This window comes from Triticum urartu, chromosome 5, assembly GCF_003073215.2.
Source record: "Triticum urartu cultivar G1812 chromosome 5, Tu2.1, whole genome shotgun sequence".
Classification (NCBI taxonomy): Eukaryota; Viridiplantae; Streptophyta; class Magnoliopsida; order Poales; family Poaceae; genus Triticum; species Triticum urartu.
Genome location: NC_053026.1, coordinates 398,777,971 through 398,850,059, shown reverse-complemented (window position 1 = coordinate 398,850,059; position 72,089 = coordinate 398,777,971). Strand labels below are relative to the sequence as shown.

General features: G+C 45.1%; 2 protein-coding genes across 5 annotated transcripts; both read right to left on the bottom strand.

The window, feature by feature from the left end:
- Positions 1-41,094: 41,094 nt before the first annotated feature.
- Positions 41,095-48,276, bottom strand: LOC125509272. 4 transcript variants are annotated; one of them, XM_048674201.1, is made up of 15 exons: positions 47,920-48,239; positions 46,660-46,750; positions 46,494-46,569; positions 46,297-46,381; positions 45,383-45,452; positions 45,005-45,074; positions 44,417-44,462; positions 44,281-44,332; positions 44,083-44,151; positions 43,565-43,770; positions 43,365-43,436; positions 42,513-42,582; positions 42,358-42,438; positions 41,848-41,927; positions 41,095-41,702 (listed from the first exon to the last, which is right to left on the bottom strand). In XM_048674201.1, exons 1-15 carry the CDS (start codon positions 48,105-48,107, stop codon positions 41,591-41,593), a joined length of 1,368 nt encoding a protein of 455 aa, XP_048530158.1. In that variant the 5' UTR covers positions 48,108-48,239; the 3' UTR covers positions 41,095-41,590. The 4 variants fall into 4 exon arrangements, 2 of the variants coding, with proteins under 2 accessions (XP_048530158.1, XP_048530157.1); XM_048674200.1 differs by lacking the exon at positions 46,660-46,750 and having other exon boundaries at positions 46,494-46,659; positions 47,920-48,276; XR_007284022.1 differs by lacking the exons at positions 41,095-41,702; positions 41,848-41,927; positions 42,358-42,438; positions 46,660-46,750 and having other exon boundaries at positions 42,520-42,582; positions 43,365-43,482; positions 46,494-46,659; positions 47,920-48,276.
- A 249-nt stretch (positions 48,277-48,525) lies between these two features.
- On the bottom strand, positions 48,526-61,915 carry LOC125509271 (transcription initiation factor TFIID subunit 2). The gene is made up of 25 exons (XM_048674199.1): positions 61,453-61,915; positions 58,938-59,526; positions 58,693-58,844; positions 58,532-58,598; positions 57,909-58,108; positions 57,616-57,769; positions 57,081-57,165; positions 56,896-56,987; positions 56,092-56,217; positions 55,968-56,021; positions 55,556-55,612; positions 55,015-55,112; positions 54,586-54,921; positions 54,423-54,510; positions 53,566-53,691; positions 53,443-53,499; positions 52,890-52,969; positions 52,728-52,770; positions 52,093-52,179; positions 51,901-51,990; positions 50,953-51,011; positions 50,772-50,862; positions 50,508-50,673; positions 50,256-50,439; positions 48,526-49,807 (listed from the first exon to the last, which is right to left on the bottom strand). The coding sequence occupies exons 1-25, from the start codon at positions 61,560-61,562 to the stop codon at positions 48,775-48,777; spliced, it is 4,224 nt and encodes a 1,407-aa protein (XP_048530156.1). The 5' UTR covers positions 61,563-61,915; the 3' UTR covers positions 48,526-48,774.
- Positions 61,916-72,089: the final 10,174 nt, after the last annotated feature.

Below are 72,089 nucleotides of genomic sequence, written 5' to 3'. Positions count from 1 at the left end.
CCGCAATGAGCCCATGGAATGATGCGGCAATAAGTTTCACCGCTGACAATGAACCAAGGGCCCGATCAGTCCGAGCACCGCCACCTTGGTATTAAACCCAATTGTGGACCGCTTCCGACTTACCAAAGTGCTCATGGACGGTGGCAGTGGATTTAACCTCATCTACGAGGACACGCTCGACAAAATGCATATTGACAGAGCACGCATCGAGCAGAGCAGTACCACCTTTCGAGGCATCATCCCTAGTCAAGAAGCCCGATGTTTGGGGAAAATCAAACTTGATGTAGTATTCGGCACGCCTGAGAATTACAGGTCCGAAGAGTTGCTCTTCCATGTAGCTCCCTTCAATAGAAAATATCTCGCCCTTTTGGGGCGGGACGCTTTCTCATGCTTCCAAGTCATACCCCATTATGGGTACATGCAGCTTAAAATGTCGGGGCCCAATGGGATAATCACAGTTACAAGTGATCCGTATAAAGCACTCCGCATCGAAAACAAAACCGCATCCTTAGCCCTTGAGGCACTATCCGGGGCCCTTGAGGCCGAAGAACTAACCACCCTGCGATCCACGGTGGACAAGGATGATTTGATTCTCGATAAGAGACCCAAATCCACCTCTTTCAAACCAGCAGATGAAATAGTTAAATTTCAAGTGCACCCGACGGATGCTAACAAAACTGCATCCATTGGAGCACAGTTGGATCCGACGGTAGATGCCGCCCTACGGGCATTCCTGCGTGCAAATTGGGATATCTTTGCCTGGCACCCTTCGGACATGCCCGGGATCCCACACAGACAGGCTGAACACAGCCTCAACCTAATTAAGGGATTCAAACCAGTCAAACAAACGCTGCGGTGATTTTCCGAACCCAAACGACAAGCAATGGGGGAGAAGCTGGCCAAACTACTCGATTCATCAGAGAAATCAAACATCCGGATTGGCTAGCCAACTTGGTCATGGTGCCGAAGAAGGATAAGTCTTGGTGCCTTTGTGTCGATTTCAAAGACCTCAATAAGGCTTGCCCCAAAGACCCATTCCCGTTACCCCGCATTGACTAGATTATTGACGCAACCGTGGGACACAACTCATTATGTTTCCTAGACGCTTACTCCAGATACCATCAGATTAAAATAAAGGAGTCGGACCAGGTGGCAACGGTGTTTATTACCCTGTACGGGCCCTTCTGTTTCAACACTATGCCTTTTGGGATTAAAAACGATGGTGCCACTTACCAACGCATGATTCAAACATGTTTGGAAAAACAAATCGGCAAGACAGTGGAAGCATATGCGGATGACGTGGTCATCCAGACTAAACACGTCGAATCCTTGGTGGACGATCTCCGCCTCACATTTGACAACCTCCGAGCATATGACATACGGCTCAATCCTAGAAAATGTGTCTTCGGCGTTCCAGCCGGAAAGCTACTAGGGTTCATTGTCTCCAATAGAGGAATTGAAGCAAACCCAGCCAAAATTTGAGCCTTGTCACAACTGGCCATACCAACAGACTTAAAGCAGGTCCAAAAACTAGCAGGGTGTGTGGCAGCATTGAGCCTCTTCATCTCCAGATTAGGAGAAAAAGCATTACCACTTTATAGATTGCTTAGACACACCGACAGCTTCGACTGGACGGATGCGGCTATAGCCGGATTGGAAGAAATAAAAACCTTATTAGCAGGCATCCCAATCCTAGCTGCCCCAAGTCTTGGCAAGCCTACGTTGCTTTATATATCCGCAACTCACCAGGTAGTGAGCGCCATACTCATCGTCGAGCAAGGGGAAGAGGCGCATAAACTCCTCATCCAGAAACCAGTGTATTACGTATCGGAGGTCCTTACACCATGCAAATCCCGATACCCTCACTACCAAAAGATAGCTTATGCAGTCTTTATGGCATCCCGAAAACTCCGGCACTATTTTCAAGAGTGTTCGATCACGGTGGCATCCGAAGTACCATCAATGACATTATAAACAACAGGGATGCCACCGGCCGCATAGATAAATGGGCCATTGAGCTCGTACCATTTGAAATAACATACAAGCCGTGCCGAGCTATTAAATCTCAGGTGTTGGCCGACTTCGTCGCCGAGTGGACGAAAGCCGAGCTCCCTAAAGAGTATAGTTCATACTCCAACTGGATCATGTACTTCGATGGCTCTAAAATGCTAGTCGGACTGGGGGATGGTGTCATCTTTACATCCCCTATGGGGGACATGGTCCGCTGAGTGCTACAAATCATGTATACAGACTCCAATAATGTAGCCGAATACGAGGCACTTCTACATGGTCTCCGAATGGCTGTCTCCATGGGCATACAATTCCTAGAGGTGCGCGGTGATTCAAACCTTGCAATATCCCAAATAAATGGAGAGTTCGATGCAAAAGATCCAACAATGGCGGCATATCGAAACGTCGTATTAAAAATATCGGCTAGGTTCAAGGGGCTTGAGTTTCATCACGTCGCTCGTGACAGTAACCAGGCAGCGGACATCCTTGCTCGAATGGGCGCCAAGCGCGACCTCGTCTCACCTAACACCTTTATGGAAAGGCTCTTTAAGCCATCTGTGGTGTGGCAGGACGAGAGCGAAAACACCGCTCCAGACCTGATCATGCCGCCAGCAGCCGAACACAATACAGATATCATCGAGGATTCGGATACCAAAATAATACCCTCTGCTCATGAAATCATGGTCGTTATTGCTCCATGGACCGAACCCTTCCTGGCCTACCTTAATAGGCAGGAGCTTCCTGATGATCAAAATGAGGCCCGTCGCATAGTTTGATGTTCTAAAGCCTATAAAGTTCATGAAGGTGAACTGTACAAGAAAAGCACTACTGGAGTCCTCCAAAGGTGTATCTCCAAAGAGGAGGGATGGCAACACTTGGCTGAAATACATGCTGGTCTAGGCGGCCATCACACCGCAGCTCGGGCCCTTATAAGCAAGGCCTTCCGAACAGGTTTCTTCTGGCCAATGGACCGAGCAGACGCACAAGCCCTTGTGCAATGCTGCATGGGATATCAGCTTCTCGCCAATCAAAGTCATATGCCTCCCACTTCCTTAAGAACAATCCCTATCACTTGGCCTTTCACGGTCTGGGGGCTAGACATGATCGGACCCCTTAAAGGGGGGAGCCACAAGAAGAAATATTTACTAGTTATGGTGGATAAATTCACTGAGTGGATATAGGCCAAACCAGTAAAAACGGCTGAAGCGGGGCGAGTGGTCGACTTTATATCCGGCGTGGCACACTGTTATGGTGTCCCGCATAGCATCATCACTGATAATGTCTCCAATTTTACAGCCGGTGAGGTGAAAAACTGGTGCGCTAACTTGGGCATTAAACTCGACTATGCCTCCGTCTACCACCCTCAAACAAACGGTCAGGTTCAACAGGCCAATGGCCTGATAATGAGTGGCATTAAACCCAAACTGATACGCTCCCTATGGGAGTCAGATAAGCACTGGGTTGAGGAACTTGATTCCATGCTCTGGGGGCTGCGGACTACGCCTAATCAAACGACCGGCTAAACACCTTTTTCATGGTTTACGACACAAAAGATGTCTTGCCCTGCAACATTATTCATGACTCACCTCGAGTGCGCATGTATGAAGAGAGAGAAGCCGAGCTCGATTGGCAGGACGACCTAGACTGCCTTGAAGAGGAGTGTGATACTGCACGAGCCTGTTCCGCATTTCATCAACAACATGCTAGGCGATACCAAAGCAGAGAAGTGCGGGCCAAGACTTATAGCGTCGGTGAACTTGTTTTGCGCCTCCCAGAGAAGAAGAAGGATAAGCTCAAACCAAGATGGGAGGGGCCCTTCATCATAGATGAAGTTCTCACAGGAGGAGCTTATCGCCTTCATAATGCATCGGATAATCGCCTTGAGCTATATCCATGGAACGCTGCTCGGCTCCGACGATTCTACGGATAGTTCAGCCGCATCCTTTTTATTTATTTTTCTAGTTTCCTTTTTTCTCCTCTTCTTTTTAGTTTTTACTTTTTTATAAACATCCAAGGGTATGTTCGGATCTGCCAAACTTTTAGGGGTACACATCTTTAAATGTATACACCCCACTATGACTGGGGGCTTCTTTGACGAAGTTTATAACTAAAAGCTTGTGGCTTACATTGTCTTTGTCGTTTGTTATATATACTTTTTTGCCATTATATGCACCTCTATGACTTAAGTTTTTGACAAGATGGGTTGCCTTGCTCATGTGTTTATACCCTACGTTCCCGCTTGTTCAGCTAGGGTGTAAAGGGAGCACCTCTGTGATTGCTACAGCCGGGTAATCCGGATCTGTACCTCAGACAGGTGAAGCCGAAAGCTAGCCTTCTTAAGATAATAATTCATCGGCAAGAAACGACAGATTGTTCACATTTTTGTAATTCTTCTAACAAATATTGGATAGGCTCCCCATAATTTGGGTCAAAGCCTAGGCATGCATAATTGAGCATGCCAACCCAAGGAAAGGAACCCTTAATGGAAGTATTTTCCCTGGAAGATGTTTCTTACGTCAAACAGTAATATAACATAACTCCCTGAACAAATTTTGTCTATTTGAGCAATATGGCCGGATTGCCTGGTTTCCGAACATAATGAATGTTTATTACATTCCAACATGGTATCCGGAAACACTCCACCTTCTTGGTTCAGAGGTTGAAGCCGTAGGCCTGCGAAGACAAAGTTTGATATGTTTGGTTGGAGATAAGTTCGATGATAAAGTACATTGATACATCAAATTGAACGCCTACTCTTTATCTATGCCATCTATAAGACTGTCTAAACTATAGTCTTCTTGTGAATATTTCACAGCTATCATCACTTGGTCATATACCAAGTTCATGGGAATCTCTTTTCCGTCTGGTCCTCAGGACCAAATCGGGCCATATGATTCGGATCGAGCCCGGTGTAGCGCGTTTTCACCATCGCCCACACCTCTCGTGCACCTTCCCAGCATGCGGACGCCTTCCATAGCTCGAAACGGCGTCGGGCACCTTTGAACAGGTTCGCCAACCTCTCCATACTTTCTGGAGGGGCATCGGATGGCCATAAGGCCTTAGCCATACTTCTCATAGCTTTCCGGGCCCGCTCATGCACCACGGACAACTCCTTAAGCACATCGCCTAGAAATCTGAGTACTTCCTCTTCAGGCCGACTGGTTAACAGACCTGCAACAAAAGAGTTGTGACAATCTGAATTATGGGATACTATGAGTCCCTTTGATGGTTCAAAAGGTCATACCGAATATGACGCCTTTCAACTTCTTATTCTCTTTTTGCACGACCGATAACTGAGCCTTTAAGATCTTTATCTCTTTAGCCTGCTTATCCTTTTCCTCCTCGAGTTTGTTCTTCTGATCAGTGGTCATTGTGGCTTTTTTCATCTCCGCAAGCTCTGTGGTGGCGGCATTCAGCTTTTTTTGGTTTGTTTTCAGCTCCTGGGATAGCGTGTTGTTCTTCTCCCTGAGAACCTGCAGGTCATAACGATCCTTAAATCGGTTGGCCTAACTGCTTCAAGTCTCGGGGGCTGCTGGCATATATCTATTAAATTTGCACAAACTATTACCTGCATATCCTTTGAAAACAGTTGAGTAACTCCAGCAAATCCGTCCCGGGCGGCTTGGATATATGCATCCACGAAGTTGAGGGCGGTAAATTCTTGTTCGGTAAAAACTGGAGCGCGCATGGCCTCTTTTAGTCGGCGATGATTCATCACGCTCTCCACCTCAGAATTCATGACGGATACGTCATCTGAATCCTCATGAGGGGGCGGATCTAGCACTGTATCAGCTCTTGTCCTAGTTGACAAGCCCAGGGCCGGATTAGCTGATACTCGGCTAGCAGGGTGTTTGCCCACGGTTTGCCGTGTGCTCCTCCCAAAATAAAGGTGGAGGAGAAATTTAACAATCTGATCTCATGCTTAGGCACATATCAAAGGACATACCTCTTTGAAGAAGGAGGGGGCTCAATAGCACTCCCAGTTTCCTTTCGTTTTGAATGATCGCCCTGCGTAGAGGTTGCCTTCTTAGAGGCTGCTCTCAATGGAGTGCGGCTTGCTAAGCGCCGATCCTATGAAGCACAGTTTAGTGTGATGGACAAAGTACAAATAGTGGCTCCTTTTTGAAGAAGCTTTCCGAGTACTTACAATGGAGAAAGGGTAAAGGCGGGGGTAGTCAGCCGTAATAGCCACGTCCGAGCCATCAAGGCTCGCTTGATAAAATACTCCATCATCAAACTCTATGTATATATCTGGATCCTCACGGAAGTCGGGATCTTCATTGCGAGCATAAACCTCTAGCTATGGGGAGGGGGAATGAATGTCCTCGACTACCTTCCTCCATGACTGGTTTAAGACAACAAAGACAATTTGATTAGCATGCCTCGATAACAAGGTAGAACATTACTGATAATCAAAAACTTACCCATTCAATGGGGTTGTACATGGAAAAGCCTTCCCGGCAATTTAAACGGAGGAAATCTTATTTCTCCCCCTTATAAAGATCGGCTAGGATTATGGACGGTTCGGCTGGGGTATCCGGGCCCTTGCGTCTATAACGATATGCATCGTCCTCTCTGTTGTAACACCATAAAGGGGTCACTCTGGACTGGAGGGGTTGGATACATCGCTTTATTGTGATGACCATGACTTCTATTATCAAGAGCTCGGAATGCGCAAGTAATTTGACCTTGCTGACCAACCTCTTCACTTTCGCACTGTCTTCTTCCTTGGGACTCCGGGGCACCAATTAAGGCATTTCTTCAAAGGAGCATTGGAGAATTCGGGGAGACCACGCCGAACTGGGTCCGGAAGGGGAACGTCCTCAATGTAAATCCATTCCGAAGACCATTCATGGGATACCTCCTTGGGAATTCCGATAGGGTAACCTGATCCGGCTATGCGCCATACTTCGGCGCCGCCCACTTCAAATATGGAACCTCCTCGATGACGAGGGACAAGGCAAAAGAACATTCTCCATAGTTCAAAATGAGCCTCGCAACCAAGAAACAATTCACAGAGAGCGACAAAACCCGAGATGTGCGGAATAGAACCTGGGGTGAGGTTGTGCAGCTAGATCCCGTAGAAATCCAACAGACCCTGAGAAAGGGGTGGATCAGAAATCCTAAGCCTTGCAAAAGAAATGAAACATAGCATACCCTCTCCTCCTTGTTAGGGTTGGGGAAATTCTCTGCTAGCACATCATTGCCAATCGAGGCCAATCCCGCTCGCACAGAGACTAGATCTGCGAGAGGGAGATATCCCTGCATCTGAAGTCGACTCAACTGAAGGTGAGACACTGAGCAGCTTTGCCAATCACCCTCTTGAGGGCCATGAGGGCGCGAAGATGAGCTAGGAGCGCTGGCCATGTTTTCAGCTTTTTCCGTGGATGGCTCTGATGATTTCTACGTGATGTGGATGGCATTTGGGGATCTGGACTCATTATATAGATGCCACCCCCGCGTGGTGAGGGGTTTATTTGTAAAAATTATTATTATGGATCGTTCGCATTCACCCAGCGTGCAGAGATCGAGGCGACAAGAGAAAGGAATCTTAAAAGGCAGAACCTGAAGGTCAGGACGGAACTGTCGTCAGTTCGAAGTATGGTGAGGAACCCACCTTGCAAAGCCGAAGACATAATCTGGATACTGCATCGTCATTGAAGGCAAGTTCGGTGGCTATTGAGGGAGTCCTAGATTAGGGGGTCCTTGGGTATCTGGCCTATTCTATATGGGCCGGGCTGATGGGCCGTGAAGATGAAGCGGAAGATTATCCCCCGTGTCCGGACAGGACTCCTATATGCATGAACGGCAAGTTTCGGTGCCCGAATGTATTATTCCCTCCTCTGCAAACCAACTTTGTACAACCCTAGGCCCCTCCGGTGTGTATATAAACTGAAGGGTTTAGTCCGTAGAGCCTATCAGAATTCTCATAGGCTAGATAGCTAGGGTTTAGCCATTACGATCTCGAGGTAGATCAACTCTTGTAACCCCTATACTCATTGAATACAATAAAGTAGGACGTAGGGTTTTATCTCCTTTGAGAGGGCTCGAACCTGGGTAAACATTGTGTCCCCGTCGTTCCTTGTTACCATTGATCCTCAGACGCACAGTTCGGGACCCCCTACCCGAGATCTGCCGGTTTTGACACCGACACCCCACCCACACACACACACACACACGCACACACACACATGGTACCATCATGTTGATGAAGCTTTTTACCAAACGTTGATTTTTTCCACCTCACCTACAACACATGAGCAGAGCTCTAAAGGTAACATAGGTGATGGTCTCTTCGATTGTCCCACTAGTTGACTATCTTGGCAATGATTGCTTGCATGATGTTGATCACCTTATGGATTTATCGCATACTATGTCTTGTTTCGATATGCCACCCATTTATGATGAATATGATGATGAGCATGTCGAATTGCCTAGTTGTGATGCTATGCTCCATAGGATATCATGTGAAAATTCTATTGGTCACGTCATGTTTGACAATCCATTAAACTTTTCATATGCTATGAGTGAGATGTCCCACATTGCATCATTACAATCTCAACAAAGTAACTATGCATGCCCCATTAAAATAAATCCCATTTGCAATTATGGCATTGATGACGAGATGATGGTTATCGGTATTTGTTTCTCTTGCGATGATATTGCTAGGCTACCTTTGCAAAATTTGTGCAATTCATATCATATGCCATGCCATGAAAATTATTGTACATCGCATGATTCCATACTTTGTGTGCATCATCCCATGAATAGAATTGATACACATGATTATGGTGATGCATTCCAAACTCCATGTCATGAGAATGATTTTAGCTCGCATGATTGCATCAATTGTGTGCACCATATGTTGGGGAACGTAGCATGCAATTTCAAACAAAATCCTAAGCTCACGCAAGATCTATCTAGGAGATGCATAGCAATGAGAGGGGGAGAGTATGTCTACGTACCCTCGTAGACCGAAACCGGAAGCGTTCGACAATGCTGTTGATGTAGTCGAACTTCTTCTCGTTCCGACCGATAAGCACCGAACGTATGGCACCTCCGAGTTCTGCACACGTTCAGCTCAATGACGTCCCTCAAACTCTTGATCCAGCAAAGTGTCAAGGGAGAGTTCCATCAGCACGACGGTGTGGTGACGGTGATGGTGAAGTGATCCGTGCAGGGCTTCGCCTAAGCACTATGAAGATATGACCGGAGGTGTAATCTGTGGAGGGAGGCGCCGCACACGGCTAACAGATGTTGTTGTGTGTTCTAGGTGCCTCCCCCCTTTCATATATATAGGTGGGAGGGAGAGGGAGCAGCCAAGGGGGCTCCCAAGTAGGAGGAATCCTACTTGGGGCCCTAGTCCTATTCGCCCCCTCCCCCCCCCCCTTAACATAATTTCTGGAGGGGGGAAGGAGGAGGGAGGAGGGAAGGAAGGGGGAGGCCGAATCCCTCCCCTTCTTTTCTCTCTTCCCCTATTTCCTTCCCTTCCAAGTTTGGCCTATATGGGGGGCGCAGCAGCCCGGGCTGGCTGTTGCGTTTCCCCTCTTGGCCCATTAGGCCCATATCTTTGCCAGGGGTGCCCGGAACCCCTTTCCAGTGACCCGATATGTACCCGGTACCCCCGGAACACTTCCGGTGTCCGAATACCATAGTCCTATATATCAATCTTTACCTCTCGACCATTGAAACTCCTCGTCATGTATGTGATCTCATTCGGAACTCCAAACAACATTCGGTCACCAAATCACATAACTCATATAATACAAAATCGTCATCGAACGTTAAGCGTGCGGACCCTACGGGTTCGAGAACTATGTAGACATGACTGAGACACCTCTCCGGTCAATAACCAATAGCGGAACCTGGATGCTCATATTGGCTCCCACATATTCTACGGAGATCTTTATTGGTCGTACCATAATGACAACATACGTTATTCCCTTTGTCATAGGTATGTTACTTGCCCGAGATTCAATCGTCGGTATCTTCATACCTAGTTCAATCTCGTTACCAGCAAGTCTCTTTACTCGTTCTATAATACATCTTCCCGCAACTAACTCATTGGTCGCATTGCTTGCAAGGCTTCTTATGATGTGTATTACCGAGAGGGCCCAGAGATACCTCTCCGATACTCGGAGTCAAATCCTAATCTTGATCTATGTCAACCCAACAAACACCTTCGGAGATACATGTAGAGCATCTTTATAATCACCCAGATATGTTGTGAAGTTTGATAGCACACAAGGTATTCCTCCCGTATCCGGGAGTTGCATAATCTCATAGTCAAAGGAATATGTATATGACATGAAGAAAGCAATAGCAATAAAACTGAACGATCAATATGTGAAGCTAACGGATGGGTCTTGTCCATCACATCATTGTCCTAATGATGTGATCCCGCTCATCAAATGACAACACATGTCTATGGTTAGGAAACTTAACGATCTTTGATTAACGAGCTAGTCTAGTATAGGCTTACTAGGTACACGGTATTTTGTCTATGTATCCACACCTATGTATCAAGTTTCTGGTTAATACAATTCTAGCATGAATAATAAACATTTAGCATGATATAAGGAAATATAAAATAACAACTTTATTATTGCCTCTAGGGCATATTTCCTTCACCATATGCATACCATTCATAACAATGCTCTAGATATTACTAGTGATGCATTACACAATTTGAGTCTCCATTATGCTATACATAATAACAAACATATCATGATGGATGACATGTTTCTATATCATGCATCTCATTTATTTGAGCATTAGATATTTTGTGTTAACCAACACATGAACGTATGCATCATAATGGATGATGTGTACATATACCACGCACACACAATTTTCCCTTTTCCTTTGTTTTGTGTAGGTACTCATGAATACTCGTCAACCTCACAATCCCATGAGTTGACGAAAAGAGCTCTTGAGAGAAACGATGACTTGGGGTCCTGTGGACTATCCTTGCCACTGTTCTGTTCGCACAAGGACTACGCGCATTTATTTTACTTGACTCTCACATGACTTTGGGCTATTTACCACTTGTCACTTTATCCCATTTTATCGTGTTCACTTTGCATGTTATGCCTCTCTATGCCCTTTCCATGCAATTGTGACTCTTGCTTGCACTTACATATGATTCACCATTCTACTACTACTATGTGTATTTGCATGCTCGGTGGAGATACTACTCCCTCCGTTCCTAAATATTTGTCTTTCTAGATATTTCAACAAGTGACTACATACGAAGCAAAATGAGTGAATCTATACTCTAAAATATGTCTATGTACACTCGTATGTGGTAGTCCATTTGAAATATCTAGAAAGACAAATATTTAGGAGCGGAGGGAGTAGTTTCTATTGCCATGCTTCTTGTGTTGGGAGAGTCATATTGTTCAATTGCTATTTGCATCGGACTTCTTTCCAATACAATGATGATACTATGTTCATATCTTGTCTTCATGCTTGTGATATGCCATGTGCCTTATGTATGCCCACTATTTGCACACATGACATGATTGTCATGATTACTTCTAGTATGTTGCATCTTCGCACTACTAGCTTACATGACTTGATCGTTATGATTGCTTGCTTTGTTGCATCACCCATGATCCATTCTTGCTCGATTCATTAGGTTGATGACATATATATTCATGCCTCTCACATGATTTATCTTCCTCATAATTGTCAATTGTCTCCATTAGTTGCACCTCTCATATTCAATTGTAGTGAGTGCAACCATGCTATGCTTATTTATCTCAGAGACTTGGACATCTTACTTGTGAAGCATGCTTGTTTGATTGAGCTTAGTGTCTTTGGTTGTGCTAGCATCTTATGCCTACATACCATTCCCTACACCCTTGTCCTTTCTTATGATAAGAATGATGAAAACACTTGTTGGGTATCTCACCACACGAATGATAGGTTTTGCATTTTCGCTAACCTCATTTATTTTTCTGAGTGTTTGTCATGTTCTTTAGTTTTGAAGGATTCACAAGGTGGTACCATCATGAGACATATTGGTCATGTGAAGGTGTACACAATACGCACCACCAACATGTTCAAGAACATTCTAAAGGTGAACTCCTTCCCTTTGAGCCATTCTCTTATACGCATATTGGATGGACCATTCTTTCATTGTTGTTTGCTCCTTCTTGTATACATGATACATCTATTGGATGGAGGACCGACATTGGAGATGGACCCTGTGGACCTTCAAGTTGAGGAGTTCTCGAACTTAGTGGATACGCCTACTTTGGAAGCATCACCGGACCACCACTTCTACCACGAAATTGAGCCATGGTATAACACCACCCATAACAAATTTGCATATTATGCATGGATTGACTCACATTATGATTGCCTTGTTGCATCTTGTATTTCTATGTCATCCATGATATATGAGCTTGTGCACTTTCTTAGCAAATTTGTTGTGATCTTCCTTGATGGCATATTCATACATAATGTTCACATTGCCTACTATCAATTGCATGATCACATAGCCACATTGAGCACCAATTACCATGTTCATGCTTTTGATACACCATCCCATTATGACATCATTTTGCATAATGTTGCATTGATCACATTCACAATACATTTGTGTGCACAATAAATGAATTTTCTCCCATGAATGCATTACATATCATTCTACATCATTTGGATAAGCATCCTGTGCCTTGCCACGACAATCTTTTCGGGCGGACTCATACTTCCTTGATGGACGCCTTGTGTGCGCTAACCATTGTATTTCCGAGTGTCGCTTGTGTTTTCTCTTTTTGCATGAATACCACTCTGGAGATACTTTGGAGTACTTGGATTGTGCCATGTCTTCAACTTCATCCAACTACAAGACCATCCACGACAATTGTTTTCATGGTGATGAGGATTACTATCCAAGGTCAGATCTTTCCCAAGGGGGAGATGATGAGGAGCATCCTATGATCATCCTCATGTACACTATGACTACTCCCCAAGCCCCAAGGAGACTTATGACGAGACCTCGAACATATGCCATTGGACACAAGGTTAACTCGCTCCTATCCAAACCTTCACTTTCTACACGTGAGACATGGCTACTACCTCAAATGTATGTGCTATGCATGATTAGGAACCAAGAGGAAGACCATGGAATAGCTAGGAGCATTGGACAAGACGGCAAGGGCACCAAGTGCGAGGAACAAGAAGAAGAGCTGCCAGGAAGCTTCGGTCACCGGACGACCGGACAATGCCGGACGTCCGACGCCTGGATACTCAGCCAACCAGAAGGGCCAACCGACAAAAGCTACAGCGGCCGGACGAGCGACAGGTACCGGACGTCTGACACACTCCAGCGACCGGACATCCAACCATCTCCGGATATCCGGTGCCACATGTCCAGAGAAGAAACGTCGGAAGTCCAACGCCCTCCAGACGTCCGGACGACCGGGACCCACCGGACGTCTGGAACCTGTCTGCGCATAGAGATCGGGCCCGAGGCCCATGTACCCCTTCACTTCACCCCCAACTGCACTATGACTATAAATACGACACCCCCTTCTCCTAGCTAGGGTCAACATTGTCTTAGCTCTGGAGATTAGAGCATTGCTCATCCACTTGATACCTACTCCATTTGCAGACTGAGGCTTCCTAGGAGAAGATCCCCCAAGTGGATTCAAGACCCCGTCTAGGGAAGATCCCCTTGTGGATTCAAGACCCCATCTCCTCACGGATTGGGAAGAACTAGCTACCTTTGTATCCCCCTTTGTTGTCCTTGGATCTTTGTGACCTCTTTGTGTGTTTGGATCTAGCATATGTGTGATTGGACCTTGTCTATTTGAGTGTTTCCCTCTCTTGTGTTCTTCGTGTTTTCCCTTGTGTTCATCATGTTCTTCGGAGAATCCCCTCCATTTCATGAAAGATCGCCCCCTAGGGTTCCACCCTACATCACTAGGGTTATACATGGTCGGTCTACCAGCTAGGTGAAGGAAATATGCCCTAGAGGCAATAATAAATTTGTTATTTATATTTCCTTATATCATGATAAATGTTTATTATTCATGCTAGAATTGTACTAAACGGAAACTTAGTACATGTGTGAATACATAGACAAATAGAGTGTCCCTAGTATGCCTCTACTTGACTAGCTCGTTAATCAAAGATGGTTAAGTTTCCTGACCATAGACATGTGTTGTCATTTGATGAACGGGGTCACATCATTGGAGAATGATGTGATGGACAAGACCCATCCGTTAGCTTAGCATAATGATCGTTTAGTTTTATTAATATTGCTTTCTTCATGACTTATACATGTTCCTCTGACTATGAGATTATGCAACTCCCGAATACCGGAGGAACACCTTGTGTGATATCAAACGTCACAACGTAACTGGGTGATTATAAAGATGCTCTACAAGTGTCTTCGATGGTGTTTGTTGAGTTGGCATAGAGATTAGGATTTTTCACTCCGTGTATCGGAGAGGTATCTCTGGGCCCTCTCGGTAATGCACATCACTATGAGCCTTGCAAGCAATGTGACTAATGAGTTAGTTATGGGATGATGCATTACGGAACGAGTAAAGAGACTTGCTGGCAACGGGGTTGAACTAGGTATGATGATACCGACGATCGAATCTCGGGCAAGTAACATACCGATGACAAAGGGAATGACGTATGTTGTTATGCGGTTTGACCGATAAAGATCTTCGTAGAATATGTTGGAGCCAATATGAGCATCCAGGTTCTGCTATTGGTTATTGACCGGAGATGTTTCTCAGTCATGTCTACATAGTTCTCGAACCCATAGGGTCCGCACGCTTAACGTTCGATGATGATTTGTATTATGAGTTATGTGATTTGATGACCGAAGTTTTTTCGGAGTCTCGGATGAGATCACGGACATGACGAGGAGTCTCGAAATGGTCGAGAGGTAAAGATTCATATATTGGATGGTTGCATTTGGACATCGAAATGGTTCCGAGTAGTTCGGGCATTTTTTCAGAGTACCGGGAGGTTACCAGAACCCCCCGGGGAAGTTAATGGGCCTTAGTGGGCTTTAGTGGAGAGAGGGAAGAAGGGCCATGAGGTGGCGCGCGCCTCCCCCTGCCCAAACCGAATTGGACAAGGGGTGGGGGCGCGGCCCCCTCCTTCCTTCTCCTTCTCCCCTCCTTCCTTCCCTCGGTGGAAGAAAGGAAAAGGGGGGCAAATCCTACTTGGACTAGGAGTCCAAGTAGGACTCCCCCCTGGCGCGCCCCTCCTGGCCAGCCTCCTCTCTCCCTCCCTCCTTTATATACGTGGCCAGGGGTATCCCAATAGCACAACAGAAAATCTCTTAGCCGTGTGCGGTGCCCTCCTTCACAGTTCAGCACCTCGGTCATATCGTCGTAGTGCTTAGGTAAAGCCCTGTGTCGGTAACTTCATCATCACCGTCGCCACGCTATCATGCTGACGGAACTCTCCCTTGTTCTCAACTGGATCAAGAGCTCGAGAGACGTCATCGTGCTGAACGTGTGCTGAACACGGAGGTGTTGTACGTTCGGTGCTCGGATCAGTTGGAGCATGAAGACGTTCGACTACATCAACCGCGTTACTAAACGCTTCCGCTTTCGATCTACGAGGGTACGTGGACACACTCTCCCCTCTCGTTGCTATGCATCTCCTAGTTATATCTTGCATGATCGTAGGAAATTTTTGAATTACTACGCTCCCCAACACTAGGGATACGCATGTAAACAGCTAGCGCAATTCTTGAAGTGCACGCCAAGTCTTCGACAGAATCCTCCTCGATCACGTCGAAGTTGAGGACTTTCGGAGTTCTTCCTTACGAGGTTAGCAGGTTGTGAGTCTGGCCCCTGGACCATGTGCTGACTAGGTTGGTACCCCCTAGTCCAGGACACCGTCATTCGGTAAATCATAGACATGAATGAAACCCCCTCGCTCAATGACCAATAGGAGAACCATGGACGTCCATATCGCTCCCTATGATCACACGAATGACATTCGAGTGAACCTTTGGTTATCATGTGATGTTCCCTTTTCTTAACAATACTTTATCAAACCCAATGTGAGATGTATCGGTATCCTCTTGAGTCACACACATGCTCACGATACCGGTCTCCTCGTTATCGATTTTGTTCTTCTTTCTCGTTGACATGTTCCGGCATCCCTGTGATGTAGTCAATTGTGTCTAGCCGGACGATGATGGATGCCTTCACATGGAGAGGTCCCTAAGAATATCTCTCCATCGTCGAAGGAGAAAATTCCACTCTCGAGCTATCAAGTCCCTTGTCAAACTTTCCGATGAACGTGTAAGTTGTCATTATGATCACCTAGTTATATATGACGTTTGAGAAACCCCAATGTACAATTGTACGGTAAGAAGTGACTGCAATACTCTATGGTCTAAGGAACTAAAACACATGCTAACTCTCCATGTTATAACAATTGACTTGTGACAATATCATCTCAAAGTATAACAAACAAGTTTTGGTCGATTCAATATGATCGTTCTTCTAACGTCTTACCCTCAATGTTGTTTTAGGACTATCGTTACACTTAACGATATCCTAAGATCCGGAAAGTGTGATCATCAACAACACTTGAGCTAGTTTTAGAGGCGAGACTAGGAATTTATTTTATCGTTTATTATTCCACATGTGCATATGAGTTTTCCACTGAATCGCACATTCCAGGATCATAGCAGTTATAGCATGGAATATAAACTCTTAATTATGAATATGGAAATATAATAATACAATACTATTGCATCTATGGCATATTTCCAACAGTATGCCTCCATGGCTTGCTTCGCCGCAAGGCGCTGGTGGGCCTCCCGGTCTTCCCTCCTCTCAATTGGGGTGCCACCCGGGGGTCGACCGGCCCCATTAGCGGCAGACCATGGGGGAAGTTGCGCTGGCCGGTGGCACCATAGAGATGACCGACTTGATGGCCTATGTGTGTCCCGCCTGTTCTGCGGAGTGGAAGGAACGAAGCCAATGGCGCTTGCTGGTGTCGGTTTTGAGGGCTTCGGCTAGTGCCGGTTTAGAGAAAGAAAACTTGTTTTTTACTCTAAATAATATTATAGGGGATCAGTTAGAAATGCTTTGAGTAGATTATTAGGGTAGCCCTATGATTAGTCCTACCAACCAAACAACAATATTAAAATTCCCAAGGATTGGAATCCTGCAAATTCCTATGAAACTCCTTGGAACCAAAGAGGCCCTCAATGTTCCTCTCCAACAGTGAACTCCCCTCTCTCTCTCTCTCTCCACGCTTATGTGCGCATGTCTACATCTATCTGGGGCCATCCTTATCCTCTAACCAACAGCAAGACAAAGATTAAACTAATACTGCTCCACATAATCCAAGAGATCGAATCTAACACTACTCCACTCCAATCCACCACCACATAGGTCCAAGAGATCAAAATTAGGGTTTTGTTTCTCCGTATACATAGTCAATGCCCCCTTTGAAAGTAACATCCTGTCATTCATCCAGGGAGCTAGCTATCTGCTGGCCCGGCCGGCCGGCGATCCCGCCGCCGGCGCTGCTCCTGTCAGGCGCGCGCGGTGTGGGGCCCTACGCGCCTCCGGCCATATTTTGCATGCATGGCGCGCACACTGCCGAGCTGCAGCCTGCAGGCGATCGGTGACTGGCCGTGGCCGTGGCCGGCCGTACCCTGTCGTTCTCCGTCAGGCGATCGACATGGCCCGTACCTGAGTCGTCATTTGACGGCCGGGGCCGCCCCCGGAGAATCTCACTCGTGTTAACCCTCGCAACTTTCAGGGACAGGCTTTGAATAGATATGCATTTGTTTTTCTCCTAGGTTGCCTTTGCCTCTCGTGCATAGTACTTGCTGCCTCGTCGTCTAGCTAGCTTCGCTGTCTCATCTTCTGTTCCAGTTCCCAGCAGCCGGCCTCCCGTGCAGTGCATATATTGCATGTTGCCACTTTAAATGTCCAGTGTTCAAACCACCAGAAAAAATCACCTCAGACAACATATAACTGGGTGGGATTTTGGTACTCATCATTTGGCAGATTAATTCGCCCCCTTATCAGAATCAAACCCTAATTACCAACCACCTTCCAAAGAGAGTATACTCCCTCTCCCTTTGTTTTTACCTGCTCCGCATATTAGCTTTGACCTAAGTCAAACTTTTTGACCAAGTTTATCAAAAACAGTCTAAACTTCCACAATGATGAATATATATGATATGCAAATATATTGAATGATGATTCTAATGGTATTGATTTGGATTGTGAATGTTAATAAGTTTTTGTATAAACTTGGTCAAAATTTACAAAGTTTGACTCAATACAAATCTAATATGTGAACTAAATAAAAACAAAGGGACTATTGGGCAAGCAAATACCAAGTGACTTAATACATAAAAAGAGAAGAATCATTAGCCATCATTAATTTAGCTTGTATGAGTCGCAAGTGTATAATGTTCAGTGAACAAAAACTTCATTGGATAGAGCCAGATCTAAGTGTTGGATGGGTAAATGCCCCGTAGTAAGTGGGGTAGTTATGAACCATGTGGACCGCCCCATGGGGTGATAAAGGGAAAGCTTTCATTGATATGTTCGATTCACAAGAGTATTTTCCTTGTCTCGGAAATGAGGTTCTTGTGAGGTCAAGGCGAAAAAATAGGTTTTAGTATTATTTCAGTAACCCTTACTCGAAATAGGCTTTCGCCCCGCTTTATAAATAAAGCAATGATCCGTACAATCAACATCTAACTCCAAATCATGAACGACGGTCGGGGCAACAGCACAATCATGCCCAAAAAACACGAGAGAAATAGGAAAAAAAAAACACCAAGTGGCTGCCGACAAGCGGCCCTACAAAGACGATGGTCAACCCGTTGTAGCCAGTAGCGTGTCCAGCATGAGCCCAAGCCGATCGCGGTCTTGATGCCTAGCGAGCGGGTGCCAGTGCTATAGAAAAGCAGAGAATTTGAAGGAATCGGACGCCTGCCTCTGAAAGACCCGCTCAATCATCATTTTATTACGTGTCGTCCATAGTGTCCACGACATTGCCAATAAGCCTGAATAAGCGGCGATATCGCCCAGGTTGGGTAGCCTTGGTCTGTAGGAACTCCGCGACGTCCAGGGCCTCCCAGTCGGGCCCCAGTGCATCACTGACGAACGTCCATAGGACCCGAGCCACCGTACATGAGAATAGGGTGTGAGTCCCAGTCTCCAGTGTCGCGCATAAGGGGCACAAGCCGTCACCCAGGCCATGCCGCTTAAGCTCCTCGGTCCCCAAAGGAATGCGAACTCTTAGTAGTTGCCACACAAAAATCTTAATCTTTAAGGGCAGAGGGGCCATCCACAAGGGAGAAAGCCAGGGGATGGTGGGTGACTGGCATAATGCATGGTATGCCGTGTTCACGAGAACTCACCCGTTGGTGAGAGCCGCTAGGAGACGGTGTCCGGATAGTCCGGCAACACGGTCGGTAGGGCAGCCCGCAATCTAGTCCACTCGACGGTAACCCTTACAAGAAACTTTCTAGTAAGGATATGAAATTACAAACAAGTTGTTGAAGAAATCGACACAGTCATTTTTCTGCATCCACCAGTGGTGTGCACTGTGCAGAGTCCGAGCCTTCATCTTATCGAAGTAATCTTGTTAAACCCCAAGGGCTTGTAGAAAGCATTGGTTCTAAAGTCCTCGATGTAGACTACATATATTGATGGACCCAAGAGCTTTTTTTTCTTCTTTTTTTCCTTTTCTTTTTGCGGGAGAACGTGTGGCTTTCTGTTGCGCCTCTGCATATATTGATCCACCTGTTGCTCGGCCGCCGCCTCAAATGGCTAAGCTATATAGCTCCGCCTGTGCTACGCCCGTGTAGTCTCTTTACACGAGAGTAAAACTAGGGTTAACTTTGTCCGGATGCAAGCAAGTAGAGAGAGCGTCCTTGGATCGACGGGTCTCTTCTTTTCGCGCCTGCATGCAGACGTGCACAGCACAGTACACTGGCCGGCCGGTCGATCGTGTTGTTTTCTCCTCCTTTCTCCCCGAGGCCACACAGTACACTGGTCGTTGCAATTTGCAAAGCAAATCGCGGCCGGCCGGGAACGAAAAGGAAAAGGAGGAAACTCCACTCCACTCTTGGCCACTACCCTCTGCACACATGCTACAGCGCCTACCTGCCCAGTGGCCCGGTGTGCGGCTTCAAAGCTGGAGTGTTCGCCTGGGACACACTTTGCGGCTTCATCCACGGCCTAGCTAGGGGCGGCGTTCATGCGTGCCATGTACGTACTACGTACGTGTGGCGGCTACCGGCTACACGTCCATGCATCGGCTGGTGCACATTCTCCTTTTTCAAGGAATCGAGGGGTCGAGACTAGTCCCTTGATGAAACCACTGAGACCCATTACAAAAGCAAAAGGAATGTACTACAGCCAGACCATAGTTTGGACCTCATCCATGTAATGGCAGCTGAACTGGGACTAGCTTGAATGGTTAGTCTCTCTACGGTGGAACCAATCCACCAGGATTCAAGTCTCGGACTTTGACATTATTGCTTGCATTTTTCTGAATTTATTTCAGATTTTTCAGTAATGTTTGTTCAGTGGGTGAAGACGTTTCCATCGACTTCGTCGATCTCAGAAGAGTTATTTATCCAAAATCACCATACTTGAGGCTAGAATAACAACTTGGTACCACATTGAAGAAGGCAAAAAAAAATTACCGAAAATATGCCTAATGCGTAACGTTGAGCATGGATAGTCGGATAACCTCGCGAAAACAGTCAATCTGACTGGTTAGGCCCACCTGCAAGACTGACGTGGTATGCCTATGTGAAAATTTTGCTGAGTTGGACCTACGGCGCCGTATTAAAAAGGCAAAGCAGCTAAGCACCGAGCTACACACACACGTACGTGCTAGAGGACATGCATGATCTACCCTTCTCGACGACGATCCACTCAGAGTAGCCACGATCATGATACGTATGCATACATATGGGCTAGCTCCTACTGTACAGCTTGAGTGATTGACAAAAAACTATTACTTTAGGGGTTCGCGTCCCACAGAACTACCATTTTTTTAAAAATGGTCAAAAACTATCAAAAAACTTTAAAACGTGACTAAAAACTATCAGGTTGACTTAATGGTCATTTTGACCGTTTTAACAGCGATTCTGACGATAGTGACCCACTTGCCAGGCGGGTGGCCTGCCTAACAGCTAACGGCGCGCGCGCGGGGCCGTTAGGGCATCTCCAGCCGTTGGCCCCCAGGGGGCGCCTAAAATCGCCGCCTGGGGGTGAGCCGGCGCAAAAATTGGGCCTGGGGGCGAGTTGGTCCCCAGCCGCCGGCCCCAGGGCCGCCCCTAGGCACGTTTTAAAATAAAAGAAGTTCGGCTTAAACACGATAAAATTCGGCCAAACACGATAAATTTCGGCCAAACACAATAAATTTCGGCACATTTCGGTGAAGTTCGCGGATTTTCATTACATAGCACATATACATAAACTAATCTAAAGGAAAAACTGGCTAAAGTCGCCGCCGTCGCCGCCATCGTCGTCGGCGGCCTTCTCCTCCTTGACGCAGGCGCCCCTGCTGGACGCCTGCCCGGCGTCGCCATGGCGGACTGGTGGCGGCGCATCGTCGTCGTCGTCGTCGCTGTCGCAGATGACGATGACTCCGCCTTCGTCGCGGCCGCGTCGACGCTCCGCGAAGCGAAGCAGGGCGGCGCATTGGCGCTCCTTCGCCTTCTCCAGGCGCTCCTTCTCCATCGCTATGGAGTCCCTGCGCGCCCATTCCAGGGCCGCGTCGTCGTTGTCGAGCTCCGTCATCACCGGCGCGGCCGGCTCCTTCTTCACAGGCGCGAGCCCCGGCTCCGTCTTCACCGGCGCGAGCCCCGGCTCCGTCTTTGGCTTGACGCAGCGCGGAGGAGGAGCCAATGAGTAGGCGCGCCGGCCGCCCTCGTTGATGACGATGCCGGCGCTGCGAGTGCGCCGGTCGAGCGGCGTCTCCGCCGCGGGCTCGGCCTTGACGCCGAGCAGGGCCGAAGTGCCGGAGGAGTGCGATGAAGATCAGGAGGAGGAAGAAGAGGAGGAGGACCCGAACCTCCTTGGCGCCCATGGCCGGCGCGTCGGTGCTGCGCTGGGGCGGCCGCCCTCGCCGGGTACGCCAACGGCGGGTCGTTGCCGCCCTCGAGGTACGTCAGCACGCCCTTGAGTGTGCGGCCGGGGACGCCCCACCACAGGTGGTGCCCCTCGCTGTTCTGCCGGCCATCAACCACCGGCGCGCCGTTGATGGACGCCAAGCGCTGCTGCTGGCGGCGCTCGAAATACGCCGCCCAAGCCGCGTGGTTGTCGGCGGCGTACTGGGGGAGGGGGAGTTGGGCGTCGGTGAGGGAGGCGCGCACGACCTCGACTTCCTCGGCGAAGTACTTCGGCTTCGCCACGGCGTCGGGCAACGGGGGAATGGGCACTCCCCCGGCGCTGAGCCTCCACCCCGTCGGCCCGCGGCGCATGCCCGGCGGCGCCGGGATGTTCGCCTGGAACAGGAGCCAGGACTCCTGTTCACGGAGCGAACGGCAGCCGAAGCCGTTGGCCGCCGCCTCGTCTCCGGGGAAGCGTTCCGCCATGGCGACGGGCTCGGGAGAGGTAGAGAGATAGAGGGAGGGGCTGGGCGGCGGTGCTCGGGAGAGGTAGGGAGAGGGAGGAGCTGGGCGGCGGCGGGGGGCGGGGCTGGTGTGGGCAAAGGTGAGTGCAGACCACCGGCTATATAGCCGCGCCACACCCGTGTGTACGCATGCGAGGGAGGGGAGGCGTCGGTGCGCCGTCCCGTGACGCGTCGCCCGTGAGGAATCAATGGCAAGGCCGGCAGCCTTGGCATTGATTCCCCGCGGGAACCGAGGCCGTTGGGGGAAGACGAGGCGCCATGTCCCTGACGCGGCGGGCCCGCGGCTGTTTCGCGCCAAAACAGTTCGCCCCGGCGCCCCCGGGCGCCCCCCAGCGCGCCGGGTTCGGCCTGGGTCCGCCGGCGCTGTTTTCGGCCCAGGCCGGCGAAAATCGGGCTCCTGGGGGCGCGACTGGGCCGTTTTTTTGGCGCCGGCGCGAAAAAATCGTCTGGGGAGGCCTTCCTGGGGGTGCGGCTGGAGATGCCCTTAGAGCCGCTTGTCAGTCGCACCTGGTCGGACCAGGTCAGACCTGGCCGGCCGGTTCCTGTTGGGGAACGTAGCAGAAATTCAAAAAATTTCCTACGTGTCACCAAGATCTATCTATGGAGAAACCAGCAACGAGGGGAAGGAGAGTGCATTTACATACCCTTGTAGATCGCTAAGCGGAAGCGTTCAAGAGAACGGGGTTGAAGGAGTCGTACTCGTCGTGATCCAAATCACCGGAGATCCTAGTGCCGAACGGACGGCACCTCCGCGTTCAACACACGTACATCCCGGTGACGTCTCCCATGCCTTGATCCAACAAGGAGAGAGGGAGAGGTTGAGGAAGACTCCATCCAGCAGCAGCACAACGGCGTGGTGGTGGTGGAGGAGCGTGGTGATCCAGCAGGGCTTCGCCAAGCACCGCGAGATATGAGGAGAAAGAGAGGTAGGGCTGTGGCAACAAGAGAAGAAACTTCGTTTGTTGGCTGCTCCTTTGCCTCCACTATATATAGGGGAGAGGGGGGGCGGCGGCCAGCCCAGATCCCATCTGGTGGGGCGGCCAAGGGGGGAGAGGGGAAACTTGCCCCCCAAGCTAGGTGGGGCGCCCCCTCCCCAAACCCTAGGCGCCTTGGGCCCTTGTGGGGGCGCACCAGCCTACCTGGGGCTGGTCCCCTCCCACACTTGGCCCATGCAGCCATCCGGGGCCGGTGGCCCCACTTGGTGGACCCCCGGGACCCTCCTGGTGGTCCCGGTACGTTACCGATAAAACCCGAAACTTTTTCGGTGACCAAAACAGGACTTCCCATATATAAATCTTTACCTCCGGACCATTCTGGAACTCCTCGTGACGTCCGGGATCTCATCCGGGACTCCGAACAACATTCGGTAACCACATACAAACTTCCTTTATAACCCTAGCGTCATCGAACCTTAAGTGTGTAGACCCTACGGGTTCGGGAACCATGCAGACATGACCGAGACGTGCTCCGGTCAATAACCAACAGCGGGATCTGGATACCCATGTTGGTTCCCACATGTTCCGCGATGATCTCATCGGATGAACCACGATGTCGAGGATTCGATCAATCCCGTATACAATTCCCTTTGTCTAGCGGTATTGTACTTGCCCGAGATTCGATCGTCGGTATCCCGATACCTTGTTCAATCTCGTTACCGGCAAGTCTCTTTACTCGTTCCGTAACACATCATCCCGTGATAAACGCCTTGATCACATTGTGCACATTATGATGATGTCCTACCGAGTGGGCCCAGAGATACCTCTCCGTCACACGGAGTGACAAATCCCAGTCTCGATTCGTGCCAACCCAACAGACACTTTCGGAGATACCCGTAGTGCACCTTTATAGCCACCCAGTTATGTTGTGACGTTTGGCACACCCAAAGTATTCCTACGGTATCCGGGAGTTGCACAATCTCATGGTCTAAGGAAATGATACTTGACATTAGAAAAGCTTTAGCATGCGAACTACACGATCTTGTGCTATGCTTAGGATTGGGTCTTGTCCATCACATCATTCTTCTAATGATGTGATCCTGTTATCAATGACATCCAATTTCCATGGTCAGGAAACCGTAACCATCTATTGATCAATGAGCTAGTCAACTAGAGGCTTACTAGGGACATGGTGTTGTCTATGTATCCACACATGTATCTGAGTTTCCTATCAATACAATTCTAGCATGGATAATAAACGATTATCATGAACAAGGAAATATAATAATAACTAATTTATTATTGCCTCTAGGGCATATTTCCAACAGTCTCCCACTTGCACTAGAGTCAATAATCCAGTTCACATCGCTATGTGATTAACACTCAAGGTCACATCCCCATGTGACTAACACCCAAAGAGTTTACTAGAGTCAATAATCTAGTTCACATTACCATGTGATTAACACTCGATGAGTTCTGGGTTTGATCATGTTATGCTTGTGAGAGATGTTATAGTCAACGGGTCTGAATCTTTCAGATCCGTGTGTGCTTTACAAATCTCTATGTCATCTCCCAGATGCAGCTACCACGTTCTATTTGGAGCTATTCCAAATAACTGTTCTACTATACGAATCCAGTTTACTACTCAGAATAATCTGGATTAGTGTCAAAGTTTGCATCGGTGTAACCCTTTACGACGAACTCTTTTACCACCTCCATAATCGAGAAAATTCCTTAGTCCACTAGTTACTAAGGATAACTTTGACCGCTGTCCTGTGATCCATTCTTGGATCACTTTTGTACCCCTTGACTGACTCATGGCAAGGCACACTTCAGGTGCGGTACACAGCATAGCATACTGTAGAGCCTGCGTCTAAAGCATAGGGGACGACCTTCGTCCTTTCTCTCTATTCTGCTACGGTCAGGTTTCGAGTCTTACTCAATGTTCACACCTTATAACACAGCCAAGAACTCCTTCTTTGCCGATCCATTTTGAACTCCTTCAAAATCTTGTCACGGTATGTATTCATTTGAAAGTACTATTAAGCGTTTTGATCTATCCTTATAGATCTTAATGCTCAATACTCAAGTAGCCTAATCCAGGTTTTCCATTGAAAAACACTTTTCAAATAACTCTGCATGCTTTCCAGAAATTCTACATCATTTCCGATCAACAATATGTTAACAACATATACTCATCGGAAATTCTATAGTGCTCCCACTCACTTCTTTGGAAATACAAGTTTCTCATAAACTTTGTATAAACCCAAAATCTTTGATCATCATCAAAGCGTATATTCCAACTCCGAGATGCTTACTCCAGTCCTTAGAAGGATTTCTAGAGCTTTGCATACTTGTTAGCATCTTTCAGGATTGTTAAAACCTTCTGGTTGTATCACATACAACCTTTCCTCAAGAAAATCGTGAGGAAACAATGGTTTTTGACATCCTATCTGCAAGATTTCATAAATAATGCAGTGACTGCTAATATAATTCCAACAGACTCTTAGCATCGCGACGAGTGAGAAAGTCTCACCGTAGTCAACTCCTTGAACTTGTCGGGAAACATCTTAACGACAAGTCGAGCTTTCTTAATGGTGACATTTACCATCATTGCCCGTCTTCCTTTTAAAATCCATCTGTACTCAACAGCCTTACGACCATCGAGCCGTTCTGCCAAAGTCTACACTTTGTTTTCATACATGGATCCTCTCTCGGATTTTATGGCCTCGAGCCATTTATCGGAATCCGGGCCCACCATCGCTTCTCCGTAGCTCGCAGGTTCATTGTTGTCTAGCAACATGACTTCCAAGACAGGATTACGTACCACTCTGAAGTAGTACGCATCCTTGTCGTCCTACGAGGTTTGGGAGTGACTTGATCCGAAGTCTCATGATCAATATCATAAGCTTCCACTTCAATTGGTGTAGGTGCCACAGGAACAACTCTTTGTGCCCTGCTATACACTAGTTGAAGTGACGGTTCAATAACCTCATCAAGTCTCCACCATCCTCCCACTCAATTCTTTCGAGAGAAACCTTTCCTCGAGAAAGGACCCGATTCCAGAAACAATCCCTATTGCTTTCGGATCTGAATTAGGAGGTATACCCAACTGTTTTGGGTGTCCTACGAAGATGCATTTTATCCGCTTTGGGTTCGAGCTTATCAACCTAAAACTTTTTCACATAAGCGTCGCAGCCCCAAACTTTTAAGAAACGACAACTCAGGTTTCTCCAAACCATAGTTCAAACTGTTTCGTCTCAACGGAATTACGTGGTGCCCTATTAAAGTGAGTGCGGTTGTCTCTAATGCCTAACCCATGAACAATAGTGGTAATTCGATAAGAGACATCATGGTACGCACCATATCCAATAGGGTGCAACTATGATGTTCGGACACACCATCACACTATGGTGTTCCAGGCGGTATTAGTTGTGGAACAATTTCCACAGTGTCTTAATTGTGTGCTAAACTTGTAACTCAGATATTCATTTCTATGATCATGTCATAGACATTTTATCCTCTTGTCACGAAGATCTTCAACTTCACTCTGAAATTACTTGAACCATTCAATAATTCAGACTTGTGTTTCATCAAGTAAATATACTCAGTATCTACTTAAATCATCTATGAAGTAAGAATATAACGATATCCACTCCGTGCCTCAGCACTCATTGGACTGCACACATCAAAATGTATTACTTCCAACGAGTTGCTTTCTTGTTCCACCTTACTGAAAACGAGGCTTTTCAGTCATCTTGCCCATGTGGTATGATTTGCATGTCTCAAGTGATTCAAAATCAAGTGAGTCCAAACGATCCATCTGTATAGAGTTTCTTCATGCATATCTACCAACAAACATGGTTAGCATGTCTCAATCCTTTCAAAAATGAGTGAGTCCAAAGATCCATCAACATGGAGCTTCTTCATGCGTTTTATACCAATATGACTCAAATTGCAGTGCCACATTTGTGTGGTACTATCATTACTATCTTATACCTTTGGCATGAAAATGTGTATCACTACGATCAGGATGGTATTATTCAAATAAACAAAGTAACCATTATTCTCCTTAAATGAATAACCGTATCGCGATAGACATAATCCAATCATGTCTATGCTCAACGCAAACACCAAATAACAATTATTTAGGTTTTAATACCAATCTCGATGGTAGAGGGAGCGTACGATATTTGATCAACCTTGGAAATACTTCCAACACATATCGTCATCTCACCTTTTAGCTAGTCTCCATTTATTCCGTAGCCTTTTGTTTCGAGTTACTAACACTTAGCAACCGAATCGGTATCTAATACCCTGGTGCTACTAGGAGTACTAGTAAAGTACACATTATAATGCATATCCAATATACTTCTGTCGACCTTGCCAGCCTTCTCATCTACCAAGTATCTAGGGTGGTTCTGCTTCAGTGACTGTTCCCCTTATTACAGAAGCACTTAGTCTCGGGCTTGGGTTCAACTTTGGGTTTCTTCACTAGAACAGCAACTGATTTGTTGTTCCATGAAGTATCCCTTTCTTGCCCTTGCCCTTCTTGAAACTAGTGGTTTTACTAACCATCAACGATTGATGCTCCCTTTTGATTTCTACTTTCGCGGTGTCGCGAATAGCTCAAGGATCATATCTATCCCTGATATGTTATAGTTCATCACGAAGCTCTAGTAGCTTGGTGGCAGTGACTTTGGAGAACCATCACTATTTCATCTGGAAGATCAACTCCCACTCAATTCAAGCGATTGTTGTACTCAGACAATCTGAGCACAAGCTCAAGATTGAGCTTTTCTCCCTTATTATGCAGGCTAAGAAAATCGTCGGAGGTCTTATACCTCTTGACGTGGGCACGAGCCTGAAATCCCAATTTCAGTCCTTGGAACATCTCATATGTTCTGCGATGTTTCAGAAACGTCTTTGGTGCCTCAATTCTAAACCATTTAGCATTACGCACTGAACTATCATGTAGTCATCAAAACGTGTATGTTAGATGTTCGCAACATCCACAGACGACGTTCGAGGTTCAGCACACTGAGCGGTGCATTAAGGACATAAGCCTTCTACTGTCTGCATAATTGCTACTATCAACTTTCAACTAATTTTTCTCTAGGAACATATCTAAACAGTAGAACTAAAGCGCGAGCTATGACATAATTTGCAAAATCCTTTTGACTATGTTCAGGATAAACAAGTTCATCTTATGAACTCCCACTCAGATAGACATCCCTCTAGTCATCTAAGTGATTACATGATCCGAGTCAACTAAGCCGTGTCCGATCATCACGTGAGACGGACTAGTCATCATCGGTGAACATCTTCATGTTGATCGTATCTTACCATACGACTCATGCTCGACCTTTCGGTCTCTTGTGTTCCGAGGCCATGTCTGTACATGCTAGGCTCGTCAAGTTAACCTAAGTGTTCGCATGTGTTCCGAGGCCATGTCTGTACATGCTAGGCTCGTCAACACCCGTTGTATTCGAACGTAAGAATCTATCACACCCGATCATCACGTGGTGCTTCGAAACGATGAACTTTCGCAACGGTGCACAGTTAGGGAGAACACTTCTCTTGAAATTTTAGTGAGGGATCATCTTATTTAAGCTACCGTCGTTCTAAGCAAATAATATGTATAAACATGATAAACATCACATGCAATCAAATAGTGACATGATATGGCCAATATCATATTGCTCCTTTTGATCTCCATCTTCAGGGCTCCATGATCATCATCGTCACCGGCATGACACCATGATCTCCATCATCATGATCTCCATGAAGTTGTCTCGCCAACTTATTACTTCTACTACTATGGCTACCAGTTAGCAATAAAGTAAAGTAATTACATGGCGTTGTTCAATGACACGCAGGTCATACAATAAATAAAGACAACTCCTATGGCTCCTGCCGGTTGTCATACTCATCGACATGCAAGTCGTGATTCCTATTACAAGAACATGATCAATCTCATACATCACATATCATTCATCACATTCTTCTTAGCCATATCACATCACATAGCATACCCTGCAAAAACAAGTTAGACGTCCTCTAATTGTTGTTTGCATGTTTTACGTGGCTACTATGGGTTTCTAGCAAGAACGTTTCTTACCTACGCAAAAACCACAACGTGATATGCCAATTGCTATTTACCCTTCATAAGGACCCTTTTCATCGAATCCGATCCGACTAAAGTGGGAGAGACAGACACCCGCTAGCCACCTTATGCAACTAGTGCATGTCAGTCGGTGGAACCAGTCTCACGTAAGAGTACGTGTAAGGTCGGTCCGGGCCGCTTCATCCCACAATGCCGCCGAATCAAGATTGGACTAGTAACGGTAAGCATATTGAACAAAATCAACGCCCACAACTACTTTGTGTTCTACTCGTGCATAGAAACTACGCATAGACCTAGCTCATGATGCCACTGTTGGGGAACGTAGCAGAAATTCAAAAAATTTCCTATGTGTCACCAAGATCTATCTATGGAGAAACCAGCAACGAGGGGAAGGAGAGTGCATTTACATACCCTTGTAGATCGCTAAGCGGAAGCATTCAAGAGAACGGGGTTGAAGGAGTCGTACTCGTCGTGATCCAAATCACCGGAGATCCTAGTGCCGAACGGACGGCACCTCCGCGTTCAACACACGTACAGCCCGGTGACGTCTCCCATGCCTTGATCCAGCAAGGAGAGAGGGAGAGGTTGAGGAAGACTCCATCCAGCAGCAGCACAACGGCGTGGTGGTGGTGGAGCGTGGTGATCCAGGAGGGCTTCGCCAAGCACCGCGAGATATGAGGAGAAAGAGAGGTAGGGCTGCGCCAACAAGAGAAGAAACTTCGTCTGTTGGCTGCTCCTTTGCCTCCACTATATATAGGGGGAGAGGGGGGGCTGCGCCCCCACCTAGGGTTCCACCCTAGGGGCGGCGGCCAGCCCAGATCCCATCTGGTGGGGCGGCCAAGGGGGGGAGAGGGGAAACTTGCCCCCCAAGCTAGGTGGGGCGCCCCCTCCCCAAACCCTAGGTGCCTTGGGCCCTTGTGGGGGGGCGCACCAGCCCACCTGGGGCTGGTCCCCTCCCACACTTGGCCCATGCATCCCTCCGGGGCCGGTGGCCCCACTTGGTGGACCCCCGGGACCCTCCTGGTAGTCCCGGTACGTTACCGATAAAACCCGAAACTTTTTCGGTGACCAAAACAGGACTTCCCATATATAAATCTTTACCTCCGGACCATTCCGTAACTCCTCATGACGTCCGGGATCTCATCCAGGACTCCGAACAACATTCGGTAACCACATACAAACTTCCTTTATAACCCTAGCGTCATCAAACCTTAAGTGTGTAGACCCTACGGGTTCGGGAACCATGCAGACATGACCGAGACGTCCTCCGGTCAATAACCAACAGCGGGATCTGGATACCCATGTTGGTTCCCACATGTTCCACGATGATCTCATCGTATGAACCACGATGTCGAGGATTCGATCAATCCCGTATACAATTCCCTTTGTCTAGCGGTATTGTACTTGCCCGAGATTCGATCGTCGGTATACCGATACCTTGTTCAATCTCGTTACCGGCAAGTCTCTTTACTCATTCTGTAACACATCATCCCGTGATCAACTCCTTGATCACATTGTGCACATTATGATGATGTCCTACCGAGTGGGCCCAGAGATACCTCTCCGTCACACGGAGTGACAAATCCCAGTCTCGATTCATGCCAACCCAACAGACACTTTCGGAGATACCCATAGTGCACCTTTATAGCCACCCAGTTACGTTGTGACTTTTGGCACACCCAAAGTATTCCTACGGTATCCGGGAGTTGCACAATCTCATGGTCTAAGGAAATGATACTTGACATTAGAAAAGCTTTAGCATGCGAACTACACGATCTTGTGCTATGCTTAGGATTGGGTCTTGTCCATCACATCATTCTTCTAATGATGTGATCCCGTTATCAATGACATCCAATGTCCATGGTCAGGAAACCGTAACCATCTATTGATCAACGAGCTAGTCAACTAGAGGCTTACTAGGGACATGGTGTTGTCTATGTATCCACACATGTATCTGAGTTTCCTATCAATACAATTCTAGCATGGATAATAAACGATTATCATGAACAAGGAAATATAATAATAACTAATTTATTATTGCCTCTAGGGCATATTTCCAACAGTTCCCCATTCCGCACCAGCTCTCTCACTCTCCCCCGAGCTCCTCCCTTGCCCTAGCCGTCGCCAGCCATAGCGGCTGTGGATGCAAACTCCGGCGACGATTCAGGCATACCTCCGGGCGGCAGCACGGCGCAACAGCTTTCTCAGTCCGAATCTAATCCTTCCGCTGGCGGCGCACAGCAGAGGTTGGATTGGTCGGCGCCGGCGCGACCACCATCGACGACAAGAAGCAGAGCTCAAGGTCGGTGGAAGCTTCCTCGTTCTGCGGGCGGCGGCAGGTACGGCATAGTTTTTTGCATGGTTGTGAGATTTAGAGATTCAGAGAATCAGTAAATTATGCTAGTTTTTTTGCATGGTTAGATTTAGTTATGGTGACCTTGCAAATTGTTAGTATTGTGCATACTTTGTTGTGTAAGAAACTGAAAAAAGCAGTTTGACAGAAACTCAATATTGTGCCTAGTTAGGTTCAGTTATCCTGTTTTCAGTTAATAAAGGTATTTCATTTTATAATTTTCAGAATTGATGACCCAAAGTGGTCAATTGTGTTCCATTTCAATGCCAGAGAATCTGTGGTTCAAAATTTATACCAGTCAGACATATCATATTTGACAATGCTTTCTCTTATTGGGAGTGAGGGCTTTGTGGCTGATGATTATATGTACTATGTATTTGATGAGGAGAAATGATTAGAAGGTTTAGATAAAAAATGTTGTGAAGATGATGTGCAGCAGATGTTCGCACACTCTCATAATGAAAAGTTTCTGAACATAAGAGTAGTGGGAGCTCTTGAGGAATGTAACGCAGATGAAAATCATGAAAACAGAGATAGTTATTTTGCTGAACATTGCATTAACACTCAACAAAGTTGCACTAAGTTGGTGGATATAAGCATGGATAGAAAGGAAGAGCTGAAGAAAAGCATGGTGCAGAGAGAGGCTGACCTTAACCATTTTGAAGGTGACACTGATGTGTCTGAATTTGTTTCTGATGATGAAGCTGCAAATTCAGGTTCAGATGGGAACAATGTGGATTTTCAGTCAGAGTATTCCTCTGAAGATGAAGCTGCAAAACAAGATACAGAAGTGGTACAGAAACTGAAGGTAGTGAGAAAACCTAGTCCAACTAGTAGATCCCACCATGAGGTTGAGAAAATGGAGAAAGCAGATTGGTTCCCTGAAGCAGATGAAAAATGTTTCCCTGGTGATTATGGCATCAGTGATGAAGAAGATGAGCCTGAAGGATCCTATAAACTACCAAGTGGTAGGAAGAGAAGGAATAAGAAGTTGAAAGACAGGGTATGGTATGATCACAAACTTCAAGGACCAGTAGAACAGTTCTGTAAGGGCTTGTGCTTCACCACTGTGTATGAGTTCAGAGATGCACTTAGGGATTTTCACATTAGGACTTTGAGAAATTTTCAATACCACAGAAATGCCCCAGATAGGATTATCGTTTGGTGCTCAGAGAGAGCCACCCAGGGATGTGATTTTTATATATGTGCCTCTAAGTTAGCTCATGAAAAAACATTCTGCATCAAGAAGTGTGATATATTGCACACTTGTGGAGCATGTGCAGAGTCCACAAAGGTTACTACTAAGTGGATGTCAAGGTCAGTAGAGGCAGCATTGAGAGAAGACATTAGATCTCATGTGGATGCATTAATTAAGAAGACCAAGACTAAGTTTTTAGTGGATGTATCAAGAAGTGTGGCATATAGGGCAAGGAGGAAGGATGTTGCTATAGTTCAAGGTGACCACAAGCAGCAGTACTTGAGGCTCAGGGATTATCTTCAAGAAGTTCTTGACACAAACCCAGGTAGCAGGTGTATAGTAACAATATTTGAAGATCCAGAGAACCCAGCACCTACTCCTAGATTCAAGTATATGTTCTATTGTTTAGCAGCTTCAAAGGAAGGTTTCCTTAATGATTGCAGACCATTTATAGGTCTTGATGGATGCTTCATCAAGTTAACCACTGGGCAGCAAATTCTTGCAGCCACAGGAAGGGATGTAAACAACAATATTTATCCTATAGATTTTGGTGTGGTTGACAAGGAAGATGGTGAAAGTTGGAATTGGTTTTTAACTCAATTGAGATGTTGCATTTGCAGTGGCAACAAATTTGGAACATACACTATCATGTCTGACAGGCAAAAGGTTGGGAAGAATTTCATTGAGTAATTTATGTTATTACTTTTTTAATTATTTCATTTTTTACAATTGTATTAATAATTTGTGAATGTGCAGGGCTTGCTTAAGGCAATAAATGAGGTATTCCCTGATTCACCTCAAAGGTATTGTCTTAGGCACATATATGCAAATTTTCAATCTGCTGGATTTAGAGGCCAGGAACTAATGAAGTGTATTAACAAGGATAGCTACTCCTACACTAAACATGGGCATGAACTAGGCATGGCAGAGCTAAAAGCACAGTCTGAGGATGCTTGGAAATGGCTCAAAAAAATTGAGGTCTCTACTTGGTCTAGGTTTGCTATGGATCATACTTGCAAAACAGATTTAGTTGTGAACAATCTAAGTGAAGTCTTCAACAAGATGATACTGGATGTTAGGGCCAAACCAATAAGGACAATGTTTGAAGGGATTAGGACCAAGCAAATAATCAAGAGGCAACAAACTAGGGAGAAGTTACAGATTAGTAGGTGGACAATCACACCAACCTACTCAGAGATTTTAGAAGAGAACAAGCAGTATGCCAAGTATTGTCAGGCTGACAGAGCTGGTCCAACAATTTGGCAAGTCACTAGCAAAGAAAAACAGTATTATGTGGACATGGAAGGGTATACATGTGACTGTAAGAGATGGAACATGACTGGTGTACCTTGCAGTCATGGCATATCTGTACTGACAAAGTAAAAGCTGCATCCTGAAGACTATGTCAATGACTTTTTCAAGAAGCCACTTTATTTGGAGACATACAAAGAAATTATATACCATGTTCCTGGTCCAGAATTCTGGCCTCACACAAGCATTCCAGACATTGAACCTCCTGTGTTTAAAGAAAAGATAGTCAAAAAACAGACTGCAAGGAGGAAAGGATAGTTTGAAGTTCCTGCCCCAAGAGACACCAGTAGGATGGGAACAATTGTCTGTGAAAATTGTGGGTTGGAAGGACACAAGTATACAAGTTGCAATAAGACTCTTAGGCCTAAACTGCAAATGAGGAAAAACAAACACCAGGTAATTATCAAGCATCAGAGCAATGTTTCCTTTTACATAGTCTAATCTAAGTTAAGTTTGACCTTTAATGCAGGAAAACAGGGCAGTCTATGCACCTGCTCCATCTGCTCCAGTACAAACTCCAAGAGCACCAACCCCTAGTGCAAGAGCACTAGCACCACATGCAAGAGCACCAGCTCCTGCTGCATCTGCACCAGCTCCTACTACAACAGCTAAAAGGGGTAGGCCTGCAGGTGAAGGGAGAGGCAAGGGATTCACTGCACCAAGATCTGTTGCTGCAACTTCAGATGTTTTGGGTGGTAACAAAAGGAAGAGGTTTGCAAGTAGCAGATTGAGGTGTTATTTCTATGCCAGTGGTAACTGACACTATAAAAAGGTAGAACTTCTCTCTTTGAACCTGTTTGAATTAGTTTAGAACCTGTTTCACTTTGTTTTGAACCTGTCTGTACTTTTCTGCATGAGTATGTCTGAATTTGTGTGAACCTGACCAAACCTGACTATACTTCTATCAAATTTGTGGTGTAACGCGGGCCTGATGGTGGGCTTCCGTGTTGGACCTAACTAACCCACCAAGCCTGCCACACTGTCTACATAAGAGAGGCCACCAGAAACCACTGGATCCCTGCACCTCATTCCCCTTGACCAAAACCTAGCCGCCACTGATGGATCCACAGTTAGGAGAGGTAGTTGATGAACAAGACGAGGTTGCTAGGGCTGAAAGGAGGGCCAACCGTCGAGCACAAGCACAGAAGCGACGCCAGAGGATTGCTGCCATGATTATGGCGGAACGCAACCAGAATGACGTGAAGCAGTTCAAGGAGGTGTTCCCAGAAGGAACCAACATCACAGATGAACTAATCATCTGGTGGGCCAGAGACAGGGCATCTTTCCATCGATTCCAAGCAACAAGGAAGAGATGGACTCAGATCCTGGCTGCAGCAGAAGGAAGACAAGATTTGGATTAGTTCAACGCGGTAGTTTCTCACTAAATTCTGGTGTTTCTGAATCTGCTTGTCTTGTGCTCAATATTGCCCTGAATCTTGTTCTTAGTCTTGCTTTGAATCTTGTCTTGTTCTGAACTTTCTGAACTTTATGATTGCAGTGAAGGATGCAGTTCAAGAGATGCACCAACCGTGATGAAGACGATGCAATGTGGCTGCCTGAATCTATGTTAAAGATTATGCTTATTTTCTGAACTATCTATATTTGGGTTGTTGGAAAATCTATGATAAATATTATGCTTATTTTCTAAGAAATGTATCCATGGCACAGTAGTTTTAAGTTTGAACTTATGCCTGAATCCATCTATCTGCATTTATCTGAATGTTTCTATACTTGGGTTTGCTGAAATGTGATTTTTTGGTCACTCTAATTTTTGAAATACTTTGACCATCAACTACTCCACTGTTTGAGCACACAAGTTTCAAGTTGCTGGGTTTCAACAAAGACTTTAATTGCAACACAACTACCACCATTTCTCACACTCAATCTACCACTTCCCCACTGTCACACTCCACCGCACTTCCTCCACTCCAACATTTAAGTAGCCCAACAACTCACTCTATCTCTGCTCACTCTACCTCTCTCACTCCACCTACATCCATGGCTGGTTCTTCCTCTACGCCAGACCCATGGCTGAACCCCTTCCCCACCGGCAAGGGCTGGGTTGCCATGCTTTTTGGGTCGGCTCGCGGCGACGAAGACCTCTTCCTTGACTACATGAAGATTGCCATGAGATACAGCAGCGCACAAGGGCTCGTGGATGCATCAGAAGACGTGAGGAAGAAGTAGCGCATGGACCAACGCTATGCAACCCCAGGTAAGGGTATCATTCCCATCGACATGTTGCTGTGGGCAATGAAGGAGGCGGACTCCGGCGATGCTGGGCAGAGGGAACGGTGGGCAGCCCACCGCTATATCCCTCCAGCACAAGCTACAACTCCAACTACTATGGGCAACGACGACAAGGACCTGTAGATCATCGCCCCACCAGCACTGCTGGCTCGCCGACGTCCTCCTCCCATCATCGTTATCGATGGAGACGAAGAGGAGGTGCCAGAGCTGTCACCTACCACTCAAATCAAGCAAAAGGTGCAACGGTCAGGTCGCATAGCAAGGCAGGGGCCTAACAATCTGAAACTGTAAGTTTCAGATTCAGTTACAGCAGTTATCGCCAGATCTATGTTAGATTCAGTTCTTTCAGTTTATCAGGGTGTTTGCAATCTCAGTGAGATTCAGTTATGTCAGTTTAAGTGTCTTTGAACAATTTCAGTGTCCATGTCCTATCTATGTAAGACTAAATGCTATCTATGGGAGACTAAATGTCTTCCAGACTTCTCTGAATTTGTCTGAACCTGTGATGAAGCAATTTATGAAGTAAACAGATCTCAGCAAGAACTTATGATACAACACACACAAATAAACTACATCAGACTTAGATAATTTAGTTCTTAACTTAACTTAGCACCAGTTCTCAGCATCAGGATAATAGTTGGGCAGTATAGATCAGGGCAAACACCACCCCCACACCAACCAAAATGATCTGAACCCATTACAGTTCTTAGGTAGTTCTAAGGTAGTTCATAGGTAGATCAGGGCATATTTGCACCAGACTGATCATTCCTAGGCCAATTATATATATAGGCCTCATATATACTTACCATCCAGAGCTGCCACTTCACTCCTCCATCACAACTTCCTTTATCTTGTCCAGCTTTTCCTTACACCCATGACCAACCTTAAGGAGCTCAGCAATGACATTCTCCAGCTTATTCTTCTCTTCTTTAAGGAGATCTTTCTCCACCTCTAGCTCCTTCATGGCCTTCCTTGTGTTTTGGATTATATCAGCTTGACTCTGAAGGATGCACCTTTCAGATGCACCTTTGTTCTTTCTTGAGCTTAAGCTTCTCCATTTGAAGCTCAATCTTTGTTTGCTCCTCAAGTTGCTTCTTCTTCTCCTTCAGTTCATTGATTGCCTGGCTTGTGCAATCCATGTCATAAGATTTGATTCCATCCTGATAATCAAACAACTTGGACACATCATCCACCAGCTGGCTATACTGATTGGCCAGAGAATCAAGCTCCTTCTGCAGTTTTGCAACCTCTATCCCATGAGCCTCATTATCCTGGGCTCTACCAAGGTTCTGCTCATGATACATATCCCAGAGCTTGCTTAAGCACCTTTGCAGAATTACAGGCCAGGGGGCATCTACCCACTCCAGAACACTACAGTTCACACCATCCTGAAAATCAATTTAAATTTACAGTGAACAAGCAAATTCAGAATAACAAATCATAAACAATAATGATATAAGCTACACTAGCTAGTTATTTCTATACTAAAAATACAATACATCAATATGTTTCATATGTTTCCAGTGCTCTTTACTACAAGTACAGCATTCAGACATACCAATGTTTTCAGACTTAAGGAAATTTCAGAAGAACAGCAACTAAACAGTCTGTTTCCACTACATAGCAGAAATTTAAGCTACTCAAATCCACACCAACTTGGTCCATTACCTCACTAGCACATCCTATGAATCTCCTGCCAGTGTCAGTGCCTTCAAATGCCACAAACTTGCTCGCCCTCTGCCTGTGCAGGATGCACCTTCTGTCAGATTCAGTCACAAGCCTACGGAAACTAGGGTCTATCACAGTGTCAGGAGTTTGCTGCAAAAACAAAAGCATATCTATATCAAGAACAACTCACATATATCAACTTAAATGGAAAAATCTCAAATATCTTCAAACCCTAACCCTAACTCTAGAACAGAACAGACAGGAGAGGGAGAGGATAGCCTGAGCTGACTTACAAAGTACTCCATCTGCATGCTGCTGAACTCGCTCATGTACTCGTCATCGTCGCCCGACGTCTCGTTGCTGTTCGGCCACGACAGCATGGTCGCGGCGTCGCCGGAGCGCGAGAAGAAGAAACAGAAGCAGAGGAGAGCAGAGAGGAGTGGAGTGAGCTCGGGGAGAGTGAGAGAGCTGGTGGGGACGAGCGGCCCGGCCGGCCAGGTTATGACCTGGTCCGACCAGGTGCGGCCGACGAGCGGCTCTAACGGCCCCGCGCGCACGCCGTTAGCCGTTAGGCGGGCCGGCCGCCTGGCAAGTGGGCCACTATCGTCAGGATCGCTGTTAAAATGGTTAAAACGACCATTAAGTCAATCTGATAGTTTTTAGTCACGTTTTTAAGTTTTTTATAGTTTTTGGCCATTTTTAAAAAAGTGGTAGTTCTGTGGGACACGAACCCCTAAAGTATTTTAGGTAGTTTTTTATCAATCACTCGTACAGCTTAGGGGCTGCCGGCGAACAAGGTACCTTTACCACGAGAGGATCGATCGACCGATCGAGATGCATGCGAGGTGTCGCGCGCGCGCACGCGTGGAGTGCAATGAACCTGCGCGAAAACACAGGACCGCCGCCCCGCCCCGCCCCGTGCGCACGATGTGGTTGGTTCTCTGCACCTGCGCGCGGCACGGCTGGTGCGCGCGCGTCTCATCATCCTCCTCCTCCTCCCCCTCCGTGTAGCAGCAGCAGCAGTCGTAGCGTCGTAGGTGTGGCTACGGAATGCGGCGGGAGGTACGTGCGCGTACGGGCCGAGGGCGTTTTTCTCCGACACACGCTGCATGCTGATCGAGACGAGACGGATCGATCGATCGATATTGGGTACGAGACGAACCGTGCGTGCGTGACCACTTGACATAAGTGGTTAGCTATCTCAAAAACAATGAACCGTGCGTGCGTGCGTGCGTGCTGGGTCGACTTGACGACGGCACGCGCGCCTTTGCTTTGCTTTGCTTGACCTCGCCTCGACCGGTCGCCTTTTGCCACTGATTCCATTCCATTCCATCCATCACACTCTGCCATGCGCGTACGTGCTCTAGGAAAACCAAACTACTACTACTATGGTCTATGGTCGTGCAAAATGATTGTGCCGCGCAGCAGTCGGGGCCAAGTCGACGCACACTATCCCGCTGGTTAGGGCTAGCTGGAATCCGAGCTGTGATGGTGGTAACCATCTGTGTCCTATCCTGTTGCGAGGTCCACGCGTCAACGCTAGAGAGCGTCACACCGCACCAACCCGGGTGCGAGACATGATGTTGATGACCAGTCCCGATTAGCTAACAGCATCTCCACCACAGTATCCATATTTGTTTGTGCTCACCTAAAATAAGTTCCTAGGCATAGGAGAAATGCGCGTTCAGGATTTTTTTTTTCATGAGAGATGCGCATCTTGAGTTGCATGGCTTGCGGGTGCAACCACAGTTGGGCGGTTTGCGCATGGCCGTCAAAGGATGTGCAACTAGAGTTGGTTTATTTCATAGTCACGCATTTAGGATGTGAGATGTTCTCAAACCAGATGCTACAGGTGGTGCCTCCGTTCCGTTCATCATCATCTTCGTCCTAGTTAGGGACCGGCCGCAAGACCCACTTCATTTACTTCATCGCTAACCACTAGTCCTTAACCTTGCAAGTACAAGTGAGCCATCCAGTCCAGATAAACAAAGACGAGCAAGACATGTGCTGAGTTGGACCTAGGGCCAGCCAGCTTCCGGCATGAGTCCAGATGCGGCTTGGCTTGGCTTGCCGCCACCTTGCGGCGCCACATGCATCACCATCATCATCATCACACAAAGACGGAGGCAGCACAAAAGCAGGTCTACACAAGCAACGACCAGAGGGAGGCGACCTGGACCTGGAAAGAAAGCAACGGCGCGGACAAGGAACGCACCAACGGAGCGCGACCCGTCCTTCCGCCACGCGGGGCAATGCACCTAGCAAAGCAAAGCCCCTCGATCTGCAAAGAGCATTGCAGGCCACAAGACATGCCGAATCATTTCATGGCAACCTGACGGGAGGGGTGAGAGGTCGATCGCGGCCACAAATGTTGACTTGCGCGCCCATTCTCGTACAGCAAAGCTCCTCTTTCCGGCGAGCAGGAGAAAGGCCCGCGCATGATGCGGCCGACGTGCCTGCACGAGCAATGGCTCTCATCATTTGACAGGACCAGCGACCAAAGCTTTCCGCCGCGACGGCGAAACCTGGGGTGAGAAACTGGGGAACCCATTATTGCCTTACCTATCCATATATGTGCACCAAGGTACTAGGCAGCAAATGCATGTTCACAAGAAAGATGGGTAACAACTAGCTACACTGGAAAGAGCGGTGCGGCTTTGCTGCAAACAGCGGATAAACTCGTCTGAACTGATGAAGTGAAAGTTATAGTTTGGACCCTGAAAACAACAGTTCAAACAACCTGAAGTGACCCCCCTATCAGCTGTTAAGAAGTTATATAAGAACCACCCTTCCTCAGAAACTGTCCAGGTGCAACACGTCTGGCAGCCTTTGCCAGGAAATTCAGTGGTTCAAGTGGCTATTCGTGCTGCCGCCATATATGGGTGAGAGAGAATCAACCGCTCGCACTTTCTTTCTGTAATACTGTCACTCGAGAAGAGGGATTGCGCACGCGGTACGGCTCTTGATTTTCATGTCCTCTGTTCTGAGCCGCAACTTATTCTAGCTTTCCTTTCAACTTCAAAGCCAGAATAGTTTATCTTCCTATACCGGCAATCAGTGTGTTGCTGCTGACACCAGAAGTTGAAGTTCTAATGCTATGGCCAACATGTCAGCTTCTAGACAATGTCACTTAATGGATCGTCTGAATTCACTGCATCATTAACAGATAACTTGGTCTCAATAGGCACTCGACAAATCGGGCATGATTGGCACTTGTCAGAGCAAGGTCTGCGAGAACAACAAAAAAGAGAAGGTTGGACATTTGCAGATAAATATGAACGCGCATATATCAGTATGTAGCTTCAGAGCTTCAAAGTAATAACCTGTGAACGTACAGAGCACGGGCATATTAGTTAATGAAAAGGAATCTTACTCGCATAGAACATGATGGCGGCATGGAAGCAGAACAATGCAGATGTACCTCTCAAAGCAAATTCGACATAAGATTCGTTCCTGTATTTATGGACAAATTATCAGAAGTATTATTAGCTCGCTGAAATTGTTCCGGTCAAAATTAATCAGAATTATGTATTGCATCTTAAGTTTTACAGTGGTTCTTTCATGATGAGATATAGTCTCTCCCAGTCATATTGCAATGGCATTGGACTTTTTAAATTAGCTGAACATTCTAAAATGCAATAATGCCAATATTTGTTGTTGCAAACTTGCAGCACACCAGCAAACCAGAGAAAACCCTGCTAGACATTCTTAAGATGTACTCCCTCCGTCCCGAATTACTTGTCTTAGATTTGTCTACATACGGATGTATCGAGACACGTTTTAGTGTTAGATACATCCATATCTAGAGAAATCTAAGATAAGTAATTTGGTACAGAAGTAATACTTATTGATCCTTTTTTTCAAATGGGGGAAACAAGCATACATTCTTCAGCCTCTCACACTGCTGTTGGCTAAGCATTGCCATTTTGCTTTGCTCTCCCAATGCTAACTGAAGTCTCTGTATCTGAAAGTATACATGACTAATTAGCTCCATGCAAACAAATAAGCTAGTGCAGAGAATATTAAAAAATTAATAACCTCTTTGACAAGAACTTTTTTCGGCATCTCTTTTACCATCTCGGGGGGATAACTGCAAAATGTACTATACCTGCAAAGGTACAGACAAATAACGAGACCAATTAATGGAAGACTTCAACTGTCCTGGAAGTATTTATAATGGTTCTAAAGTGATTAGCCATCTTGTTATCTAAATACACATGATTCAAGATACACATGCATAGGTGATCTTTTTTAGTTAATGATGAAAGAGCAGACAATTGAATTAAATGTATTTATCTCTGAATGGTTCCCAATTGAACTGTATTGAAACAATCGGTTTTATTATCTTGTACTCCCTCCGCAAACTAATATAAGGGCGTTTAGATCACTACTTTAGTAATCAAAATGCTCTTATATTAGTTTACAGAGGGAGTAGTTGATTAGTTTGCCCATCATTCAGATAATGTAACATTAGATGACATCCTCCATATTCGACTATGGGCTCAACGTAGTAAGTTCTTTTAGATAGTGATGATTATCTTGTCTTCTCCTCTCCTCTCTCAACAAGACACAGACCCACATCTTTCATCCTGATGCACTTCTGCAGCGCACTACTACATGTCCCCCAGTCCGGCAGTCCCCCTACCCAAAAAGGGTGAAACACAGCAACAATAAGAAAAATGATATGCTGCCATTCTGTTTTAAGAGGCAGTGACCTCCATATAGGCAGTGTTTACTTGAATATTTATGTTTTCTAGCTTCTCATAGATTTATGTACAAATGATGCATCTGTAGACAAGCAGACATGGCATATACAATAAATAACACTGGTGACCTATAAATCCAAATATTTACATAATTCACAACTAGATAGAATTATGTGGTGAATACCCAATGTTATTTGTATAGCATAAATGTGCTTGTTCCTCTTTGCTATCTTCGTCAATAGACCACGTAATGAGCCTGAACAGCAGTGCAAATTAACCATATGAGAATCCAATTAAAACTCCTGTGATAAATATACAGCTTTTAATGTACAGAAGGAGGAGGGACTGAGGTAATGAAGTGAGAAAACAGAGGGCATTTAGAACCTTGAACCATATTGTACCATCATAAACAACTCATCAATCTTTGATGAGACAGAAATATATCCTTCACTAACAACTCCATCTTGCAATTTAATAACAAGCCTTTCAAAGAATCTCCAAACGGCAAACAGTACAGCAACCACTTGGAGCAAAAATATAGGTGAGAAAATAGCTCGAACCGGAATAAACCGTGCATAAGATGGAGTACCCTGCACAGAATATAGACAGACAAGATGTACTTAGACTAGCAGTTGAACAGTATTTCAACATAGAGTTAATAATCATATTGGCCTTCACAGACACTAGGTGACTACAAGCTTAACAAAAAATGGAATGAACAGCTCACAAACGGTACCACAATCTATGTGCAGGACAGAATACATAGGATGTTGGCAGTCAGCTCACAGATTACATATGCCGTATCACATTGAACAGAAGTTGAAAGCACAGAAAGGTGGTAAATAATGCTACCAATCAATTTTGAAGGGAAAAAACATTTGGAAAAATGGAACAGAGCAGACCTCTAAGCGCATACATAGGAGAACTTGAGAAATTACGATAGGAATTATCAGTACAGGGCCACCAATATCCTGCACAACACATGGTTTGTCTACATCAGGATCCCTTTTGGAGAATAATGAAATGTTATCGTTTCAGTTGCACACTCTGTTCCTGCACAATGAATTTATTGCTATACCAAGGATTGGCTGTATACCGACCATTGGATTGGACCACCTTATGCAGACAAGAAAAGCAAAGCACTGGGAAATCCTGTAAATTTTGTCATCAAGTAATTAGTGAGGACTGCTCCATGGAATTATACTGTAACTTAAAATGACAGGATATCTTTTTTACCCAAAGTTAATGAATAAATCCCACCACCCCAGAGTAACTGCATCACCTGTGGAAAATAATATAACTTAGCCGATTCAAATGTTAGGGCCTCTTTGATTCAAAAGATTTTCACAAGAGTTTTGGAGGAGTAGAACCCTTAGGAATTTTTCCTACGTTGGCCTTTTGATTCGTAGGATTGAATCCTATAGAACTTTTTCCTAAGGAAACATTTGTACTACATTCCACAGCAAATCTAGCATCTCCTCCAACTTCTTGTGATGCAATCAAACAAACTCAAATTCTGTAGGATTCAAATGGGCGTGCCATTCCAATCCTGTGTTTTTTCCTATTCCTGCGCTTCTACAATCCTGCTAATCAAAGAGGCCCACTACAGTATTCTGACCTATGGCTAAGTGCTTCAGCTTCTTAACATGTTTGACTATGGATGCTACTACTTGTAAACTAGTTATCCTCAAAAAATTACTGTGCGAATCCAGCAGAAAAGTACCTAAGCTAGATACACTGATATAATCTCGTAGAAAGAGGGGGGGCATATATAATGCCAAACAGCACAACTAGACCACACTTAATAGTATTCGTATAGCTTACCGCATAGCTTGAGAAGCATGAGTGAAGTAGCTGCTAGTAGAAACACCATGGAAATTGCAACCCAGAAGTGCTAAGGAAATATGAAGCTGTTAGTAATGGTTAAGGCTAAGTCTTCACAAAATATTATCCGGTAATCAACATTGATATCTAGTGTTTTTAATTACATTATGGTACATGTATACAAGTATGTCTAGAATTAACACACATCACTTTGTTGGACAAAGCAACATTTATCCACAAATTGCAGTTCGGGGAAATGATTTCTACTGAAATGAAAAGGCTTGTAGGTTTAGTTGATTCGGTTAAAAGGTAGGAGAACAAGCCAACACAGGCCAAAAGTTACAGAACGCAGGTGCAATGTGTACTCTGGATTCTTACAGGAAGCCTATCCCATATCTCTTCATCAGTGATTGTTTCCCCATGTCCAGGCATTAGAGCACCAAACATCCTAATGAGAATGGGAAAAGATAGGAAGCACAACAAAACAACTAGAAATGTTAGCTAAAGTATTCTTTACAACATAGTTTCTGAAATGGAGAATTGGTCACTCAAAGACGTCCAGTCATGTGTTCACATTACAATTTAGTCAATAATATACTAGCAAATAGCATCCCGTAAAGGTATTCAGCAACCTAGCAGCCAGAAACAAGTATATAAGTGAAAACCATCAATTACTAAGTTATTATCATGTGCTTATTAATTCAATAAGATTATATCACTGTTCAGCAGTTTCTACAATGTGAGACATTGAGTGAGAATGACATCGTACAGGTCGGATTATTGCTGACAAAAATGTATTGTGCAACAGAGGTCCATCAGTTTGCATCATAGTGACATCTTATCATGGCTACTTGGCTAGGCAGTAGGAACATTGAATTGAAACCATCGCAAGTTTAAAATACAATTGTAGTACAGAATGTTATCCAAAATATTATTTGTAATGCGCGAAACTGAAGTTCATAAACCTGCAAAATGTTAATTAATAGTCATTGATTGGCAGTGGAAGAGCTTAACTGGATATCAAGCTGGGGGCAATCAACAGTGTATTGACTTAGTACGTGAAGATTTGTTGGTACATAATAATGAGATATTGATTTGCGAGGAGGGGGCCCACCCTGGCCCCAAACTAAGCCAATGTTGATTGGACATAGAGGTGTTTAAAATCTTAGAACATTGAGTGACTTGGATAAAATTGGAAACACCAATTTTTTGATGGATTCTAGTAAATTTCCAATAGTGATACATACAATACAAGTACAATTACAGTTTTGCCCTGAAGAATTGTCAGTTACCTGAAATTGTCAACTAACATAATAATTTCCAAGGCCAGGAGTGGAAGGAAAACAAGCTTTAAATCTAGAAAAGGTTCACCCTGGCCTGCAGATGACAGATAACACACTCAACTGGCAAATGAAAATACAGAGACAAACAAAAACGAATGCGTTTTTTTGGATAAATTCACAATAAGCTTTGGATTCACCATTAATACCTTCAAGGTAGATACAGAGAAGAAGTTCAAAAGCAACTAGCAAGGGTGTGGCAACAATGGAATGGCATGGAATCCGCTGTAAAGTTGAATAGTCTAATTTACTTGCTGCCGGACATTTCAACTTCAGAATGAAAGAATGAATTTGGAGCAAAGCTAACAGACACACCTGGTAATTTTGAAGCAACGAAGGAGCAGGCAATGAGAATCTATACCGAACAACGGCAGCATGGAATAACCACAGAGGAATGAAAAGCACCCTGCAGATTTGTTGAGCACTTTGAAAATTTAACATGCAGAGGGTTGCCCTCAGTTCATCACCAGACGAAGTACAGCTTGGTATAATTGGGCAATGAAGACGAAAGCAAGTTGTTCAGCTTTTTTTATCAGAAAAATAGCTGGAACCCGATTTATAAGACCAGTTACCGCTCAATTCCCCTCTGATGGCTTTATTTTTTTTTAAATATTCCGATGGCTATTAGCGAGTAATGTGCAATGAACACATACATACATGCCTGTGATAACCATGCAGCACAATACTAGAACTCGAGGCCAACAGCACATTATCAGGAGAGGAAAAATAATGAAAGATGGACAGTAAGCACATGGTCTTAGCTGCTACTCAATTGGACAAAAGAATATATCAAATCACCAATATGACACTCTCTTGGGTCTGATCAACGCCTAGTCTTCTCATGGCAATCAGCTGTGGACGCAACCTCATCCTTGCAGAGAAAGGGCTTATCCTTGGTGTTAATGCTCACTGCATGCTGGATCTGGAAGACCAGCAAAACGCTGCCGTCTTGAATGGGGTCAGGCCTGAGGCTGCCATGCTGTTCGATAAAATCAGTGCGGAAGTGCGTCCATGAGTATTGCATGGTCCGGGCATGGTTCAGGTCGGAGCTTGGCACTTAGGAGGTGGCGCGTGTGGCATTGGAATCACCTATTTGTAGACCTTATAACACTGTTTCCTATCTGTCAATGGATTGCGAAGAAAAAACTTTTTGCACTTTCTGGAAAAAAAGATCCCCAATAAGACAGCTAGGCTGTTGCCCCGTACAAATTTTCTACAGGGATGTTCTCAAATCACCAATGCCAATACATCATTTCCCAACCCGTTGAGACCCGAATCTGCATGTTCAATTGGATTGCAGCTTTCCATTCCATCTATAACGGGCCAGCTAGTACTTCCTACTGTCGTCGTCCTCAGCTATAAATTCTAAACAAAGCATCGGAAAGAAGAAAAGACCAGCATGCTCAATCTAACTACCTCAGGGTTGCTATAACTGCACACAAGATTCAGAGTGCACAACACAAAGTGACGCACGGTTTCAGGTGCCCGCCCAAACTCTCGCCGAGAACTATTGTGGACTGGCAGAAAGTGTGACCATAGCTAGGGTAGGGGGTTGGGGGTGGTCGACTGACTTACCACCAGGAGCGGGAGAGGAGAACGCCGTCGAGCTTGAAGGCGAGGAGGGTGGTGAAGCAGAGCAGCAGCGCGTGCGCAGCCGCCTCCCGCGCCGCCCTCCGCACCCGCCTCCACGTCCCCGGCGCGCCTCTGCTCGCCCGCGCGGCGGCGGAGGCGGCGCCGCCTGATGCTGCTGCTCCATGTGCCATCGTGCGGCGGCGGGCTTCGTTCAGGAGCTCTTTTGTTCGTGATCTGCGAGAGCGACGCGGGGGGCCCCGGCCCGTTGGCTCTTGCTGCTCGTGTGCTTGTTAGCTTTGGACTCATCGCACGGGCTGGAAAACCGCATTTCCTGGATAAGGCCATCGCTTTATTTCCCTTTCTTGGCAAGAACCCGTGTGGTTTGCTCGCCGTTTGGTTACTGGGAGTCGGCATTCAGTTTGCTATTTCGAGAAGGATTTGCTTGCCCGGACCTTGCCGGGGGCAATAAAAATGGAAAGCAACATTATTAAATAAAAAATGACAAACCATTGCAATGCAGGCAAAACTTATCAGCATACAAGTGAAAAGCCTTGTCAACAGAACAGAACAGAACTGCACTGCACCATCCAGGACCGTAAGACCGGGAGATATCACAGAATGGGGCGCTCTCCGTCGCCCTAAGTTGCCCACCCCTACAGCTTCATCTGAATTACTCCCCAGAAATTACTGGGGCAGTTGTTGTTTTACAAGATACATTAGCCATTCACAAAAAAAAAAATCTGGCCGCTCATCGTACAATCTACCGCTCGCCTGTTCCTTTTCTACTGTACAGCAATTCAATCCTCACAAATAGTGGAGTGAGGACCATCTAGGTAGGATAACTTACAACTCCGCTTATTAGCCTATCTTCTTCAAGGGCTTGAATTTTATCTTTATTTTCTTGGTCGGCGGCGGCGTCAGCGTCCGTGCCGTGTCTACTGCAGCATCCTTGTTCGAAACCTGGGGCTCAGCACTTTGCTCTGGAGCCGGTGGCGTTGCTGCCACAGTTCCTTGCGAGTCGGAGGGTTTCACTACTATATCTTGCTGAGAAGAAGCTCTGTCACCTTCCTTCTGCTTTCGAGCCAACTCTTTCTCCATCTTTTTCTTCTCTTTCTTGAGGCGCTTCTTTGCCAGGTACTCAGGGTCATCTTTCTTGTCTCGTTTTTCATCTCGGTTGCGCTTCTTATCTTTCTTGTCCTTTCTCTTCTTCTCTTTAGAGTGCAGCCCATTGACGGAGTCTGGAGCTTGGGTTCCAACGTAGCTGGTGGATACTCTTTCAAGCTGACTGCCAGGCTTATCCACATCTTCCCGCACATTGACGACAGGAGAGAACTCATCCTTGGGAACCGCATCTAGCCTTGAATCAGCAGCATCTATCCTTGAATCGGCTGTACACTGCAGTTCCTTGGAGATTTCATACGTGTCCATTACTTTGGCGTTGCTCACGCTTGCGGACATCCTTGATTCACGGTCATGACATGAGTTCTGCTCCTCAATATTATGATTACTTGTGGTCGGTGGCTCATTTGGCGCTCCAACCATAGGGGCATCCACAGACATAGAACTACAAGGACCCGCTTCGTTTTCATTTCTTCCACCATGTGAATGATCTTGGTGATCAGCACCATCTGCTTTACTGGATGATGCACTACGCCTAACCCTAATTTTGACAACATTCCTTCTCTCACTGCAGTTAGATATGTTATCAGCATCTTTGGAAGGTCCAGTGGCAGGTAAGACCTCACGGACACTAGGAGTGCTAGTGGAAGGTTCTTGAGGCCTTGATAGTTGAGGAACCGAGGAATCGGCTTTAGTATGCTGATCAACTGATATCTCCTGGACCAGTGGAGAGGGGGCGACAAACTTTGGAACTCCATACAGTGTTGGAGACCTGAAATAGGAGATATATCAGTACAAGGGTACAATATACAGCAAAACATATTTTATGTTGGAAGGAATGCTCAATGACTTGCAGATTTGTCCTTAATACACTAATGAAACATTGCCTCGTCTTTTTTTAAATGACCATATATATTGACCAAAATTCCAGCTGGCTGTACCACGAAATAAAAATGGAAAAGTAGGTAACAATTAGCATTGATCATGCATTATCTTTTCTTAGCAGAATCATGCATTACTTAGCATAATAATAACTAAGGATACTAACTGGCACAACTCAAGAACACGCCAAATAGCTTTGCAGTTTAACAAATCATGTTGAGTACACTTCATTAATTTGTATCCCATTTCAGGAAAGCCAACATATATGCAAAGGTTGCATCTAGCAATATAACAATTAAACATGAGAGAATGTGTCAACCTAAGTAACAATTACTAACCTTCCAGCAGCAATTTGCAAAATGCAGAACACATTATGGCGAAGAAGGACATTGTTGTATGCTTTTTTGCTACTGAGCAGGTGAAGGAGACCAAAGAGTGTTGGCAATTTTATCTGATCAGTAACGTTAGATTCAATATTTGCTTGACATATGCGCAAGACATGAACAGCCAACTTTGTCGCACCTGCAATAACTCAATGTCAAGAAATCAAGTTAAACAAAAAGAAGCCTAAAGTACTCTACCAATCTAACCTCGCAAAGATCTTTCTTCATCTGTATATTTCAAGAATAAGAAGAGAGCTGCATCTAGCCCCTTATGGTGAAGCTCGAGATCAAGAAGAACCCTGCTGGCTTCTATTCGGACTTTCCATGGTTTATCCATGCTACGGAAAGGGGCAATTAATTCACAAATACGATCCTGCAGTAACAAAATTTTGCACCATATGATTGGGTTATGCAGGAAGAGCACCGACAATAAGACAAGACAGTGAGGACTATTATTGGGATCGTTCTTACAAGGCAAATGGAAGATGATACCCTCTCCGCTATACGTGCAAGAGCTCGAATGCAGCTGACAGTCAAAACCCCATTGTAACCAGGCATAAAGCTGCATGAAATTTTCAGGCCAGTTAGTAGGAATCACCTTGATAGGAGGACAAGTAAATGAAAAAAATACTACTAGGCCAATTCCACGAACTTGTCAAATTGCAGGAGTCGGTCAATACGCTTCAGAAGAGAGGATAGGAGACCTATGCCCTGAAAAGGAAATCAAATGCCATTCACCAACATCAGTGGCCTCTCCTAAGGTTTTCTCTAAAGAACACTTGACAATATCTCAAAAGAACGCCCAAGAATATAAACCAAAGGGATATTAGCCCTATTTAAGTTAGGAGCAAATGGATCAACCTACTGACCGATCTTGCCTAATTGGTGGCTCACTTTTTACTCATGGCTCAGGCATTAGGGGCAAAGCAAAAGGATTTAGGATGGACCAATGTATCAGCCCAACCCAGTCCACTTGCATCCTTAATTTCAATGTTGGCAGAATAGTACGTGTACAAGTTGAAACAACAGATGCACATTGGGCCAGGTTTAAAATGAAGAGCAAACCTCCAACATAAATTTACACTAAAATTGGATTAGCAAATAAGATGGAAAAAATTAACTGAACTAATAGAATTGTAGCAGGTACATCACCACGGCATGACCATAAATATGGTCTGACAGGCTTGACCATAAATGTGGTCTGACAGGGAAAAGCATAGTTAGTTCAGCTATATAGAGTGCCCACACTTCCTTAACTGGTAATTTTTTATTTTTTATTTTGCTTATCTAGCAAGTATTCCTTAGGACTGGAATGTCACCGAAGAACTAGCCATGGACAGGGGTGCGTGGAAGCTAGCTATCCATGTGCCACAACCATGAGTTGGTTGCGAGATCTTATGGGTTTCAGCTCTAGCCTACCCCAACTTGTTTGGGACTAAAGGCTTTGTCATTGTTGTTGTTGTAGCAAGTACTCCTAACAAACTTGAGGACAGATCATAAGCCTGATCATGCAGCCACTGAATAGCTAACGATCCACAACAGGTATCTAAAAGACAAATACATGGCATACTGTACGTAGTCAATGTGCATTCATACAAACCTGCTGGCCAAATTCTACTTCGCCTATTGCTTGGACCATTGCAGCTAGCCAGTAAACATCAGAGTATACATTTCCGTTGTTATCATTATACTGAAAATGGGTCAGGACAAAGATAAGTGCAAATGATTAGAATTGTTGTTGCATCAACATGTAAGCATAGGGCTATATGTTATTCGTAGATAAAATGCAAACCTTTAGAAGCTGAAGAATAAATTCAATAGCTTGTCTCGGGCTGCTCTTATCTGATGATCTAACAAGAGCTACTGCATGAGGAATTGCCTAATCGAAGGAGCGCAAAGAAAAAGATCAGTGCAACAACAATGGCTTGAGTAAAGACGACCATGATCATTGATTTACTAACTTGATCAACAGCCATCAAGTTGAAATGATGTCAGCAACATTCATATGGATAAAGCAATGATATTAGAAATCCCCCCACCCTACTTTCTTTCTATTTCATATTTTAGTTGAAATTTCATGATCCAAAAGTCCTTGGAACACCGACTCAATTGAGTTTTTTCTGTAGTAAAATACAAGTCACAAAATTGACAGTTAAGCCTGCAGAATATCCTATGGGGGCATGGTTGCCTCCACAATCAAGAACATACAAATTTTCTTTTCTAATGACCCAAGAGGAAGTCTATCTTGCTATTCTGGTTATTCTCATGTATGACTGTAAGCCCAACTCTTCTAATATTATCAAAAAATATTGAAACTGCATTTAACAAACTACAGATGAATGTATGAGAAATCTTGGTAATGATGCTATACAATGGATTTTGTTGACACGGTTAATCACAAATACAATTCCTACCTCAGTGCATTACCTCAAGAACAAAGTATTCTGGAATATCATGGAAGTCGTTCGGCCTATCAGTAAAATAAAATAATGTTTATTACACGTTTAGAACACAAAGCAAACATAGCCATGGATACATAATAGTTTGTGACTAGAAACAACAGGTTTATTGATGAATGCAGATCCTGACCTGGGTAATCCAATATCTGTATCAAACCGGCGGCTTTTATAGAATTTAACCAGATGAAGCAGCCCAGCTAAATCTGTGTCCTAAATGAAGAGAGAAGACAATTCAGGTAAGCAGCAAAACAAACAGTGTAGAAAGTGTCGTTACACCAAAGCATGATCCCTTGAAAATTTTATAACTTATCAAAATCTTCCTATTTTTTGACTGCACAGTGTAAACAAATGAAAATGCCGGCGTAAGCTATTAAAAAAAGGAATTTAAAGATCTAGCCACCTCGAAAGCATACTGCACACATGGCAAAAGTCAATATATAACTTACTACCGATTCAAGATTTATTTTCATCGTTTGATTTTCCACCCTATCTTATGCATCCGCATCCACCAGCAGCTATACGAATGCTACATTTGACATTTCACAGAATGGATCTTTTGAAGTAAAACTCCTGAGAATAAAAAACACCTTTCCAACCCTTTCACTACAAATGCATTAACTAAATAAAATGCATCCTATAAATTCTAAATAGTTGCACGCAGAATGGAACTTAAAGAAGTGTACCTCTGATGCAGTTACAGCTAATGCATATGCCGCTTCAACTCTAACTCTCCAAAAGGCCTGTTGTGTTACAAATCAGTACGAAGTGACATTGGAATTAAGGTCTCAAGAAGCATGATGAAATACCTTTGTATCATTTAGGAAATTACTGAGGGCATTAATCACAGCAAAAGAGAGCTGGGGTAATTTCTCCAGAACAGCTATTGCCTGTGACTGGGAAATGACATCTTTGTCCTTCTCCAATTGATTGATCTGCCAAAATGTCTCAAAACTTGAGTGAAAAATAGAAGAAAAAATGTGTGCATATATCCTAATGGCATCATGTTTGGTTAATTATTAATTTGCATTCTTCCTGAAGCTTAGACTACAGGCAAAAAGTCATTTCAATAAGCACCATATACATAAGTCTGACAAATATGAAGGTAATGTTGGAGCTAATTAACTTATTAAGATTCCCTGCTCCACAATGTAGAAGCAACTATACCAACACTCTTATAGACGCTTGTCCAATTGTCTTACTGACATTGAGGAAAATTACATTATTTAAAATGCATATGGATATTTTATGCATTTATTTAAGACCAACAAGGAAGCAGAGACCATTTGTACATATGCAAAAAAAAATATTGAAAGATGCAGTAGATCAGAAAGATGCAGCATAAATCTGATCAAGCTCAGGCAATATTGTGGGGCCTAAGGCAGAAAGGAATCAGAACCTCAAGGCAAAAACTGAACTAGTCCAGATTCAATAAACACCTTCTGAACATACAAAGGATACTTGCCTTTGTGTAGCTTAATCTTCACAACCAAGTATTAGAAGTTTAACACAATTATCAAAATGACAAAGTAAAATAAAATGACGATAGATCTAGATAAATAGGGAAGACTCCAGTAGTTAAACAAGAAAAATTTACTAATTTCCTTTATACAAACTATGCAGCATTAAACTAAAGTCAACATTAAGTTTATCTGGTGATACGCACCCACATCTGAATAGGCTGGTGAAAATGGATTTCAGCAAGGTATTCCATTTCTGGGTCCACTCTGATCCATAGTAAAGGGGAATCCATGCTGCAGTACACAGATTTGAAATAAGTTTCAAGTAAACTGCAGGATAAAGAAAGAAGTGGATTAGATAAAATAGACCTTGTGCGGTTCTCTTGAGTTGAAGCATCTACGTTGTCATCAGAACCATCAGGCTTAGAGCCCTTTTTGGTTTTCTGAAACCGCTTTGCTGCTAGTTTGGAATGGCACTGTAATTCCACCACCTGCAACGCTTCACCAGCCATTGGCAGAATCGGATGATCATACACTCCATCAGTTTCATGAACACGTACACTCATCATTCCTGGCCATCCAGTTGCACCTTCTTGAATATCACCATTCACGTGACTATCAGAACCTGGATCAGCTTTTGCTGTACAACCCCGTGAAACAGCTAATTCGACCAGATTTCTCCTTTTGTTATAGGAGATTCCCAATCTTGCAAGCAGAAGGAATGCGTAAGCATGTGGAGATAACAAAAAGATTGATTTCTTGTTACTGGGTAAATCCGAACAAGGAATGCTCTTTTACCTCATAATTGGACATCCACAAGATTCAATCCACCGTGGAAAGAATTCTTTGAGGAATGGACGTTCAAGATTGCCAATCTTATTCGCGAGGTGCCTAAACTGAATAAATGAACATAATCTAATAAATTCAATTGTGTGCATACTACAAAGTTGAGGTTATGCTGCTAAATACATATGTATGTGTCTTTTTGTTGATGTGGCAATGGCCATGATGGATGAGTCTCATCAGATAGCTACTGCAACAGAGTGCAGAAATGAACAAAGAGGGCCCACCAGACTAGCATAGAAGTGCAACATATTGTGAAACTACAGTAATCAGCATGCTACAGTGCTTAGTTTAACGTACGAGAAGTTATAGCCCACAATGGAGTGCAACTAGAACATCAGCACAAACATTTGTAGAATATCATGCACCACTCCTAATATATTGAATGTACATATTCCAGGCTGAAAAAAGGCATATTAAGAAATGCCAAGAGAAGTTCCAAACTAAAGATCACGAGCATAAAGCCGATAAACAACTGGTTAGATGAGAGGTATACCTCTTTCGTACTTAGTGTCCTCGAGGCACGAGTTGAAGCAACTATCATCTGCAGAATCTGGAATAGGAAACGACAACCACATCATCATAAGTGAATGCTCATAGCAGTCAATCAAGAGGATCTATAAGCATTAAGTACACAAAGACAACAGTAGTTAGATGATAAAAAGAATGTTCATTCAAAACAAACATTTCCTTTTCTTTTGCAGAAAGTATAAGTATTCAACAATTCAGCAAGTGTTGTTCATTAATAGTCATGTAATCAAATGACTATCAATCTGTATCCTAGAGATACTGAATTATGCAAGTACTTTCAGAAGTTACATCGATTGATTAAGCAAACTGCTTCACTGATGTAGACAGCAAATTGTCAAAAATACAAACACCAGAATACCAAAGATGCACATAGCAACCTTTCGAAAAGAGTCTGGTCCCATCTGTTTCTCCAATGTTTGAAGAACAGCCACCTGTTTAAAATATGAATGTGAGAGAATGATGCATAAAGCTAGTGGTATAGTTTACAAAAACAAAACTTACTGCCTTCAATGAACGAATTTTCCCATATGAGCCAAGTGTTTGAGTTCCATACAGATCAGTTGAAGCATCAGGAGACCCCAAAGCAGTTGCACCGCTGACATCGAACTGGCATACGGTGCAATTGGCCTATTACAAGTACACAGAAGGATTTCAATAAATAACAAACAAGAATCTTGTGAATCAGATCAAGATGAGATTGCATGCTTATGGCTAACCAGTTTTCACCTACTTTATCGTTTCACTAACTTATTTTTTCTGTTTCCACACTATTTTCCCACGGCAGATAATAAGATTAGTTCAGAACAGCACAGTTTAGCAACTGCAAACTCAGCCATAGTACAAACCTATCCCAAGGACAAGAGTCAAATTCCTATTGTTATCTACCAGACTGTTCTAACAGCAAGATCAACTAGAATAGCAATCATTCATTTGCAAATTAGCACTAGAAGGTAATGCACAACAGCAAGAACTGTATATAAATAGTTCTGACAACAATAAAAACAATATTGTGCCAGTGTACTAATTTCGGAACACTGTAGCATGACGAACTAAGATACACAAGCGTTTTAGCATCAATTAATTCCAGCTTTCCTTTATTAGAAAGAAATATTAACAGCAAATGAGACCATTCAAGCACGAACAACTTTCAGGTTACTGACTTGACTTTATATTTCAATATGATAAACTAGTTAATTAATCTAGAGAATCCTGGTTCAAACTTCAAATGGGTAGCATATGTATGATTAACAATTCCATGGTAAAAAAAGAAGCTCAATAGATACTTTTGTAAGTAAGACAACAAACCTTGAAACGCCTATAGCGTGCCTCATTATTCCCAAGGTAACGCTTGATAAAAAGGTCAGTAAGAAAACCAGCCAAACCATCCAGTAGCCAGTCTGCTCCAACAGAGTATTATATCATCAATACTTCAGCAAACTTTACCTACGTAAGTAGTATCACATATGAATTAGCAGGTATAGATGAATTACCATCATTCGGCTCTTCCGCACTTGTGTATATGCCAAACCACTGCCTTGCAAGAGCATATGCTAGTTTGATTCTCGTGCCAATAATCTGAACTATTTTATATGTTAGATACATCAGTAGTAGCTATTATATCTCAACTAGGTAAGTTGAGAATCTGCTAACAAAACTTTAATTCAAATATCAAAGCAGAGGAAAACCTAAACAAGTGAACCTCAGGCTATTCTTAATAATGGATGTGTCAACTATCACCAACATGCATGTCTATTAAAGCATTATACACCAATCATACCCGAATCTGGCAGAACTATTGCGCATACAATTAAGCAGACATTCATAAACAAATCAGTGGAATTATTTGGTCAAATTAACAACCATACAATAACATCTAATGCAGATGACAGACTCATGACACAAAATACGAGGGGGGCCCTGTATACTGATCCGGAGGGAGTACTGCATACTGTGGTTCGTGAAATAGTCACACACAATATTGATGGATTTGATAGGGGAGAAAGCAGAGAGAACACAAGCATGCACCTGGTCTATAACTTTTTCATCATTTAGGATATCTGCACTGAAGATGCATGTGGAGGCTCCAAAGCTTGTTGGCGATACTACCATTTCAGATGGAAGAAAAATTTGCTTGTATAAACCAAAGGGAAATGATGCCGCGAGATAATCTTCATAACAGCTGCAAAACAACAATCATGAAAAACAAATGTCAAGAAAGTAAAGAAGTTCAGAAATGCCAAAGCACAAGCTTCTCAAGATATTAGTAAATACTAACTCCAAACAATAATGTTTTGACAAAATTGTGTTTTGTTTAGCACCTGTAAGCATCGTGAAAGAATGAGACGGTGTTATCGAGCTTTGACAAAGTCGGAGATAAACACATGTGGGATACACTTATTCCATTCTTGTCAGGAAGAACTTCAAATGGGCCTACAACCAACGATATCCACTGTGCACTAACTGGAGTGCTCAATTTGTATACATAAGTTTTCCTTGGAGGATCTTCCTTGCTTAAGACCTGCATAGTGCAACATCAGCGGAATGTATAAGCAAAAATGCAGTCAATCATAATGCCCCTAATCAACAAGCCAGGTTGTTCCAGAAATAATACGGCAAGAGATCACATAAGTTGTCAAAGAATATAGAGTAATAGGCATACTACAACACAAAGTGTTATGGAAGGTTCATTGTCAACACAAAAAAAGCATCAGTTTTCCATTAGCGGATACTACTCCCTCCGTTCCTAAATATAAGTCTTTCTAGATATTTCAACAAGTGACTACATACGGAGCAAAATGAGTGAATCTACGCTCTAAAATATGTCTACATGCGGATGTATGTTGTAGTCCATTTGAAATGTCTAAAAAGACTTATATTTAGGAACAGAGGGAGTACATCGAATCGATTCCTTGCCTCACTGTGATACAGATTGAAAGCATACCTGGTAAAGCAAGTCCCCATTGCTGACTGCGACTAGATCTGTGCTAACTGTAAACTCCAGGTCAAACCTGGGAATAGCATCATGGTATAAAGAGTATTGTTAACAACCAACATCAACTACAATAGCAAGATGAACAGGCAGAGTTAAGTAAAGTCACTTACGGACAACGTTGTGTGGCACTATCAATGCAAGGGAACCAACAGTGTGCACGCCTTATTTGACTATTACTATGTAAGACATTGTTGACAAAATGAACACCAGTTTCGGCCTTCTCCAAAATATAATCTACACGAACCAGTTTTGTGTTCTTCACCTACAACAATTTACAATAACACATCATAACTACATGTTCACTCTAGAATTGTAAACAAATGATATTAACATGCATTAACAAAACCGTTTATACCTTTTCGCTCTCGATTTGCATTTCCTTTTCTTTCTCATTTTCATTTGTGACTTCCTTTTCCTTTTCCTCGTCCTTTTCCTTGTCTTTATCCTTCTCCTCTTCAGTTTCCTTCTCCTTCTCTGTCTCCACCTCCATCTCAGTTTTCTCTTCCTTCTCATTATCTTTTTCATCTTCTTTTTTGTTCTCCTTTTCCTCTTCCTTACCATTTTCCTCCACAGAACCATTGCAGATTTTAACTGCTTTGTCATCAGAAAATTGAACATGTTTTCCACCAATTCCTTCATGCTTTTCACCATTTTCATCACCCGGTAGCTCAGTGGTTGACTTGACCGATCTCTCAGATGAAATGATGAGATTAGGTACAGCTTCACTGGTTAGAGAAGAGACGTAAGCTGAGCATGCAGCATCAGCAGCAGTCTTCAAACATGATACTGACAACCAACTTGACTGATCATCAACATTTTTCCAATGAGGAGAATACTCAAATTCAGCAGCCTCACCATCCACCAATATGTTCCTAATCGTCATACTGTCAGCATGTAGAGCGAAACTATCGTTCTCAGCTAGAAGAACTTTCATCTCGGTGTACCTTAATGAATGGACCAAATATAAAGTTTAGGAAGCTCCCATGGGATCACAACGAAGGTTTTGCACTATGGATACTCGATTGAAGATCAACTAATAATGAGGAAATTAGCACAGTACCATCGGAAAATAGGGATAAATTGGAAAACTACCATCCAGTGCAAGGATGGCATGCAGGGCCACGTGTTAGTGTGACTTGATATTATTTTTCAACTTCTTTAGACAGTACTAAGCAATACTGCCCAATTTCATTAGATTTTCAAGAAAACGCCAACCACTATTATTTGGGCACCTTCAGGTCCTTCACCCAATTACCCATTGGACATACTCACAATGAGAAGTCAAAATGACTATGTCCGCAAATACAATCTGGGATTTAATAATCAATAATCTAAATGAGAAGTCAAAATGACTATGTCCGCAAGTACAATCTGGGATTCAATAATCTCTAAGAAACAATTCATATGCAGAGATCTGGAAGCTCAGGGGGAGTTTGGTTCCCAAGCAACATCCCTGCTAGCCTGATTTGGCGCCGTGGCAGGCGCTGGTAGAGAAGGGAAAGAGGGAATCCAGAAGGAGAGAAGGAAATTAGGGATTCCAGAATTATTGAATTATTTCCTGAAATCCTAGTACACACTACTGCTCAGATGATCAATTTTAACACAGGAAAGTATGTGAACATCTTCCTTATGTTGAGAAGACAACTACATAGATTTGTGTAAGTTTTGGCTGACACTTGCATAAATCCAGATTCATATTTCATTTCAATTTCTATAATTACAAGGTTGTTTGAGTAATTCCTCATAGCATTGAGACAGTCCAATCCCTCCATTTAGATTTTTCCAAATCAGGACTAGTTTCTGATGCACAACTAAAATCGCATCTGGAAACATATACTGAATCAATCATCACAAGTCTCCAGAACCAAGTGTACCAATTAGATATTCCTGTTTTCAAAGAAAAGCAGACCCGCATTTGCATACTAAGGAACTACAATGGTAGCCCATTTTTACCAAAACTTGTTGCCTCGGAACAGGTTGTACCATAAAAAGTTGCGTACTACGGCACATGCCTCCACTCAAACTGATCCTAGCAGTGATAATTTAGCTGTTAAGCACATAAAGTAGCTTGCAATTTTGTCTCTAAAGATACAATTTAATAATTTATTAAATGATAAATCAGCTCTGTATGAAGTTCTTGAATCCATTGAATTTTTGTATGAATACCGTGGGAATGGAAATGCTTCCTTCCAAATTACTGCACTCTCAGCATGCCACAATTTTTATTTTGTTTTTTTAACTTCTCTTACATGAACCCAGCAAGCTATGAAGGAGATGGATTGCTAATCAGGACAAGACTACTGTATATGTTTTATCAGGCTATATCAGCTAACTGTAACCTCATTTTTAACAGTTCAACTCGAAAATGCTACTGGGCATTTGCCATTTTGCCTACCGCAGGGAGCAACACATTTCCTCATGGTGAAAGGCACACTACTATATTGCATAATTAACACATGAACTGGATAATAGCAACAATAGATGCACGGATTGATAAACAGAGCAAACTAAAAACAACCAATCCTGACCAAATACAGAGCACGCGGTTAAGCACTACCATTACAATACAAATGTAAGTGTGGTCTCTACTCAATTAGCTACGATTCATAGATAAATCAAACAAGACAAGAGTCGGTGCCTTGGAACTAACTGCCCCACGGCATTGCACAATTCAAACTCCAAAGCACGAACAAAAACGCTCGCAGCACCAACATCATACCACTCAATCACCAACCCCAAACCCTAGCCCTCGCGGCAGGAAGCATATTACACTAAGCATCCCCAAAAGGCAGCTAAAGCCGCGCGCATTAGGGCACGGGACATGAGTGGGTCGAAGCTATTCGGGCAGAATAAGCGGCGGCGAGGCTCACCCGTAAATCAGCTGGTTCTCCATGTCGATGGAGAGGCACAGCTTCTGGTGGAGCACGGTGGGGCCTCCGCCCGCGCCCCCTTCCGGCTTCTGCTTCCGCGCCTTGGCCATCGCGGGCGCTCCTCGAATGCTCCCCTCCGCGCTGCTCCCCTTCTAGGGTTTGGAAGCTGCTAAAGGGGGGGTTCGTCGGTCGGAGTACGGTGGTGTCGGGCGGCTTAGTGAGGTGGTGGTGGCGGAGGCGTGGAGGGGCGCCACGTCATCGGGCACTCCGAGGGACGCGAAGCCGGGGGAGGAGGCGAGTGAATTTTATAGGCCAGATGAGCGAGCGCTCGCCGGCGATGGAGCCCGTCGCGGCTCAGATCTTTCGCCGCCCGGCGGCTGGGCTGCGTGGATCCGGTGTATGGGTTGCGGCGTGGGACCGGAAGCCTCGACGGGCGTGGCGACTGACATCGTAAGGTTATGTCCCGGAAGTCTATAGACCCGGTCTATGCTGGTTGTGCAGCTGGCAGCTACCCTTTTCTTTCATTCTGTTCTCTGGGGTGGTAATCGGCACATCCGTGGCTTTTACGCCGAGCGAATACTTGAGGATGGGCTGTTTGTGTGGCCCTAGGATTTAAAGTCCGTCCCCCTCAAAAACATCCAAATGGACTTATGGGCCAGTCTAGAGTTTTCCAGCCTTGGGCTTTTCTACCCCATGGATTAGTTCGAAAGTCCAACTCTGATCTCGAGCCCCTCAAAAAAAAAACTCTGATCTCGAGTTTCTCAAAAGAAAAGAAAAAACTATCTCGAGTTCATATGCTCCACTAATGAACAGTGAATTCAAATAAAATAACAAACAAAATATTAAAAAATGAAATTTTACATATCAAAGATGAAAGACTCTTCTAGGTGCCTTCAAAATTTCGCATTGTGCTGACATCTGAGGAGTTTGATACAGAAAAAAAAAATGGAGATCGAATTTGAATGTCATCTCAGCTTGAAAATTTACAAGCACATATAAGCGTCTCTTATCTTTGATGTGCAGAAATTTCAGAAATTTAAATTTACTTGGCATTTTTTTACAAATTTACTGTTCACTCGGGTGAAAATAAAACCGCTCTCACAGCGCTACAACATTTGGATGTAGGTATACACTCAAATAATTCAGAAAAGACGAAAGAAGACAAAAAATATATACACATAGTAGATGTTATCGTACAGATATGTGCAGATACAATCACCAATCACCCTTATAACCGCATATACGGATATTCTACACCTATGGACCCATACGAAAGACTCAGCCAACATATTTTAAGATTGATGAAGACATTATAGGCACCTTGCTATTGATACGAACATCGCATATACTGGAATAATATGTCGCTCTATAAGAAACACAAGCTCCAAACTAAAATTTAATCTCTGGGCGGATGAGGATACAATCATCCTATTTTTTGCTAGAAATCACTTTGTATTACTCACGTAGCATCGCTACTATAACATGACAAGTTCATACCCTGAGCCTAGCCACACCATAGTGCGATGAGAAGTTCTACATATGAAGCTAAGAGGTGGCTAGCATTATTTTGACTATGTAATACAAGAATTTCTTTGTTGAGCAACTGGATCTCACAAACGGTTAAGCTATGTTGTGATATGTCCATCTCTTCTTTCTTGATAGGATTTATTGCGTCCAACATTCTGACTCAATAATAATTTGCTTATGGCTCCATTGCAGCGCAAGTAAGACTTCCTCTTTAACGGCCAATAATTTGGACTCTAATGCATCATGACTGTGATGAAGTTAGCGGCAAGCACCGATCACAGTTTCCTCCAAGTGGTCACGAAGGATCATGCCACTATCGGTTGTTCCATCGGATACAAATGATGCGTCAGCGTTCAACTTCACCCACTGCTCCTTCGATATCCCCCATCTGACATGATGTCCAAGGAGAAGGAGTTTACTTCGGGCCTTGGCAATCTAGAACAACATACTTACCATTGAACAGATCTTTCCCTGGATGTTGAGAAATTTGAAGAATGGATCGGACATAACCACATAGGAATCAAATGGAGACATCAACTGGCAGGCCTGGCTTATTACGGACGACTCATTGCGTACATACCAAATTCACCACAACAACACCAGGAGGTTGAGACGTTGCACATATCGCTCAAAGCATGTGATATGCATTCGGAGCCCATATTCCGCAAATTCCTCATAGCTAGGAGCGACCATACCTCGGACATAGCTAACCACAATTTCCTAGCATTAGGACAACATCCAAGCACATGAAAGGTGCCCTCATTTTCTAGACCGTATACATGACGTAGAGTAGTATTTTCCAAGTTACAAGAATGCTTTAGAGTCCATGTTGGCAAACAATTGGTTGCGACGCGCCAAGCAAAAATTAGCACCTTTGGTGGTGATTTACACCCCCCATAATGCATCCTAGAGTTTTCCCATCCAAAGAGGAGCTGCATGAGGTCTAGTTTGGTTGATATAATTCGTCAAATGCAATTTTTTGTAAGCACTGTTGATACGTCTCCAACGTATCTATAATTTTGATTGTTCCATGCGATTATATTATCCATCTAGGATGTTTTATATGCATTTATATGCCATTTTATATGATTTTTGGGACTAACCTATTAACCTAGAGCCCAGTGCCAGTTTCTGTTTTTTCCTTGTTTTTGAGTTTTACAGAAAAGGAATACCAAATGAAGTCCAATGGAAGTGCCAATTTTTGACGATTTTTTATGGACCAAAAGAAGCCCCGGGAGTAAAAGAGTTGGGCCAGAAGAGTCTCAGGCCATAGGGTGGGGGCGCGCCCTACCCCCCCCCCCCCCCCGGGCACGCCGCCCTATCTCGTGGACGACTCGGGGACCCCTAGACTTGTTCCCGACGCCAAAAATTCCTATAAATACAGAAACCTCCAGAAAATAACCTAGATCAGGAGTTCCGCCTCCGTAGCCACCGAAAACTAATCTAGACCCGTTCCGGCACCCTGTCGGAGGGGGGAATCCCTCTCTGGTGGCCATCTTCATCATCCCGGTGCTCTCCATGACGAGGAGGGAGTAGTTCACCCTCGGGGCTGAGGGTATGTACCAGTAGCTATGTGTTTGATCTCTCTCTCTCTCTCTCGTGTTCTTGATTCGGCACGATCTTGATGTATCGCGAGCTTTGCTATTATAGCTGGATCTTATGATGTTTCTCCCCATCTACTCTCCTGTAATGGATTGAGTTTTCCATTTAAAGTTATCTTATCGGATTGAGTTTTTAAGGATTTGAGAACACTTGATGTATGTCTTGCATGTGCTTATCTGTGGTGACAATGGGATATTCACGTGATCCACTTGATGTATGTTTTGGTGATCAACTTGCGAGTTTCGTGACCTTGTGAACTTATGCATAGGGGTTGGCACACGTTTTCGTCTTGACTCTCCGGTAGAAACTTTGGGGCACTCTTTGAAGTTCTTTGTGTTGGTTGAATAGATGAATCTGAGATTGTGTGATGCATATCGTATAATCATACCCACGGATACTTGAGGTGACATTGGAGTATCTAGATGACATTAGGGTTTTGGTTGATTTGTGTCTTAAGGTGTTATTCCAGTACGAACTCTAGGATAGATCGAACGGAAAGAATAGCTTCGTGTTATTTTACTACGAACTCTTGAATAGATCGATCGGAAATGATAACTTTGAGGTGGTTTTGTCGGAGTAATGGGCCACGGGTAGCCTAACCCGAGGCCCCCAGCCTTTCAAAACATCGGGGCCGGCTGCACCCCTCAAGATGGCAAGATGAAGCGCCGCCTTCTGGCGGCCGGCTGGCACAATGGTCGACTGCTAGAAGACGGCCATGCTCAGGAAGGCGACTCCAAGGCGGGCCGACTCCCAGCAAGCAGCCTCCAGAAAGGCCGGCTCCTGGCAGTCGGCCCATGGCGCCCTCAAAGTCTGTGCCCCAATTAAGAAGACAAGACAGGGTACGGCTACAGTGCGAGCCTTCCCCCGAATCCAGGGATGGGCATGGCCACAGTGCCCCGTACAGGCGGAGATCTCCGCATGGCGCGGCACTGTTGCCTCTCCCCCACACGTCACACCTGACAGGCGGAGTCCTGTTCCCACGAAGGCCTGTCAGGTACGGCTTGCAGATGGTGGGCCCTACCTAGCAGCCAAAGCCCTGAAGTCGGAGGAGGCTGGGGCAGCCGGACCTCGGAGGAGCCGGCTACTAGCAGGCGGCCAATCCCTCCCTTGGGCCCCACGCGCCATCAACCAGATGAGACACGAAGTGGCAACAGTGATCGCCCACCAGGTGGCGGGACTGTAGCCACGCCTCCCCGACCAAGCCTGCGTCATTAGCGTTACGGCTATAGTGATCAACAGCCGACAAGACCCGCAAGCGATGGGAGCGGCTTGTCGGCTCCGTACCAGACCAGGCGGCGGGCCCCAGCTGTCGGCCAAGAAGCAGACGACCAGAGAGAATGATGACCGGGCCCTACGCCCGGCCAGATTACCATTGTACCCCTGGGGGGTAGGCCTATATAAACCCCCCAGGGCACCCATGCAAAGGGTTCGGCGCTGTTAGGACAAGACTCATACCTAGAGGAGGAGAGAGCGTGTCTGCCTTCTTCCACCTCTAGCAAACAGCTCGAGGAGCACCATTGTACCACTTACACACTAGTGATCACACGGAGACCCCGCAGAGAAGGACTAGGGGTGTTATCTCCTAGGAGAGTCCCGAACCTGGGTAAAGTACGCCGGCATTCGTGTCTACGTCTCATCCCGCTTCCAGGCACCGGCGACGTTCTACTCGCTCCCACCATGATAAGCCATCCTTTGGCATATGTCGCACCCAACCCCCGACATTTGGCGCCCACCGTGGGGCGAGGTGCACCGTCTCCGGGGGGACCTGTTCTGGACAGGAACCCTGTTCCTTCCTGGCGAGCGCAGCCAGCCCGGCACGCCGGACGGCATCTGCGCGAGGCGCTGCACGGTGCGGAGATCGCCTGCGCAGCGAGCTGCCTCGCCGATCTTGTTGGCGAGATTCGCCTCTCCGACGAGCCCGCGTCCGACGCGGGCACCAACGGCCTCGAAGGCCGCCTCATGGGCCTCCTCGATCAGCTCCACGTCGCCAGCGAGCCTGCTGCTGACTTGGAGTCGGTTGGCTCCACCGACCCGATGTTGGTCGACTCCGACACGGCTTCGCTCGACACGTTCCCCTCCAATGTGGTGGTCTACGATGAGCCGCTTCCTTGCGCGGACAGCGGTGGCAGCACCGTCACGGAGGTGCTCGTGATCAGCCACGGCGAGCACTCTGGCGGGGGCGATCAGGACCCATTGCAGACGGCAATGCAAGACTTGGCTGCGCCAATCCCGGAAGATGCCGACGCCGAGACGCTGGAAGCGTGCCGCGTCCAGCTCGTTGAGAGCGCCAGCCGGCTGGCTGGCATGATACGCCTGTCGGAGGCCTACCAGCGGGAGATGGACCGTGCTATAGGCGGCACTCCAGCTCCTGGTGGGCCTAGCCGTGTTGGCCCGATCAACCAGCGTGGCGCGGCCATCGCCAGCATGTTCGGGACAGACCGTCCCGTCTGTGCCACGCCTGCAGAGAACATACGGGCTGCCCAGGCGGTAGCAGACGAGCTAGACAAGCTCGAGGGCGACGAGCGTCGCCACATGCAGAGCGAGTTCAGCAGCTCCTAGACGCGGTTGCTGAGCAGCAAGATGCCGGGTGCCGCACTGAAGCGCCCAACCGGTGAAATGACGACCCACCACCTCGCCGAGACCAAGGCGTGACATCCCGAACGCCGACTGGTGGCGTCCATGATATAAGAGACAAGGAGCCGGCAGCCAGCCACAGCCAGACTCACGTCGCCATCGAGCGCGACCAAGACGGCTGCCCGAGAGCAGTGCGACGGCGAAACGATTGCCCGCCGCCTCCTCCCCGCAGGGAGAGGCGCATCTCCCCGCCGCCTATTGACCACCCGTCACTCGGCGACCGCCTTGGTCGCCGAGAAGGAATCGGAGAAAACGATGCTCGCCATCGGATCGACCGCCTTAATCGGTCCCTGGCGTTAGAAAAGGAAGACGAGCTGGGTCCGCCTTGTTTTGGCCCCCGCATTCGAGATGAGCCCTTTCCCAAAGGGTTCACTCTCCCAAGAGATACCCCCAAGTATACCGGCTCCGTGAAGCCGGAGGACTGGCTGGTCGACTACTCCACAGCCGTCAGCATCGCCAACGGCAACAAGCGCGTCGCCGTGAAGTACGTCCCCCTCATGCTTCAGGGCACGGCCCGGACATGGCTGAACAGTCTGAAGCCCCGCAGCGTCAACAGCTGGGTTGACTTTACTGAAGCATTCATCCGCAACTTCACCAGCACGTACAAGCGGCCGCCCAAGCCTCGCCAGCTCTCCCTGTGCGTTCAAGGCCCCAATGAGTCGACCCGTGACTATCTCACACGCTGGGCTGAGCTGCGCAACTCTTGCGAGGGCGTGCACGAGGTGCAGGCCATCGAGTAATTCACAGTCGGGTGCCGTCTCCTCAAGCACCGGCTCCTCTGCGACAAGCCAGTGATGACCCACAAGTATAGGGGATCTATCGTAGTCCTTTCAATAAGTAAGAGTGTCGAACCCAGCGAGGAGCAGAAGAAAATGATAAGCGGTTTCCAGCAAGGTATTCTCTGCAAGTACTGAAATAAGTGGTAACAGATAGTTTTGTGATAGGATAATTTGTAACGAGCAACAAGTAACAAAAGTAAATAAAGTGCAGCAAGGTGGCCCAATCCTTTTTGTAGCAAAGGACAAGCCTGGACAAACTCTTATATAGAGAAAAGCGCTCCCGAGGACACATGGGAATATCGTCAAGCTAGTTTTCATCACGTTCATATGATTCGCGTTCGGTACTTTGATAATTTGGTATGTGGGTGGACCGGTGCTTGGGTACTGTCCTTACTTGGACAAGCATCCCACTTATGATTAACCTCTATTGCAAGCATCCGCAACTACAACAAAAGTATTAAGGTAAACCTAACCACAACATGAAACATATGGATCCAAATCAGCCCCTTACGAAGCAACGCATAAACTAGGGTTTAAGCTTCTGTCACTCTAGCAACCCATCATCTACTTATTACTTCCCAATGCCTTCCTCTAGGCCCAAATAATGGTGAAGTGTTATGTAGTCAACATTCACATAACACCACTAGAGGAGAGACAACATACATCTCATCAAAATATCGAACGAATACCAAATTCACATGACTACTAATAGCAAGACTTCTCCCATGTCCTCAGGAACAAACGTAACTACTCACAAAGCATATTCATGTTCATAATCAGAGGGGTATTAATATGCATATAGGATCTGAACATATGATCTTCCACCAAATAAACCAACTAGCATCAACTATAAGGAGTAATTAACACTATTAGCAACCTACTAGTAACAATCCCGGACTTGGAGACAAGAATTGGATACAAGAGATGAACTAGGGTTTTGAGAGGAGATGGTGCTGATGAAGATGTTGATGGAGATTGCCCTCTCCCGATGAGAGGAGTGTTGGTGATGACGATGGCGATGATTTCCCCCTCCCAAAGGGAAGTTTCCCGGGCAGAACAGCTCCGCCTGAGCCCTAGATTGGTTCCACCAAGGTTCCGCCTCGTGGTGGCGGAGTTTCGTCTGAGGAGATGGCTTATGATTTTTTTTCTCATCGAAAGACTTCATATAGCAGAAGATGGACATTGGAGGGCCACCAGGTGGCCCACGAGGTAGGGGGCGCGCCCAGGGGGTAGGGCACGCCCCCCACCCTCGTGGGCAAGGTGTGGCCCCCCTGGTGAACTTCTTGCGCTCAGTATTTTTTATATGTTCTGAAACGTCTTATGTGAAGTTTCTGGACTTTTGGAGCTGTGCAGAACAGGTCTCTAATATTTGCTCCTTTTCTAGCCCAGAATCCCAGCTGCCGGCATTCTCCCTCTTTATGTAAACCTTGTAAAATAAGAGAGAATAGGCATAAGTATTATGACATAATGTGTAATAACATCCCATAATGCTATAAATATCGATATAAAAGCATGATGCAAAATGGACGTATCAACTCCCCCAAGCTTAGACCTCGCTTGTCCTCAAGCGAAAGCCGAAATCGAAAAATATGTCCACATGTTTAGAGATAGAGGTGTCGATAAAAGTAAAATACGGACATGAGGGCATCATGATCATTCTTAGAACATCAACTTATATAATTCTTGTCATATGATTTCTTATGCTAGAGCAATAATTCAATCACAATTTCAAGTATGAATCGTAAACTTCATTGAAAACTAACAAACTATAATCTCAGTCATTGGAGCAATTGCAATTTATCATAACATAGGAAAGAGTCAATATATAAGAGCTTTTCAGCAAGTCCACATACTCAACTATCATATAGTCTTTCACAATTGCCGACACTCACACAATACTTATGGGTATGGAGCTTTAATCGAACACAGAGAAAGATAGGGGCTTATAGTTTTGCCTCCCAACGTTTTACCTCAAGGGTAATGTCAAAAATAATAGTTCATGAAAACTCACATCCAATTAGCCATATATACCAGGATCTTTCCAACATACTGTGCTTGCCAAAGGATAAAATGTAAAAAGGAAGGGTGAAGATCACCATGACTCTTATGCAAGGTAGGAGATAAAAGTAAAAGACAGGCCCTTCCCAGAGGGAAGCAGAGGTTGTCATGCGCTTTTATGGTTGGATGCACAAAATCTTAATGCGAAAGAACGTCACTTTATATTGCCACTTGTGATATGGACCTTTATTATGCAGTCTGTCGCTTTTATTTCTTCCATATCACACGATCGTATAAATCTTATTTTCTCCCACACTAATAAGTCATACATATTTAGAGAGCATTTTTTATTGCTTGCACCGATGACAACTTACTTGGAGGATCTTACTCAATCCATAGGTAGGTATGGTGGACTCTCATGGCAAAACTAGTTTAAGGGTATTTGGAAGCACAAGTAGTATCTCTACTTGGTGCGATGAATTTGGCTAGCATGAGGGGGAAAGGAAAGCTCAACCATGTTGGATGGTCCATGACAATATAATTTATCTCAGATGTAAGAAAACATAACCCATTACGTTGTCTTCCTTGTCCAATGTCAACTCTTTAGCATGTCATATTTTAATGAGTGTTCACAATCATAAAAGATGTCCAAGATAGTATATTTATATGTGAAGACCTCTCTTTCTTTATTACTTCCTATTAATTGCAACGATGACCAAAACTATGTTTGTCAACTCTCAACAACTTCTATTCATCATACTTTTTCTATGTGAGCTCATTACTCTCCATAAGTCCATATGATGTCTTTGTTTCCCCCTTTTTATTTCTTTCTATTTTCTTTTATTCCCTTAAGATCATGGCAAAATAATCAAGCCCTTGACTCAACACTAATCTTTATTATATATAGCTCACGGACTCGATTACATAGAGGGATCATAAAGCAAAACTCAAAACTAGATCATGCCATAAACTTTATTCTACTAGATCAAGATATTACCAAAAGGATCGAACTAAGAAAAATGGTAAAGATAAAAGTGATGGTGATACAATATCGGGGCACTCCCCCAAGCTTGGCAGATGCCACGGGGAGTGCCCATACCCAAGTGATTATGTCTCCTTTGTTGGTGAAGAAGGTGTAGTTGTTGATGATGGATAGTCGCGCATCGAGCGTAGGAGGTCTTCTAACTTGCGGATAATGCCCTTGAGTGCGATGATATGCTCCTTCAACAAAATATTTTCACGTGTGAGATACTTATTTTGTATTCGAGCTAACTCAATCATCTTGAAAGCTTCGATCTCAGTTGGGGTAAGAAGACTGTGATCAAGTTGAAGGATGTCTTCTGTTGCCGAAACTTGTTCCTCCATGGCCTTCTTGATCCATTCCTCCTTGTTGATCTCCATGGGTTCTTCTCTCTTCAGCTCTATCTTCATTAGCCAAGCATCGTTGCCCTCATGGTTGGAGGAGGAGGGAGACAACATAGTGCCTGGCCTTGACAACCCTGACAGAAAACAGCTCGAAACAAAGACAAGAGATATTTGCGTGATACGGAGGTCAAAACCCCTGGGAGATTATATAATGAATTTTTACCGACCAAAACACATGTTGTGTAAGAAAACGGAGTCCGGAGAGCACACGAGGTGCCCACGAGGTAGGGGGGCGCGCCCAGTAGGGTAGGGCGCGCCCTCCACCCTCGTGGAGGCCTCGTGTCCTTCCCGGACTGCTTCTTATTTTCTATTTTTCTAAATATTCCAAAATGGAGAAATATTGCCTTAAAAACTGTTTTGGAGTCGGTTTACTTACCGTACCACATACCAATTCCTTTTCGGAGTCTGAAACGTTCTGGAAAGTGTCCCTTATGTATTCCTCCGGGGTTACGGTTTCAATAACTTTGGTTTCAATATTTATGGGATTATCTGAGATATAATGTTTGATTCTTTGACCGTTCACCACCTTCGGATTTGTGCCTTCGAAGTTGTTGATTTTTATGGCACCGGAACGATAGACCTCCTCGATAACGTAAGGGCCTTCCCATTTAGAGAGAAGTTTTCCTGCAAAAAATCTTAAACGAGAGTTGTATAGCAATACATAATCACCTA

Coding starts and splice junctions, on each gene's coding strand:
- LOC125509272 (XM_048674200.1), bottom strand. CDS start 48,261: ATGGCCTTATCCAGGAAATGCGGTTTTCCAGCCCGTGCGATGAGTCCA. Junction 46,382..46,493: donor TCTCTGTATCTACCTTGAAG/GTATTAATGGTG, acceptor TGTCATCTGCAG/GCCAGGGTGAACCTTTTCTA. Junction 45,075..45,382: donor AGATATGGGATAGGCTTCCT/GTAAGAATCCAG, acceptor ATATTTCCTTAG/CACTTCTGGGTTGCAATTTC.
- LOC125509271 (XM_048674199.1), bottom strand. CDS start 61,562: ATGGCCAAGGCGCGGAAGCAGAAGCCGGAAGGGGGCGCGGGCGGAGGC. Junction 55,613..55,967: donor GACCAGACTCTTTTCGAAAG/GTTGCTATGTGC, acceptor TTCCTATTCCAG/ATTCTGCAGATGATAGTTGC. Junction 49,808..50,255: donor TTGCAAATTGCTGCTGGAAG/GTTAGTAATTGT, acceptor CTCCTATTTCAG/GTCTCCAACACTGTATGGAG.